This window comes from Acipenser ruthenus, chromosome 28 (genome assembly GCF_902713425.1).
Source record: "Acipenser ruthenus chromosome 28, fAciRut3.2 maternal haplotype, whole genome shotgun sequence".
NCBI lineage: Eukaryota > Metazoa > Chordata > Actinopteri > Acipenseriformes > Acipenseridae > Acipenser > Acipenser ruthenus.
In genome coordinates, this window is record NC_081216.1 from 5,610,315 (window position 1) to 5,682,403 (window position 72,089).

Consider the following 72,089-nt stretch of genomic DNA (forward strand, 5'->3'; position numbering starts at 1 on the left):
ACAGTCGTAAACAAAAATACATTTCAAGAAGGAGTTTTGAGGAATTTGGTGATAAAACGAGTGATCAGGAGATAATTTATCGGTATGCACTACTATAAAGAGGTATGTGAAAAATACAGCGAACAAGGGGTGGGACGGGGCTGGAGATGCAGTACTGAGTGTCCTGTTGACATGCAGTGCCTTTTAAACCTGTTTTACTGTGAAAAAAATACTTTTAAACAGCGCGTCTAAAATAAACTGCACGTGTGAAAATAAATTGGACTTGACGCGCCTGAGACGCGTTGAATAAATGGACCGCTAAGGGTTAAGCGTTAGTAGCCTGCCCGGAGGAAGGGCAATCGAATCAGCCATGGATTCCCAAAGGTTTATTTTCCAAAAATGTGTTTTGTTTTCCTCACCTGCACACTGTTGATCATTTGTTAAAAGTTGGCTAAACCTTCAAGTGGGCTATATTCAATACTAATCTTGTTCTTTTTCGGGGTCTCCGCTTCATCCAGTTGGCCAGGGAGCGAACCCTCAAACCAAGTTAGGTTTGATGCCAAATGAATGTGTATATACAACATACTTCTCTGTAAAATCGCATACTCCGCATTCTCTACAATAAATATTTGTACTAAAACATTTTGTGATTGGTGTTTGTCCCGAACTACTGAATTATTATTTTGCACTTTTTGCCAAAGTTAATGATTATGATGTTATAATTGCATGTTGCCAAAATGTCAGGATCTCAATTTGTAAATCCCAGGATAGTACTTGGCTAAATATATATATATATATATATATATATATATTGTAAGAAAGAAGTAACGTCGCCTTTAAGGAATGGCGGCGTTACTACAGAAAATGAAGCAAACAGCACCCAGGAACCGGAGCACTAATTGGTAGGGCGGGGTTCCTGGGGTATATAAGGAAGTAGGGTAGGACAGGACGGGGGTGATCGTGGGGAGCACCGCCGGATTGTCCTGCAGGAAATACCCAGAGAGCAGAGAGTGTTGTTAAAACTTCGCAAGGTAAAGCGAACGGGTTTTGTTTTGTGAACAAGAGTTTTGTTTGTGTAAATTGTGAGCGGTTTTCCCTCTTGGTGAGGTAGCCTTTTGTTTTGCTAGTATAATTTGTTTTATTTAAACGTTTGTGTGGACGCCGCTCGTCAGTATCAAGTAAAACAGTTCCGCAGCATCCGTGTCGGTTGAGAACCGTCACGGCGGCCGACTGTGTGTCTGTGTGAGGTATCCGGGACTTGAAAAGAGACTGTATGAGTACGCGCTGCAGGAGCAGCGGGTAGAAATAAAAGGGAAAAGAAAGCGGACGAAAACAACAGTTTGGTTTGCAGGACACGTTTTATTGTAACAGGAAAATAAGCACGTTGTACACAGGGGTGCTCTGGAACCACCCAGGACACTGGCTGCCGGGGTTCGTCCCCACAGTCTGGATACAGTCATCAACGCCGTTGGGCACGTCTAGCTCGGGAGGCGGGGCACAGGAGTGTTCATCCAGGAGCTCTTATTCAGGGCCCCATTACATACTCCAACCAAGAGTCTTCCCGGTACTTGTGACCTGTGTGGCAGCGTGACTCCAGCAGAGGGAGTCGGCGCTGTACTTACCTGTTACCTGTGTTACAGCGAGATTCCAGCAGTGGGAGTCGGCGCTGTACTTACCTGTTACCTGTGTTACAGCGAGATTCCAGCAGAGGGAGTCGGCGCTGTCCTTACCTGTTCCTGTGTTGCAGCGAGATTCCAGCAGAGGGAGTCGGCGCTGTCCTTACCTGTTCCTGTGTTGCAGCGAGGCTCCAGCAGAGGGAGTCGGCGCTGTCCTTGCCTGTGCTGCAGCGAGACTCCAGCAGAGGGAGTCGGTGCGGTTCTTACCTCTGGGCCAGAGAGCCTGCAGCGAGCGAGGAGTCCGTGGATACTTACCCGTGTTGCAGGATTACCCCAGCAGAGGTAGCGGGTGGACTACGTGGATTACCAAGCTCATACCACAGGGAGAGTCCACACGGACCCTTCCTCGGGGGCGGACTTCTACAGGCTCCGACCTGTAGGGACTTGGTATTCTATACTAGATAGAGAGGGGCGAAGAAGTGAGACAGTTAGTGTCCCGTACAGGGCATTCAGTGATTTAAAGAGTCTCTTGTGTTTGAATATTGTAAATAAAAGTTACTTGCCTGCAATCTCTACGTGTCTGTGCTCGTCGGTGGAAGCCGTGGAGAGGAGTATCCCGCAGGGTACCCCTCCAGTTTGTTACATATGGTGGCAGCGGTGGGATACTAACGACTGGAAACACACTTCAGTCGGACCCACAAGAACGTAACGATGGAGAACACCGACGCACTAATTCGTGCGCTGTTGCATGCAACAGCCGTCCAACAAGACAGTATTCAAGTACAGCAGGAAACCAACCGGCTGCACGCCCAACAGTTGGAGGTAACCCGGCAAGAGGTAGCCGTGTTAAAAGGGCGTATGGAGCAGTCGGCAACACTACCACCGGTGTCTTCAATCCGACCCTCCCACGTCTTGCAGAAGATGACGCGGGAGGATGATGTGGAAGCATTTTTACTGGCGTTTGAACGCACCGCCACCCGGGAGGGATGGCCATCAGGAAAATGGGCGGGAATCTTGGCACCATTTTTAGTAGGAGAGGCCCAAAAGGCATACCATGATCTGGCCCCTCAGGAAGCTGAGAGTTACCCACATCTGAAAGCGGAGATCCTTGCTCGGGAAGGGGTGACCTCAGCTGTGCGGGCCCAGAAATATCATGCCTGGGGCTATGTGCCGGGAATTCCACCCAGGTCACAGATGTATGACCTGATTCACTTAGCCACTAGGTGGCTCAAGCCAGAGATCAATAATGCGGAAAAGGTCGTGGAGATCCTCGTTATGGACCGGTATCTACGGTCATTACCGGCCCCATTAAGGAAGTTGGTCGGCCAAGGAGACCCTCGGTCCATTAATGAGTTTGTGGACCTCGTGGAGCGGCAGTTAGCCGCAGAAGAACTCTCTCGTCAGCCCCAGAACCCGGCGGTGAGGACCTCGAGACCACCCCCGTGGAAGACTCGATCGGACTTGGGTTCGGGTAAGCGACCGGCGATGCCGGAAAGGGGTGAAGAGCGGTCAGAGGCCGTGAAGGGACTGGGGACAGACAAGGGGGTAAGGGCTGAGGCCCCGGGTTATGGAAACTATAGGTGTTTTAAATGCAATCAGTTGGGCCATATTGCCAAATACTGCAGGAATGAGGAAAGGATGGAGTGTAATGTGATTAAACCCAGTATTGCAGAGAGCTCATTCTGTGGAAACATTATTGTTCCACGTCACCCTGTCGGGGCATACCCTTATTTGGTTTTGGTGTCGGTCAATGGGAAAAGGGCGGAGGCTCTCGCTGATTCGGGAAGTGCAATTACGTTAATTACGCCCGATTTATTATTAGATCGCGCATTAGATCAGGAATTCAAAACAGGGATTACTTGTATTCATGGGGATGTTAAGCACTATCCAACAGCCGTAGTTACTATTGAAGTTGGGTCTCAGATCGTAGACTTACGGGTTGGAGTAGTCCCCCATCTTCCCCACCAAGTAATTCTTGGTAGAAATATTCCGGGGTTTGACACCTTGGTGAAATGTAATAGGCAATTGGCCAAGCCTAGAATAACTATGGAGGAGGAAAGTAAGCCTTCAGAGAGCCCCCAGGCTATTTTCCCATTTACAGACCCGGACCTATTTATTGAAAGTCATTGTGTAAAAGAAAGGAAGTCCCGCCGACAGCGGAGACAGGAACGTGACACTAAGATACAGAGTTTAGTTGGGGTCTTGACAAAACGCAACAGCAAGGGGGTATCGACTCAATGCACTGAGGCAGAAATACTTGCAGAATCGGGGGAAGTAGTTATAGACAACCCAAGGGAAGGTTCTTGGGAGGAGTGTCTTCAACTTCCCAGTGAGAGTTTTGCGAGGGAACAGGAACAAGACCCCACGCTAGTAAATGTTAGAAAAAAGGTGGTGTCGATAAATGGCAGCAGGGTTGAAAATACGGTGGTTAACCCGCTTGAGCATTTTATAATAAAAAACGATCTACTGTATCGCTGTACTCAGCTTAATCAAGAACCAGTAGAACAGTTGTTGGTTCCGCAGGCTTTCCAATCTCAGGTGTTATATTTGGCCCATTCACATCTGTTTGGGGGACATTTAGGATCTGAAAAAACCCTGCAACGAATATTGAGAAGGTTCTATTGGTTAGGCATTAGAAAGGCAGTGGATCGATACTGTAGGTCATGCCCAGAATGTCAGTTAGCGAGTCCAAATCCAGGTTTCCGAGCACCGTTACAACCCCTCCCGATTATTGAAGTCCCGTTTGAAAGAATAGCGATGGATTTGGTGGGGCCCTTGAATAAGTCGGCTAGGGGTCATGAATATATCCTAGTCATATTAGACTATGCTACCAGATATCCAGAAGCCATCCCTTTACGAAACACAGCATCTAAAACTATTTTTTAAGGAATTAATACACTTGTTCTCTCGAGTAGGTATCCCGAAGGAGGTGTTGACGGACCAGGGTACTCCTTTTATGAGCCAGTTGATGAGAGATTTCTGTACTACCCTTAAGGTTAACCCTATTAGAACGTCAGTGTACCATCCTCAAACGGACGGACTTGTGGAGAGGTTTAATAAGACCCTGAAGTCGATGCTAAGGAAAGTGGCCTCCAAAGACGGGAGGGACTGGGACCTCCTATTGCCCTATTTAATGTTTGCTGTTCGGGAGGTACCACAGTCCTCAACCGGGTTCTCTCCGTTTGAATTATTATATGGGAGACAGCCCAGGGGCATTCTGGATATAGCTAAGGAAACGTGGGAAGCTCAAACTTCGTCAGGACGTAATGTGGTAGATTATATCCTACAGGTTCGAGACCGAATTGCAAAAATAACACCCATAGTAAAGGCCCATATGGAGGAAGCACAGGCCCGACAAGCAGGTCAGTATAATAGGTCGGCAGTACGCCGGAAATTTTCACCCGGAGACCGGGTTATGGTATTAGTACCAACCCCAGAGAGTAAACTGTTCACTAAGTGGCAAGGCCCGTATGAAATAATAGCTCCAGTGGGAGAAGTTAATTATAAAGTAAGGCAGACGGATAAACGAAAGAAAGAACAAGTGTACCACATTAACCTTCTTAAACCGTGGGTAGACCGGGAGGAATTGGTCGCATTGGTAGCCTTGGGAAAAGACGGGAAGGGACTGGAAGGGAGATCGGTTAATATAGGTCCCTCCCTTACGCCCCAACAAGTCCAGGAGGTACAGCGATGTGTGAAAGCTAACCACGATGTGTTTTCTTCCATGCCAGGAAGAACAACGGTTATCCAACATGAGGTCCACACACCCCCGGGGGTGTGTGTCCGGGTTAGGTCCTATAGGATCCCGGAGGCCCAACGGAACGAAGTCGTTCGCGAGGTCGAAGCGATGAAAAGGCTGGACGTCATCGAGGAGTCCTCGAGTCCGTGGAACAGTCCAATTGTGATGGTGGCCAAACCCAACGGAACTTGGCGGTTTTGTAATGACTTTCGTCAGCTCAACCAGGTATCGAAATTTGATTCATATCCTATGCCTAGAGTCGATGAGTTGATTGAAAGATTAGGTTCGGCGAAGTACTTAACTACTTTAGACCTCACAAAGGGGTATTGGCAAATTCCCCTCAGCCCTAAGTCTAGGGAAAAAACTGCATTTGCCACACCCCTAGGACTGTTCCAATATAAGGTAATGCCATTTGGATTACATGGCGCACCCGCCACCTTCCAACGGCTTATGGACATCATATTAAGACCTCATGCACAGTATGCTTCGGCTTACATCGATGACATTGTGATATTTACCGATTCGTGGGAGACGCATCTTGAAAAAGTGAACGCCGTATTACAGTCTTTACGGGAAGCAGCATTAACTGCAAACCCGGAGAAATGTTTTGTGGGCTTACAGGAAGCGCAATACTTGGGGTTTGTCGTAGGGGGCGGTAAAGTCAAACCACAAACGAGCAAGGTAGAGGCAATTACAAATTGGCCGATACCAAGAGATAAGAAACAAGTACGAGCCTTCTTAGGGTTAGCAGGATATTATAGACGGTTTGTGCCGGAGTTTTCCTCCATTGCCACACCCCTTACAGATTTAATAAAAAAATCGGCCCCGGTCCGTGTTAAGTGGAGCCCCGAGGCTGATAAAGCGTTTAAAGCTATTAAACAGATACTGTGTGACAGCCCGGTGTTGAAGGTACCCGATTTTTCCCAGCCTTTCATATTACAGACAGATGCATCGGAAGTAGGTTTAGGGGCAGTGTTGTCGCAGATAGTTGAGGGGGAGGAACACCCCATAGGGTACTTAAGCCGAAAACTTCTACCACGAGAAAGAAGATATGCCGTGGTTGAAAAAGAATGCTTGGCAGTGAAGTGGGCAATTGAGGCGTTGAAATATTATCTGTTAGGCAGAGAATTTACCCTAGTGACAGATCATGCACCCCTAAAATTCATGAAAGAGAATAAGGAGAAAAATGCTAGGGTAACCCGCTGGTTTTTAGCTTTGCAGCCATATAAGTTCAGGATTGAACATAGACGGGGGATTCAAAATGCAAACGCGGATGGGCTGTCGAGAAAACACGGGGTTAGTTGGGCCGCTCTAACCGATAGGTTGGAGCTGGGGAAGAGGATATGTAAGAAAGAAGTAACGTCGCCTTTAAGGAATGGCGGCGTTACTACAGAAAATGAAGCAAACAGCACCCAGGAACCGGAGCACTAATTGGTAGGGCGGGGTTCCTGGGGTATATAAGGAAGTAGGGTAGGACAGGACGGGGGTGATCGTGGGGAGCACCGCCGGATTGTCCTGCAGGAAATACCCAGAGAGCAGAGAGTGTTGTTAAAACTTCGCAAGGTAAAGCGAACGGGTTTTGTTTTGTGAACAAGAGTTTTGTTTGTGTAAATTGTGAGCGGTTTTCCCTCTTGGTGAGGTAGCCTTTTGTTTTGCTAGTATAATTTGTTTTATTTAAACGTTTGTGTGGACGCCGCTCGTCAGTATCAAGTAAAACAGTTCCGCAGCATCCGTGTCGGTTGAGAACCGTCACGGCGGCCGACTGTGTGTCTGTGTGAGGTATCCGGGACTTGAAAAGAGACTGTATGAGTACGCGCTGCAGGAGCAGCGGGTAGAAATAAAAGGGAAAAGAAAGCGGACGAAAACAACAGTTTGGTTTGCAGGACACGTTTTATTGTAACAGGAAAATAAGCACGTTGTACACAGGGGTGCTCTGGAACCACCCAGGACACTGGCTGCCGGGGTTCGTCCCCACAGTCTGGATACAGTCATCAACGCCGTTGGGCACGTCTAGCTCGGGAGGCGGGGCACAGGAGTGTTCATCCAGGAGCTCTTATTCAGGGCCCCATTACATACTCCAACCAAGAGTCTTCCCGGTACTTGTGACCTGTGTGGCAGCGTGACTCCAGCAGAGGGAGTCGGCGCTGTACTTACCTGTTACCTGTGTTACAGCGAGATTCCAGCAGTGGGAGTCGGCGCTGTACTTACCTGTTACCTGTGTTACAGCGAGATTCCAGCAGAGGGAGTCGGCGCTGTCCTTACCTGTTCCTGTGTTGCAGCGAGATTCCAGCAGAGGGAGTCGGCGCTGTCCTTACCTGTTCCTGTGTTGCAGCGAGGCTCCAGCAGAGGGAGTCGGCGCTGTCCTTGCCTGTGCTGCAGCGAGACTCCAGCAGAGGGAGTCGGTGCGGTTCTTACCTCTGGGCCAGAGAGCCTGCAGCGAGCGAGGAGTCCGTGGATACTTACCCGTGTTGCAGGATTACCCCAGCAGAGGTAGCGGGTGGACTACGTGGATTACCAAGCTCATACCACAGGGAGAGTCCACACGGACCCTTCCTCGGGGGCGGACTTCTACAGGCTCCGACCTGTAGGGACTTGGTATTCTATACTAGATAGAGAGGGGCGAAGAAGTGAGACAGTTAGTGTCCCGTACAGGGCATTCAGTGATTTAAAGAGTCTCTTGTGTTTGAATATTGTAAATAAAAGTTACTTGCCTGCAATCTCTACGTGTCTGTGCTCGTCGGTGGAAGCCGTGGAGAGGAGTATCCCGCAGGGTACCCCTCCAGTTTGTTACAATATATATATATATATATATATATATATATATATATATATATATATATATATATATATATATACAGTGCCTTGCAAAAGTATTCAGACCCCTGACCAATTCTCTCATATTACTGAATTTTTTTAAATTTCATTCTGTTTGATATTTTATTTTAAAACACTGGAACTCAAAATCAATTACTGTAAGGTGACATTGGTTTTATGTTGGGAAATATTTTTAAGAAAAATAAAAAACTGAAATATCTTGCTTGCATAAGTATTCAACCCCCACACATTAATATTTGGTAGAGCCACCTTTTGCTGCAATAACAGCTTTAAGTCTTTTGGGGTAATTATGTACCAGCTTTGCACACAGTGTCGGAGTGCTTTTGGCCCATTCTTCTTGGCAGATTTGCTCCAGGTTGTTCAGGTTGGTTGGACGACGCTTGTGGACCGCAATTTTCAAATAGTGCCACAGATTCTCAATGGGATTGAGATCAGGACTTTGACTGGGCCACTGTAGGACATTCACCTTTTTGTTCTTGAGCCACTCCAATGTTGCTTTGGCTTTGTGCTTATGATCATTGTCCTGCTGAAAGGTGAATTTCCTCCCAAACTTCAGTTTTTTAGCGGACTGAAGCAGGTTCTCTTGCAGTATTTCCCTGTATTTTGCTCCATCCATTCTTCCTTCAATTTTAACAAGATGCCCAGTCCCTGCTGATGAGAAGCATCCCCACAGCATGATGCTGCCACCACCATACTTCACTGTAGGGATGGCAGTGTTAAGTTTGCGCCACACATAGGGCTTTGAGTTTTGGCCAAAAAGCTCTATCTTGGTCTCATCTGACCACAAAACCTTTTCCCACATCGCAGCTGGGTCACTCTCATGCTTTCTGGCAAACTTCAGACGTGCTTTCAGATGGTACTTTTTGAGTAACGGCTTCTTTCTTGCCACCCTCCCATACAGGCCAGTGTTATGCAAAGCTCTTGATATGGTTGACTGGTGCACCATTACTCCACTCCCAGCCACTGAACTCTGTAGCTCCTTCAAAGTGATTGTTGGCCTCTCTGTGGCTTCTCTCACAAGTCTCCTTCTTGTTTGAGCTCTGAGTTTTGAGGGACGGCCTTTTCTTGGCAGTGCCTGGGTGGTGTGATGCAGCTTCCAATTCCTGATTATTGATCCAACTGTGCTCATTGGGATATCCAAACACTTGGATATTATTTTGCACCCTTTCCCTAATCTATGCATTTGTATGACTTTATCTCTAACTTCTGTAGAATGCTCTTTGGTCTTCATTTTCCTTCAGATTCACAGCCTGACCAATGATCCTTCAACAGTGGGGTTTTTCATCCAGAAAATGTGACAGCAACTTTAATGGTTCACAGGTGGAGGCCAATGGTAAGGTAATTGTGTCATCGTTAGGGCAATTTCTTTCATCGATGTAAACTGGGAGCTTCCACATATTTCAGTTTTTTTATTTTTCTTAAAAATATTTCCCAACATAAAACCAATGTCACCTTACAATAATTGATTTTGAGTTTCAGTGTTTTAAAATAAAATATCAAACAGAACGAAATTTCAATGTACCATTTGTAATTCAGTAATATGAGAGAATTGGTCAGGGGTCTGAATACTTTTGCAAGGCACTGTATATATATATATATATATATATATATATATATATATATATATATATATATATTGCCAAGTACTATCCTGGGATTACAGCAGCAAATTATTTGTAATGAGTTATCTAAACGTGATTGTTTTGCGCATACAATTACAGAGACCCAGAGTGGAGACTGCCCTCTGTGAAACGTAGAAGAGTATCCATCTACACCTACAGCCCCAGGCAGTGCGCAAATACCTGTTGGACCAGTTTTACAGAGGGCGTGGCAGACTGATTGGCTCCAGGCTCACAGCAGGGAACAGAGATAAACAGATGGCGAGATAAAGAAGACAATGGCCACTCTCACTCAGGCAAGGTTCACACCCTGTCGCATGCCAGGTCCAAGCTGGATGTAATGAGGAACCACAGCCATTCAGATTTACTCTACACAAAAAGATCTGTGAGCAATTTGGGAAACAGCCAGATACCCAAAAGATGTTCCGGAGAGCTTTGGTTTTTGAACTGTCAGGTGAACTGCATGCCATGTAGAGAACATCACGGGTATCTACATATGACATGCATCACTTGCCTGTCTTGAAATGAGGCATAACTGCAGTGTACAACAATTTAAAAAGAAAAAAGAAAAAGAAAAATGTGCATGTACACAAAAGGTTTAAATGATTCAAAAAGTTTTTGTCAGGACATATCAGACAAAAGCCCTTCTCCAGCTGTGTAGAAACAAAAGTCATATATGCCCATGCTGTATAATGAATACCGACCTGGAATCCTAGGAGTGGGTCAGTCAATTCCATCATGTTACTATATTATGAATTCCCTAATTATGAAACCGCCTGTTTGTGATCCAACAGTGCACTGTCCCCTTCAAACACACTGGAACTAATTCATACAGCCATTAATCTGAACAAAACTCCTAGGTGGAATGCAAGGGCAGGTGGCTTTGTTGATTGATGGCATTTTATTGTTGTGGCTTCATTCTGGACAGACAACTATGTCAATAATGAGTGGAGGTTAAGGGGTTAACTGCTCAATATGGCCACCATTTGCCTTAAGGGTTCACTACTACCATGGTGGTAGCCCTACAATCTTGTTGCTTGTCTTCTGGTCTCCTCCTGCAGCTTTCATTGCTGGGAGTATGTTTGTTTCATCACAGCCCAAAGTGGTCAAGTGGCAACACTATGCTGGTGTAGATGATATACTGTATATACAGCGGTACCTAAAGTTACTATACGTTTAAATATCCATTTCCCAAGGGGAGTTACAGTATTACAGTTAATGTATGTACATTTCCAGTAAACCACGGTTACTTATATTTCTATAAACAAAAACAAAAAATCAATATTGATTTTGACGGGCCAGCAGATGCAGAAAAAGGTCTATTTTGCAGCTTAAATAACACCAGATACACCACTAGCCTACTCTGGTCTCGGTGTGCTTAGGGATACTGTTAAGCTACAGCCAGGTTGGATCAAGCAAGGCCAGCAATGGGGGAAGCATAGAGTTCAGTCTCTGCTACCGCAGCTACACAATTCAACTACACATTAAACCGAACAATAAATTATTGGATACAACAAGGGCATTAAAACATGCAAACTGTCAAAAAATGTAAACTGTATAAGGAGAAAAATAAAAAGGAATACACCATTTGTTTTACCCTGCTATATAATATACAGTATATAAGAATAAGTAGTTGTCTCTGGTGTTCATTCTCTTTTTGTAGGTTAAACACTAGTTGTATTTCTTTTTTTTCTGGGATGTTTTATCTTTGATTTTTGGTTAAAACCTAAAATCGTAAATTACTAAAACTACTTTGTGAAAAGATATATCTGAGATGCCGTATAATTTTTTAATTTCTTGTTTAAAAATATACACTATATCCTCCAATGCCAAAATAACGATGGGACATGTTCTTCTTTAATTCACTTAAACAAAATTGTAACTGTCTAGATGCTGGTAAGCAAGTGGTGTGACAAAACAAGCCAATGCACCACACCAGTCATGAGCATCTGTTCCAATGATGGTTAATATTTGATCTGAGCAGGCTTTTTTATTTCCATTTGAGATGTTAAATGTTGGAATGATCCGCTTGTAGGTGCGGCCCTCCATCCAAGGGGGCTCCTTTAGTAAGGTAAAGGTTTGTTTTGTGCTTTTGTCACTGCATGTGGCTTTAAGAAAATACAAACATGTGTCACCTGGGCTTTAAAGCAAATACACTTTTGTCAGAAAGGATTCTTCCAGGAGCTGTTTATTTTTTGGTTTGTGGATGTGCAGATAGACAGATAGATAAAATGACTGATGCATGTGCAGACGTTGCATTGATACATTTACAGATAAAAATACCCTTATAAAAGTTGACCATGCTTTTCCCATTGTTATACTATGTATTACCATAGTTTTATAATATACTTTACCATACCTCTCTGGGTTTTACAGTGTTTACCTATGCTATGACATGCTTTTACTGTGTTTTATTACACTTTGTGCTATGCTTTACTAAGGGAAACACTCTAAGGCACATACAATAGACCTAAACTGTGGTGGATCGTAATATTGCTATGTTTAAATAATTAAATTAAGACCCTGGTGTTTTACATATTCTTGACAACTAAAACTGTCTGAAGACCTATCCAAGGATTGCATATTAAACAATCCATCATCTTCCTCACGATTGTTGTTTTATTAAAATGTAATCATAGGCTTAAAGAGTAAGTTGCAGGGTTCTGAAAAATATAATGTTACACGTCCCCACGTGTTGCTACAACTGTTTAAATAGCATACATTATAGTGTACATGGTCATTTAAATTAACTTCTTATTATAATAAATTATATTTGTTAATAGGTGAATTATTGTTTAGTTAGTCCAATAAAAGTTATTAATATTACTACTAAATTATCTACTGGACAAATTTATATTCTTGAGCTTATAACTTTACCAAGCACTTTTTACACAATGTTTGGGATGCAAAAAGGCACTCTGATGGTAGAATGACCCATCTGTAATTTGTCTTTTCATTGTTAACATCCTGACAAATGTTTGTCACTTATAACTTTAAAGTCTGTTTCAAGCTCTTTTCAAAATGTCCGCTCTAGTGCACTGATAGTGTAAGGATTATTTCCCACATTGTCAAACTGGTAACACAGCAATAATGATCAATGATGTGGTACAGAACAGAAAAGCCAGTGCACTTGTTAGGTTTTTTTTTTTTTTATGTTCTTCTTCCTGCTGTGATTTAGAGCAGTGGGGTGCGGAGAGTCAGTAAGAGAGGCATGACTGTGACTAGAGGCAGTTCTGTAAAAATTATTATTATTATTATTTTTAAAAGGATAGACATTTTTTTAAATAAATACATAAATGACAGCTAATTAGTCCCAGTTATTACCTTTCAAATTACCAATCTCTCTAGGGCTTTTGAGAACCGAAGAAATTATGTTTGAAGTGGCGAGTGTCAGTGAAACTGCAGTGCACAGAGCCAAAATGCGCGAAGTGTAAAAAAAAAATAATAAATACATGAAAGTGATGGAATTTCTGGCTACATGCACAGAGTAGAAGGTCACTATGGTAAAGTTTTTTCGGTAGTTCATTGCTAGCTTCCCAACATTTAGATATTTATTACAGGAGCGAGTGTTAAAAAAATTCAATATTGGTCATATGGTTTCTGATGCTATGGCAAATGTTGTTATTATGTATTGCGTAACAACATTATTGTAGATCTAATAGAAACGTAATAATTAGCAAATGTTTTAACTTCCATCAGCATTTGCTGATCTTTAAGTTTATATTACATTTACATTTTTTTGTGTTCAAAGTTATGTAAGAATTAACAACAGAAATGTATTTTTTTTTTTTTTTATTAAATACTGAAACTAGGTATATTTACTACAAAGCCTCCACTGCACACCAGCGCTCTGAAGTACGATATTAACGCATCTAGAGTGCAATGGATTGACTCGTGACTTTTTCGGATGACGGATGCTAAATGACAGATCCAGTGTCCAATATTTATTTAGTGAAAACACAGATTTATTTTTTAAGATTTAACTGCTGAACGATAATGTTTTTCAGCTGTATCTGTTAGGTAGTGTTGTTATGTGTATTTTTTCACAGATTTATTTGTTAGAAATGTTAGCTAAATGTTGACTCGCTAAGTTTAAAAAAGATTTATAGACTGATTTTAAATGCTGAATTTAGGATACGCGTTTTCAACATTTATAAATTTTATCTGAAACAATTTTCAAAACATGTAAGAATGTGTTTGTTAACATTTGTGTATTTAGCTAAATCTGTAGTTTATGTGGTTAAATCTACAAAAAATATGCGATTTACATTAAATCCAGAAAACAAACACCTGTTAAAATATAAAGTTAAGTTCTAGCGTAACAGAATGTATGCTGAGTAAGGGGGGCAGCATATGAAAAGTTTGCACACCACTGATTTAGAGGACAGATCTCAAACCCCAGTGCACTAGAGTGGACATTTTGAAAAGAGCTTTGAAAGAGACTTTAAAGTTATACGTGTAAAAAGTTGTCAGGATGTTAACAATGAAAACAAAAATTACAGGTACGTTATTTAAACAGTTGTAGCAACACGTGGGGACGTAACACTATATTACTTACTCTTTAATTTTACTGTTAAATGTTTGTTTTTCGTAGTCTTCATGGTAAATTTGCACAGTAATTTTGCAGTTCTCCATGTTTGCCATGTTTTCTTTTATTAATATGCTATACTATAATGCTCTATGCTTGCAATGCTTACCTATGATTTACCAAAAAGCTTGGTACGCAATAGACCTGTTTGAATGATGGAAACATTTAAAAATGTGCAATTACTTAGATAAATTGAATACACCCTGTTGTTTTCTTTATAAAATTAAAATAGGCATACAAATTTAATGTTATGTCATGTGAAAATATCTTACGAAAGTGTCTTCTAAATATGGATGTTAAAAACATGCTACTGTTTATTTATTCAAAGGAGCGACAGTTATTTGCTCTTTAGTTTTGAAACATTACCAGTTTCCTTTAACAAAAAAATGTGTCCCATTGGCACTAAGCTGTGATCCCGAACACTTTTGACTTCCCTGGCCCGGTTGTACTGTCACCTCATGTTTATCGACAGTGCTGTGTTTTCTTCCCAAATGCCCCCTGAGATTGAGTATGTCAGTGAAGGGTTTTAAATAAATCTGCGTGGCACAGTGCACAGCTACCTGCAGTTTTATTCCCAGGCAGGCGGGTAAGAATAACGCAGGGTATTTACTCAGCTGCTCCTGTCCCCCGGTCCTGGGGAAGGAGGATGTGTGCAGGCCTCATTAATCATGGCGGCCTCGGAAGAGGTAAACAGCCTCAGCTCTAGGGGGTTGTCAGCTCAGCAGGTCCTTGAGAATCCTGGGGTAGCAAGACTAATAGTGGGCCAGCCCATATGAACAAAACACTATAGTACAAAGCACTGTAGCCTTTTTGAATAAGAATCCTTCGTAAAGCAGTACCAAATGCTAGACGATTACCTAATCATAACAGTATGGCTACTCCGGAGCAACAAAATGCAAGTTTACAGGAAACAGCATGGGCTAGTCTCTCTGTACTCTCATCATTGGCATGTTTATTTATTTATTTTTTTTAGAAACGCAAAAACACACCCAATAAAGTTACCAAGACAGATATAAACAACTCAGACAGTTTATTTGGTAATATTTAGAGGTTGTCTGCGGTGTTCCACAGGGCTCTGTTTTAGGTCATTTGTTATTTTTGTTATATATGTTACCTTTAGGTGGCATTATCCACAGACACAGTGTGAACTTCCATTGTTAAGCTGATGATACTCAGGAAATACTTCTGCTGGGGTGTTATTAGCTGCTTGCCTTGCAGAAAGCAAGTGTTGGATGTCTCAGAGCTTTTTAATGTTGAATTCTGATACAAACAGTTTATGCTAGTGGGCTTTCATAAGCAACTAAAAAATGTCAGTTTACTTGAGTAGTCTCTCATCAGAACTAAAACTAGAAATGAGAAATTTGGGGGCTATCTTTGACCCTGATCTATTATTCGAAACTCATATTAGGAAAGTTACTTAAGTATCCTTTTATCATTTGAGAAATATATCTACACAATATATCTAGACTTATTATTTCTCTACCTGATGCTGAGAGACTAAGTCATGTCTTTGTTTCATCTAGAATTGATTATCGTAATGCAGTTTTCTCTAGTATCCAAAAATGTGTGGTGTCTTGCATACAGCTCATTCAGCAGAACACTGCCACTAGAATTTTTTCTAAAACCAGAAAAAGTGAACATATTACCCCTGTTTTGGCCTCTTTTGCATGGGTACCTGTGTAGTTTAGAATTGTTTTTAAAATGTTGCTTTTAACTTTTAAGGCCCTGAATGGATTAGCACCCAGTTACTTACAGGAATTGTTGACCCTGTATACTCCTAACCGCACTCTTGAGACCCTTTCACACTGACATGCTCTACCCAGGTCGGAACCTACCCAGGTCAGGACCCAGTGTAATATGGGTCGGCTATGCGATTTCACACTGCTTTTGATAAAGCAGGGTTGACCTGGGTGACAGACGCAAGTACAAAATGCGCTTATCAATGCCCCGGACCAGCTTCTCTGGATTGAACCACCGGCCCAAATGTTGATTAGAGCAAATGTTTCTTCATCCCTGCTGCAATCTGGCTTATGGTGTGTCTCAATCAAAAATATGACTACACAGAATAAACAGAAATGTTCATTGCGGAAGTTAAACCTTCACGCAGGCGTGGCTGTTTGTTATTTAGTCGTCTTACGAACGTCCGTCATGCATTTTGTCTCGCTCAACCCAGATTACATCCTGAGGTGGGTCGCTGCGAACTGGTCAACCCAGGTATGACCCAGGTACTGTACGTGGTTTTACACTACACTGGATTGTGACCTGGGCAGGAGTGCCAGTGTGAAAGAGGCTTTAGAGCACAGGATGGGGGACTGCTGGTCATTCCAGGGTGAATAAAAATAATACCTGAGAAAGGGCCTTTTCTTGTAAAGCTCCTAAATCATGGAATGCTCTGCCTTCTTCTGTCAGGGAAGCTGGGACTCTTACTGTTTTTAAGTTAACATTGGAAATGTATTTTTACAAAATAGCTTTTCTACCTTAAGTTTTCCTATTTTATAATAAAAACTCATTTGCTTTTTGTCCATTTTTTAAAATTCCAATTTTATAAATGGTTTGTTGTTGGCTCTTAATTGTTCTATTTTTACAACCACATTTTGTATCTCTTTTTTTAATTTCTGTTCTATTAAATTCTGTATTAGACTGTTTTTTAACTTAATGGTTTAATAGTTCATTTTTTGTGTGTTTGTGAAGCACCTTAGGATGCTTGTGGTTAAAGGCAATGTAAAATGTGAATTGTTGTTGTCAGTTAGTTTTTTGTTTTATTTTATTGTAATTGGTGGTTTTTTTTCCTTGCTAATGGCAAATTGAGGCAGATAGCTTTGAGAATCTGGACTTATGCCTTTATTTAGTGTTTTCCTGTAAAAAAATAATAATAAAAAAAATCCCCACTAAATATATTTGCAAATATAGGAGGCAGTCCAGCTCAGCAAGGCTCATCCGTAGATGGTCGATGCAAAAGTCTGTTCTTAAAGGATCCCAGTGATTTAACATAATGGCTAAGTTCCCATTTCATACCATCACTATTTTTCGTGTAAACCAAGTTTGCCTCCACTTCATTTCCAGCTGTGTCCTGTGATCCTGGTTTCTGTGCTGCGTTTCATTTTGGACCAGTATAAGTTTCTATATTGCTGCCAGTCTGGGCCCTTCCCCTATTTACTATATATTCATAAACATAGAAACTTATACTCAGGGATGTGTCAAACCTTGTGTTTTCAGAGTAATACCTTTAAGAAATTTGAAGTTGTTAGGTATTCATTAAATGGAATAAAACATGTTAATTACTCAACACAAAACAATGCGGTCCTTCGGTTTCCCTTGTTTACACAATTATCGAATTTAAATCAATAACAATCTGACAGTTTTTTTTTTAAATATAGAGCCTGCCGTAATCAAACTCACTAAAACTCATTTAGATTTTATGCATGGTTATTTGTTTACCTTTACTTTATCCTTTTTGTTATGAATTTTTTTTCACTTTCCTTAGTTTACTTAGCGAGTATAGAATTGTGAGTAGACTCTATAGGGTTACGCAAGAAAAGGAGACTCACTAAACTAGGAGGGCTATCCTTGCCTGTTCTTGAGAAATATGATTTGGCTGCAAGGCTATTTTCGGTGCAATACTGGATTTTCAAAAATGTTAATGCCGGATGTACCCACATCAAACCATTTGGAAAACAATCTGACTATTCACTTCTAAATGGACCCCCAAAAATGTTGTTTAAGCATTTAAAATAAATAAACAGCAATTTTACATACACTAAATGTAATCCAGAGAATTGTAATCCAGTGGGAAACAGGTTTTTAATGATTATAATCCTGGTCTGGTGACCAAACAATAACTCCAGGCAATACACAACAATGTGTACTGCACTGGAATAAATCAACGGGTTACAATCCCAAATATGTATCTCTCGCACAATGTACAAAACACGGGCACCAGTCCTGAGTGCGTGCTGTAGTGCTTGTGGTGGGTGATACAGTTTATTCTTTTCTCGCTGCTTAGGGCCCTCACAGGTCGGGAGGGAGATTTACAACCAAAACTCATTGTATGTCTGTCACAGGGTCACATTGATCCACGTGGCGGTTCGAAAATCTGGCGGTTCTAGTGTTAACCTGAATTGTACATGCCTCTTTAGATTCCTTCCCCTCCCCAGTTCCTAGTTTAAATAATAGCATGCATGCAATCGAATACATATTATTGCTGCATGCTATGCCGTAAAAAAAAAAAACATGAAACTGCAAATAAAAACGAAAAAATAAAAAAACGGACAATACAATACTCGACTTGTTGTTGACAGAGAGCACACGCAGATGCAATAAAAGGAAAAGTTGCATTGGGAACAGTAAACAAAGTATTGGGGAGTGTAAAAAATAGCATTTCACCAAAAATAGTGGGTGGACGGTATCCACCCTTCCAAAAAAGAGAGTGGATGCCATCCACCCACATCCACCCCCGAGTCTAACAATGGGTTTAACAAAAGGTCATGTTTATTTGTATTTGCTAGTTTTGCAACATATTTTTATTTGTACAGCAGTACGGCAATATAAATGTCAGTGGCCCAGATGAGAGGACAATTTGCTTCCAATCAGCTTTTAAAACACTCAGTGCATAAGTTAATTGTCATTGGTTTGTACAGTACTCAGTTGTAAAGGTGAGGGAAGGACAGCTTTTCTTGTTTTGTTTTGTTTTGTGTTTTAATTACTTGGAAAATACGAGTATCAGCACACCCTTCTTATATTGCTCTTTTCTGTGAAAAAAAAATTACTAAATAGAACCTGTACTGAAATATCTTTTTTATTAACTAATATATTCAATAGAGCTCTCAAAAATGTAATCTCTAAGTTCAGCTATTACATCAGAGTGTAAAAATTAACATGTCCCTCTGTAACACTCCAATATATATATGTACAAAAAAAGGGCAGCAATTAAAGCTGCATCACCTCAGTTTTTATTTTTCCAACCGCGTTACTTCAGAAACTCAACTTTTACAAGTTGACCCTGTGATTGGAAAAGGGTGTCTTATTCCTGGAATAGTTAGCAAGCTTAGTAAATATATGTACTAAAATAACTTACTGAAATATTAGAGTTATTACATAGGTATTACCGTTTAAGTATGGCAGATAATGATCTAGGCAGAAACAACAATAGATAATCATACCAAACACTTATTAGAACATTTACAAATGAGAGGAAGCCATTCAGGCCATCTACGCTCATCAGTTCCTAGTAGCTGCTTGATCTCAGAAATATAATATATTGCATTAGGATATTAAACTGCTAAGAAATATGATGAAAATGTTTATGATATAAAGTGTCCCTTTGTAACTATGAAAATTATTTTGAACTAAACCAGTTAATAACAGATCATTTAAATCATGAAACCACTCTACGCTAATCAAAACATGAGACTTCAGAACATTCCAATACATCTTATTTTGCCAAAAGCATGGTAGATAACCAACTGACAAAATTTCGAAAGACATGGGTAACTATGTTAACTGTGTGTTGTGTTATCATTTATATGTTAAATGTCACTTTTCTATTCCACTAATCAGCTATTTGGTACTACTGCTGTACATATTAACCATAGTACTGATAGTTCTATGCAGCAATCATTTAAAATGACTGTACTATATATTTAAACAGAGGTGGGTGTTGTAATGTGAGCTAAATGGTCAGGCTAGTCTTCTGAAAGATCCAGGGACTGATTTTGGATGTTAACATCTGCCAAACCCAGTAAACATTTGAAAAATATGGGATCTGTCATCTGTCTTGGAAGAAATACAGAATTTGTGTTATTCTATACCTTCAGAGCTCCTTGCCAAGCTCTCATTTCACTCTCCAAAGCCAGTATCCCCTATTAGTCTGCACTGTCCTGCCAGATTTCCCAATCGAAACGATTTCCTCACTACTATTAGAAGAGTCATCCTGCGTTCAGTACTGATCATAAAAACAAAACAGTAAAACAGGTAAGTGCTGCACATTAGGTGATCCAGGTCCTCAGAAAAGTTTGCTTCAGTTTACCGTTGTGAAAGCTTACGAAAAGGTAGTACAAATAAATATGTTCACTATACCCTTGTTATCTGCACACACATTAAAAAAAGGGAAGTATTAAAAACAGTAACCTACCCTTAAACCATCTTATCTGTCAATAAGACAAATTTGAAATAACTACAGAGCACTAGTTTAAGTTTCATTAATCAAGTGTGGTTAAATAAACTATAAAATATTATGCCTATATTTGCAAGTTTTATACCTACTTCTGATGACAATTTACACACGAAACCCTCCAAAATTATATATATATAGTAAATCTTATACCATTCCAATATTTGAAAGCATTGAAAAACAGTTAAATTGAATTTTTGTTTATGTTAATGTATCTACAGCTATGGCCAAATGTTTTGCATCACCTACACTTTTAGGATTGAGACAATTAATAAAAAATAAATTAACACTATTTATATAATTTAGATATTTTATTTAACATCATGTAATCAAAGAAACTACAAAATGATATTGCAAAAGTCTACTAATAGTAGTACAGTATTTCATGTTAGATTTCAAAATGTCACATTTTTCAATTTTTGTATTGGTAAAGTACTTGGAAAACTACAAAGCGGTATGTAATTCAATATGTTAATTTAACATTATTCAGCAGGTTTCATTCGACTTTATGTAGCAAAATTAGTTACTTCCATAGGGTGATGCAAAACTTTTAGCCATAGCTGTAAAAATAGGGACACTATTTTACTCACAAGTTACACAAAAGAAGCACTTTATTTTAAGGGGAACATTTTTTTATTCATTAATTAACAGTTAACAACTACTTATTTACAACTACATGTTAACAAATGTTTATTTTGTGTTATAGTTAGTTATTATATAAGCACCAATGTATTAACAATAAATGTATAATAGTGTATAAGTGCTAATTTAAACCCATTTCAATAATAGTAGGAATCTAAAGCTTACAGAACAATTATTGCTGACCTTTTTATTATTTAAATATTGTTTATTAACTACATATGCTGATTTGTTAATGTGTTAGTTAAAATTTAAATTGAGGGTACTAACTTTTGAGATTTGTAGCATCTGATGTTTCAATATTGCTGTTTTTTTATTTTTATTTTAAATGTATACCATGAAAATTGTAAAATAAAGACAAATGCCAACTTAACAAAATTTAAGGAAGGTAAAATTGACAACTGAATTCACATGTACCATAATTTAAAAATGAAATAAAGAAATCAATATTGTGTCATGTAACATATCTACAAATTATGAATATATATATATTGTTCCTAGAATGTTCTAATTTTGACTTCATTATTGGTTTATATCAATTACCTTATAAAAAGAATGGTATCATTTTTGTAATAGTTTGCAGCCAATCATTACCCACAATTTAAAAAAGTATATATGTAGTAAATAAGTAAAGAAAATAAAACATTAATAATACAAAATAAATCATTTGTATTGCATCAGTGTAGGTTTTAAAATTTGAGGCATGCAGTATTTTGGTCTCAATTATCCTGTGGCTCTGTTTTGTAAATCTAAGACTATAATAATAAAAGCCAGCCAAAAATCAAACAATGCTTAGAATTTATTAAACATTAATTTTACCCAGATTACTGAAAAAAAACATCACTCTGTCACGAGTGCTTTGTTGCACAGAAGCTGAGAGGAAACATTAAAAGAAAATTGTTGACAGAACACAACTGGAACAAGACATTTCCAACTATTAGTTTCCCCCGGAGTTCGCACAGGACATATTAAAAGTTTCATGAATACCATAACCCATAAATACAGTTAAGCTAATTGTAAAATGTTACAAGAAAAACTATTTAGAAAAAAAATAATCTTTCTAGTTGGCTTATTGTGCAAGTAATAGAAGATGTAATTTATAACCTCCTACTGCTGCATGTAATAGCAGCAGGAGCATGTCCATTTAGTCATAGAGTGACATACCTGTAGATCTATCATACCTGTATTCTGTATTAGGCCCACAAACAGCAATATAAAACGTGTTAAGCCAGTGTTAAATTGACTCTCTTATCAATCAAAAGCAGTAAATTAGAACCAGTTAATACATTGGCTAATCAGAAAACTTTTTAAATAATCTAAATCCTATGGTATAAATATATTACAGGAAATTAGACATCCCTTTAGCAGTAAGGCCATATTTTGTTGGTCCCTTCATTGACCTTAATAGCAAGGTTTCACTGTACTGTATATACTATAGTATATTAATCGAAAGCATTGTATTTCTGGACTTTTTTTTTTTTTTTAAAATGGGTAAAAAGGTAAGAGTGTTTCAAGGTGGATGAGGTAGCATGTGTCTTTAGAGAAATTAAGTAAAGTAGACTTCATTTATCAGTGTTAGCTTTACCTCAAAGATAATGTCCGCACAGATACCTACGGGAGGTTTAAACAGACTGGACTGGACTGTCAACATGTATGGTTCAGATCAAGTAGTGCACAGAAGGCTAAACGTTGGTAAACATAAATAATATTTTATAGCAAAACAGTGTAGCAATGGTTAATGTAAATAAACTATAGAGACGTTACAAGCAACAGACAAATGGGTCTGCCATTTTTACCGCTTTTGTTCCATTCACGCCTGTTAATTTAAAGAAAAATAGACCATTCAGAGGTTAATTATCTACAGCAACACTATTTATATGGCTTCTTTCATGGAAGCAATGTTCCACGACACTTTACAGTGGTATGAAAACAGTAGCATATCACACCAAATACACAGGATAAAGAGAGCATGTTCAATTCCTGTTAGTTAGTAAAAACCTAGGCAAACAAACAAACAAACAAAGAAATCTTAATCTTAAACTTTATTGCTCAAAAAAGCTTTATCTATCTGTATATATATATATATATATATATATATATATATATATATATATATATATATATATATATATATATATATATATATATATATATATATATATATATATATATATATATATATATATATATGCGCTTCATACACAGTGGAATCCCAGGACACTGCCCCTATGCTATTTGAATGCTAACAGCAATAACAGGTCAAGGCATGTAAGGTTTATTTAGAAATACTGGAAGTTATGGATGATGATACATTTATGTGTAGATAGTGGATTTGCAGACAACTTTCATCATAGTGGTAATCTGTTCATATTTCCATATGGAAATGGTATCACAAGGTAGAACATGGAAAATATACACTGAAAAATACTGTTATCTGGGTTACTTTTTAAGATCACATCTGGTCAGCATTTAATTAATGTAAAAAACAGTATTTCCCTGTGAGATCTTTTATAAGTTCCCCTGTTTCACAGCCTCTTTGGAACAAGAAACTGAGAAAATGTAATTTTAACCAGGGCTGCAGCTGACATTTCAATGCTAAAATATGACAATTCCAGCACAATGGCTCTTAAAACTTTGATAAATTATAGATAAGGACAGGTTTGCATGCTTTTACAGGAATGGGTTCATCATTTTTGCAGCCAATATAAACCAATATGCAGCCAGTACCATACTAGCACCAGTGTCTTATTTACTAAGTTTAGTAAATATTGTGAAAAATAGGTGTGTCTTTTCACATTTCCAAAATAGGCCCTAATGTGTTGAATTTCTTATTCAAAACCTGTCTTCACTTGTAATGTTAAAAAAGAGCCATCACTACCTCATTTAAGAAAAATAAAATGAATTCTGAGATTTGATTTAATAAATAAAATAATAAAAATGCTTTACAAAATCTCAATGAATATAGAAACAAACCAGAAAAAAAAACATCCATCAATTCAGTTAAGCAGCAACATTTATGTTAAAAAACAGCATTTAATCAATGCCAGTGAAATATTTTTATTTGAACCTTTTCCGCTATTCTAAAAAATAAGATCAAACCAAACAAATGCGCTTTACCTCTAGTCAGATTGATGGTTCAATTTGTCAGTTTCAAGGCTGTTTGTTTTTAAGGCCAGGCCTGCTTTCTTTTAGTTACACTGAGCAGGGCTGCACTGCACTGAAACAGGCCTGTCCACCAATGCGTTTTGCTCAAAATGAAAATGAAAAGATCTTTAATTGCACAATTCTACTGTACCTTACCTGACTTTTAAAGGGACATTTCACAGATCTATGTTCCCTAATTTCTAATTTATTTCCCTCTACAAATCTTTTTGGTTTTAATTGTGTGATATGAGTCTGTATACCTAATATTTTCTAGTTAAGGAATAAGGTAAAAAGGAAAAATAGTTTTCAAACTCAGCCCAATGGTCTATTTGTAGTTATATCATGTGATTAAGGTATTCTCAGCAGTAAAAAGGGGGCCTAGTAATAATATGAATAAGCTAAGGTAAAAAAAAAACTGTTACCTGACTGTTCAGTTTGCAAAAGTAGAACCAAACAACGGAGTAATATAATTCGAGGGCTCTTAAGCACTTTTCAGTTGTTTGTTTCTCATTTCATGCATTTGAATATTCTCCTTTCAGATAATAGGAGTTATTAAAAAAATTGAGTAAACAACTTTTTTTAAAAATTGGCCCAAAGTCAGGTAGTAGACATAGTAGTTGCTGCATTGCCTCTGTCAGGCAAAGTGTGTAAAAGATTAACTGTATTTGGGAATCTTGAATTAATGAGAATATTAAACCACAGTAAAGGAAATGTGTCATCGTAGACAATGCTGCCACCATGTGGTTCCATCTCAGAATGCACCCTATTTATTACAGAAATATGTAATTGTACTGTTTCAGTGCCTCACAGGAGGAAATAATCTTCATTTAAATGCTACATGAGTTTATAAGGACAAACCAACTGTTAGGTGTATTATAGTTATTATATATCCATGTAGATCGGGAATGTACAATTTATTTGTTTTATTTTTTGATTATTGATACCATTTTCGATTATATATTATTGGATTTTATAGTAAAACAGGGGCGTTACTTCAAAATGCTTTTTTTCACTGGGTATTGAACAGACTTCCTCATTTCATTTAAATCATGTGACAATGTAACTTTTCAATTTTGGTCTCAAACACTCCTAGCCTCTATAGATGTTTCGGATTGCAGTTGGCTGTAATCTGATAAACTCTGATCTTATACAAAAATATATGCAACCTTTCAGTTAATGTGCAATAATGAGGAGACTATGGGGACCTTCTTTTTGTGTGCGCACTGGTTTTCCCATTGAGAGTTTGTACATTAATAACCACCTGCTGCTGTAGTTCACATTGTGACCAGTAAGCGTATAGAGGAAGCCATGTATGCCTGCAGTTAAACCCTTTTTGGGATATTAACAAACTGGAAAACCAACAAAGTCTAGTAAACTACAGAAACATTTATTAAATCACATATGAAGAAACTGTGTGAGTTGTTTGTAACCATTATGGAATAATTGTGACAAAGCAGAACAATACCAGTAACTTCACAAGGGCTTTAAAGTGGGATCATGTGTCTCCCGATAGTTTCTGTATTAACTGTGGTCACAAGCTGGTCAGGACTGATTGAGCCCATATTGTGACAAGCCTGTCCCAAATCACAGAAACCTTCAACACCTGTTTCCACTTGAACAATGTGCCTGGAGTTACTCACAATTAAGACCATTCTTTCATCTTTTGGCTAGTCAGTAAAGCTATGAGTCCTGAAGTCATCTTATTGATATATTACAGTGAAATAAGTGTGACAAATGGACAGGCAGACAAGATCAGTGCATAAGGGTTCCCATGGTCTGATATAACTTTAAAAAGGGTATTATCTGTAAAAAACAAACAAAAGAAACGACTTTATGTCAATGGCCTTGCAATCTGATTTTCTTAAAACAGTCATTGATCTTGGTAACCATGAATTAAATAAAAGTAGGTTGGACTTAAAGGGTAAATAGCTTACTCTCTCTATAGAGAGAGAGAGAGAGAATGAGTAGGTGAGGCCAGCTTTCAAAGGTCACACTGGCTGGGATTCCATGGAAAAAGAAAAATAAGTCTCACCTTTTTCTCACACTACTTTGGTAGTACATTTCAAGTAGTGTGGTTTCCATGTAGTTTTCTTTTAGCCAGAGAAATTCACCTTCCAAATGCAAATAATGTAATTAATAGTAATACGTGAGGGTATATTTAAATGTTTCTGTCTGCGTTCCAATATGGCCTTGCGCGATTACTTATATTGTACAGCTTTCTTAAACTGGGTTTAAGTTTTTAGGTTGTGTTGAAGCACCGCTAGTGCAGTCTCTCATTTGGCCACCAAAAAAAATGTAATAAAAAAAAGCACAGGAAAACAAACAAAAAATAAAACAACAACATTCCATAAGAAAGAGCTGTGTACTAACCTTGTTATATTTACAAAACGTTTTTCACTACATACATATATATATATATATATATATATATATATATATATATATATATATATATATATATATATATATATATTAAACATATCATACACGTACATATAATATTTATCATAAAGGTTTTCCTACAGAACCATATCTGATCCTTATGGTAGTCTACAAACTGAGCTAAAATACCAGCATTTTAGGTTAATGATATAAAAATGATCATGTCAAAATGCTTAGTACAGTACATTTTTTAAATATTGGTAATAAATCAACAATAGGCTACCCTACGTGCCCACATTTCCCACTACATCATCTTCTAATAATAATAACAATAATAAATATCTGAATCCGAATACAGTGCAAGGTTCTTGCCAGTAGAATGTGGCTATATACTGTATATAATGATTTCCATTACACAAGAGTAGATGTTAAAACTTATATATATATATAATTTCAGTGAATTAGGTTTAAGATATTTTACTTCAACTCAGTAGTCGCTCAAGCCTGGTGTTGTCAGTATCCCACAGCAATAATACAGCTATGCTATAATTTAATACATGTTGGGGTAAAAACGTGACTTTTTTCCTTGGTAGGTACCAATGATAGATGCTACTTAAAGAGTGAGTAGCAGGGTTCCGAAAAATATAGCGTTATCAAGGCCGAAGGCAGCTATGAGGAACCCGAGGCACGAACCTTGGTTAAAATCATACTAATAATTATTTATTTAGGCCCTTTCAACCTTGCTTTGTCGCAAAATAAAATGCATTTCACCCCATGTTGTGTACATATAGTACTCAGAAATAAAACCTGAAAACCAGAAACCCTAAATATCCAATTCGATGTATTTATTTATTTATTTATTTTTATTTCTTAGCAGACGCCATTATCCAGGGCGACTTACAATTGTTACAAGATATCTTAAGATATTATTTTTTACACATTATTTTTACATATAATTACCCATTTATACAGTTGGGTTTTTACTGGAGCAATCTAGGTAAAGTACCTTGCTCAAGGGTACAGCAGCTGTGTCCCCCACCTGGGATTGAACCCACGACCCTCCAGTCAAGAGTCCAGAGCCCTAACCACTACTTTTATATTTGAAGTAAGTGTGATACTTCAAGGTTTATTTCAGACTGCGTGATTGACATTGGCAGTTGAGTTGAGGGTTGTGTCGAGTTCATTGGGCTGTAGTTTGCAAGGTGCCTCTCAGCTGGCCAATCACATTAATAGAAGTCATATTCATATTCATGAGTATAAGTCAGAACACAGTCAAACAGCCTATCAAATCGGCTGGTCAGCTGAAAAGCTTGAGCTGCAGCCCTCATTGGTTAAGATATATGCTTACAACTCACACAGCTAAACTCTTCCTTTTGTCAACCCGCTTAAGCTTATTTTGTTGCTGAATGTGATTTTGGAATTATTATCACACACAACTTTATGTATGCAAGCACTTGTCTTCTCGGTATTTGGATAATGCCATCACTGTTAAAATTCACGATTGATAGATAAGGATTTAAAACTAAGTATAGTGTCTACAACAAATATTCTGGCATTGCTATTATTTTCTTTTATATTGAATTTGAATGTTGCAAAGAAGAAGGTACTTATTTGCACTGTACAAAACCACACAGCTGCAATCCATTGTTTTGGAACAGTGCAATACACATTGCTGTGTATTGCCTGGGATTATTCTTTGTGGTCGCCAGACCAGGATTACAAATAAACATATTGTTTGGACTGTGAACTTTGTTGTTTGTCTTCTGTTACGTAATCACATCACTACTACACCTGCGCACTGCCAACCACTTTGCCACACTGTGTTACAATGCGCGCAATAATCCTTACACTATCAGTGCACTAGATCTCAGATAATAAAGGACAGTTTCATACGGCATTTAGTTATAGTACAAAGTTGTGCAAGGTTACGTCGCAAATGGGATTTTCACTGCTGAAGTCTCGTGAGGATAAGGTACAGCTTCCGGACATGTTTCCATCCTGTGTTTTTGGTCAATTTACCCTCACTTTAAAGTGGTACAATGTTTTAGATGTGTACTTCCTACAGCATGAGGAATGTGCATGGTATGCGAGTGCTATGTCACATAAGTCATGACAGTGGAGAGAGAATTTGGACTTTCTAAGCTGCGTGGAAACCTGGCCACTGTCACATGATTTTAACGGAATGAGGAAGTCTGTTCAATGCCTGGCAGTTAAGATTCTCCTAGCAAACTTAGTCTGTTAAAGACCAATATTGTGAAAAATGATAATAACTCAAGTAGAGCATCAGAGAATAGCACCATGATTAAAGAAATTGGTTTGAGAAATGTAAATAAAATAAAATAGCATTTGAAGCTCTTTGAAGATATCTGAAGCTACTCTGACCATTTTTCCTAGACTATGAAAAAATAATTTAAGTGACCAAACCCCCTTCCCCCCTAGTAGAATAATAAATAACTGAACTGCATTATTGTTGTAATTGTATATAGTGTGAGTCTACATGGGAATCTTAGGAACAGCAGACCTAGCAATTGCACATTTGTCCACTTGGTGACGACATCCACTTCTAAATCTGAATGGGTATAGGATCAGACGTATGCATTTCTTTATTTTAGTTTTGTCACAGTGCTTTGCCTTGGTAATACTACTTTATCAAATGTCTGAAAATAGAAAAGTCTTTAAGAAAAACTATATATATATAGGGGCAGCAGTGTGGAGTAGTGGTTAGGGCTCTGGACTCTTGACCGGAGGGTTGTGGGTTCAATCCCCAGTGGGGGACACTGCTGTTGTACCCTTGAGCAAGGTACTTTACCTAGATTGCTCCAGTAAAAAACCCAACTGTATAAATGGGTAATTGTATGTAAAAATAATGTGATATCTGTATAATGTGAAATAATGTATAATGTGATATCTTGTAACAATTGTAAGTCGCCCTGGATAAGGGCGTCTGCTAAGAAATAAATAATAATAATATATATATATATATATATATATATATATATATGTTTATTAATAATCATAATTTATTCATAAGCGACAATGCAGTTCAGTACATTGCTCTATAAAGAGCAAATTAGCATCTGTTTAATGACGTGCCCGGCTGTCATGTGTTTTATAAGGCAAACATGCATGCTACTACACCAAATATTTGCTAGATGTAATAGCTACTTTGATTTATCTCTTGTGGTAATGTTGCTGGGTGACAAGGTAGTAAAAGATAGCTAATTCAAACAGACATAGTATCTTGTCATGTTCTGTCCATCTGTCTTCAAAAGCACATTAAAAAAACACTTTAACCCATGGTAAACTATGATAAATGCATAGTATGACCATGAAAAAAGCATGGAAAAACTGCTAAATTACTGTGCAAATTGACCTTTGATGATTCAATACTGTAATATATATATATATATATATATATATATATATATATATATATATATATATATATATATATATATATATATATATAGATAGATAGATAGATAGATAGATAGATAGATAGATAGATATCCCCATATTGGTACTTGGCATACAGAAAGGATAGGGTTATGTCCCACCTCTTGTACTGCGTGATTAAATGTTATTTTAAGACCAGTAAATGAAGAGTTAAAGAAAAATGTTACTTTTTCTGGCTGTATGCTAAACGATTACAACACCAGCTACTGTTCAAAAACAAGCACACAGTGAAACAAGAGAGGCTTTTTGACTTTTAAACTATGAAGCAATTAAGGAGAAGATCCGGCTTGAAGGCTACACAAAGCACGGAATGCAAATATCCAATATTATAATGAAATGCTAGCTTCTCAGGCTGAGAGCAATGACAGTAATGAGCAAATGGTTCATAGAACAACAAATGAAGAATGTACATTCTGTTTTGTCAATAGCGCCTTCTACTCCTCTTACCCTGGCACATTGCCATGTAAAATATCAATTCTTCAGTCCATCTGCTTACAAAATACATTGAATTATAAGATGACAGCCCTTTAAAAACATGATACTGCATGTTTTAAAGTTCTGTCATCTTAAAGGGCTAATAATAATGTTTCCTTTAAGTCCCATTCTCTTCCTGTTATAATCCCCTGCTGGATATTGTACATATGTCACAGTTTAGCATTGTATCTAGAGAAGATCTTATTCAAAGCTTGCTAACTTTCTGATCATAAATATGTTGATCATAAAAAAATGTAGTTCTAAGAGCAACTTTGTATGAGCATGTAATATCATAGTTATTTTAACTAATGTATTCTTCGTCTTTAGAATCACTTTGTTTATAATTTTCTGTTTCAGTCATTACATTCTTGTGGCTTTTAAAAAATATATAGTTTAAAGAATCCTTGTGGCCTCAAAAGGGCTATTTAACATTTATTCTCTTTAAGTTCAGCTGGTACATTAGAGTGTAACCATTAACCTGTCCCCCTACAACGCTCTATCCCTAGTGGATGTAAGGAACATATCAGAAAGAAATACTGCATACAACAAATGTAGTATTTCTCACACCCACAGGAGCAGAGTCTTATAGGGGGACAGGTTAATGGTTACAATCTGGCATGCAGCTGTACTAGAGAGTAGACATATTTGGGAGCCATTTTGAGGCCACATACCTAACTTACAAAGTGAATCTAAACATGAAAAACAAACTGGTTCCTTAAGATTATGCATAACCCCAAAAAAGTGTGGAATCTTTCAAAGAAAACACTGCATCTTCTGTGTGCACAGCAAGTCACATCACTATTGCCAAGAGATTTCTATTTACTGCAGCAACCATAGTTTGATGGTGAATTGTCTCAAAAGGATGCAATGACAATGGCTATTACAGTAACTGATCTGCCTCAGTTAGCTATAGCTAATATGTGTTATCACAGCTGGTAAAATTATTAGGTTTGAGTAATCCATACTGATGGAGATTCCCAGGTGTTCCACAGGGGTTTGTACTGAGATCTCATCCATATTTACGAATAACGCAACTCAGAAGAACATCAAATGCCTAACCTTGGAATATAATGCCACCCAAGCTGTTCTGAACACTACAAATTAGTGTGGGAAAGTGGTTAACTGTGTGCAGGTAAAGGTAACGCAACAGTGATTAATAAACAGACAGACAACAATGTCCAGGTGCAATGTTGTTTAATGGTTTTTAAATCCAATGGCCTGATGGCAAAACAACAGTAAATAATAACAATGGTAAGGAAGCAATACAGCGGCATGTATTGCTTATTTGTAATCCGCAGGTTGGCCCCGAAATAATAACAGTCTCGTTTCAGTTCACCCACACGTAACACATACACAAACACAAACACCAGTCCACAGTACGTGCTCTAGTGCTCGCAGTGAATACAGTTCTTTAGTGCAAACAAAGTGCAGTGATGTTAATCCAGGTTTAGTGCTGGCCTTTGGCAACAGCTCCGGATCGTGTTAGCCATCTAAATAACAACAAACAGTATTTAATAACGACAAAACAAAACAAACACTCACAATTATCACAGCACAGTTCTCCTTTTAATTACCAGTTTAAACCATTCACAAAGGATCAGATCACATCACTACAACCCCTTAAATACTGTCAACCATGACTCCTTGGTTCACGAGCGCATCCACTCCTCCAATCCACGGATTACATGCCATTTCCTGTCCGGGTCATTGCTTTAGTGTACCATAGCTCTGTCCCCTTTCTAGATGGCCGACTTCCGCCTGACCCTGGGAATGAACTGTCAGGCCATCCAGTCCAGGGTACTGTATTCCCTTTACACAGTGCCCTCACAAGTCGGAAGGGAGATCTAACACCAAGAATCATTCGATCTCTGTCTCATATCCCACCGCTCAGAGTGGAGCCGAAGGAACACGCGGCTAAATCTACATTTCCCATTACTCCCCACTCCCGGGAAAAATAATCTGCATTTTGATGGTCTTTCCCAGCACAGTGTACCATGTGGCACATGAAGGGCTGCAATGCCAGATACCACCGAGTTTTCTGGGCATTGCTGTCCTTCATTGTGCTTAACCACTTGAGTGGGGCGTGGTCAGTGATGAGATCAAATGAATGTCCCAGCAGGTAGTATCTTAAAGAGTGAGTAACCCATTTAATGGCCAAACACTCCTTTTTGACGACAGAGTAGTTGCGCTCCCGAGGGAGCATTTTTTACTGAAGTACAGGGTGGGGTGTTCTACTCCGTCTCCCGTTTGTGACAAGACTGCACCCAAACTGACATCCGATGCATCGGTGTGGAAGATAAATCTCTTAGTGAAGTCTGGAGTGATGAGAGCGGGGGCCTGGCAGAGTCTCTGCTTAACAGTATCAAACACCCCCCGACATTCTACTGACCACTTAATTAAATTTGGTGCACTCTTTTTGATGCGGTCAACTAAGGAATTGACCACTGTGGCATAGTCGGGGATGAATCTTCGGTAATAACCGGCTAACCCCAGTAGAGACCTCACCTGAGCCTTGGTTTTGGGGATTGCCAAGTCCACCAAAGCCTAGACCTTGGTGACAACGGGTTTCACCCTTCCAATCCCCATTATAAATCCCAAATATTGTGTTTCTGTTTTGGCAAATGCATATTTTCTCAAGTTAGCTGTCAGCCGGGCTACCCTTAGAGACTGAAGGACGGCCGTGATCCCAGCCAAATGCTCTCACCAGGTGGAGCTGTAAATAACCACATCGTCAATATACTCTGCTGCATATTCACAATGTGGGTGTAAAACCTTGTCCATCAGTCTATGAAAGGCAGTGGGCACACCATGAAGCCCAAACGGCATGGTTGTGAAATGGAACAGCCCTTCTGGTGTTGAAAATGCATTTTTTTCTCTAGAACTGCGGATTAATAGGATCTGCCAGTATCCCTTCATCAGGTCCAGAGTGGAGATAAACCTAGCCGTTTCCAGTCTATCGAAAAGCTTGTCGACCCGAGGCATGGGTTACGCATCAAACTTGGCAATGGTGTTTACCTTACGTAAATCAACGCAGAAGCGGTTGGTGCCATCTTTTTGGCCACAATCACAATTGGACTGCACCACTCGCTCCTGGAAGGCTCAATCACCCCAAGTTCGGTCATCACCCACACCTCTTTGCTAACGCCACTTTTACGATTTCCGGGATTTGGTAAGGTCTCTCTCGTATTGTGACACCTGGGGGAGAGATAATGGTATATTCAACAAGATTAGTTCTACCGGGCGAGTCAGAAAAAAAACATAATTGAACTTCTCAATTAACTTACACAGCTCACTGTTCCCCCATCGAAATGTCTCTGGTGCTACAGGTCTTTAGACTGGGGCCGAAATCATCCTCTACTTCGCCTCCCTTGCCTGCCAGGGCTTTAATAAATTTACATGATACATTTCTCTTTCATTACGGCAATCGGGAAGTCTAATTTCAAAATTAATCTTTCCTATAGCCAGAATCACTTCATGTGGCCCCTGCCATTTAGCACACAGTTTCGATTCTGATGAGGGAAGCAGCAACATTACCACCTCCTCTCTCTGCTCCTCCCACAACACCGGGACCAACGTGACTTCAAGAAGAGGGGTTCACTCGCAGTGTAAAACAATGCAGAATAAAGCTGTGTGTTTTGGCACTCCAGGAAAGGTCTCAGTAAATGACAAAGACACATATACGACTCCTTAGAAATGCGTCCATTTTTAATCCATTCATTTGGAGACCAATTAAGTTGTTCCCACCAGCCATCTGGTGGGACGCTTGTCCAAATGTTTCGATCTACCGTCATGGTACTGCAGATCATCACCACTCTATTTAGCAGTGCAGAAAAAGCAAAACGTCATCTCTGCTGGCTTTGGAGAAAAGAGCATAGCTGCGCTTGATGAGCTGTCGATCGATTACGTACTGTACTTTCTTCCAAAAACATAAACAAAAACACCGCCTCCATGCTGCCACCACCACACAAACCTGGGGTTAATGGTTGTGGCAAAGTGCCCCGCCCCTGTGTGCATTTGTGTGTTCTGTGTATGTATGTATGTTGCGTATGTTAATGTTGGTGTATAGATTGGTACACGGGATATAAACGGGTCTGTGTTTCACGTGTGTTTAAAGTGTAGATTTGTATTTAGGCACGAGGAGAGCACAAATCACTTCACGTGCTGGTTAAATGTAATATGTGAGCACGGGGTTGCACAGAATTAATTCACGTGCTGGGATTCAAGTGAATAATTAATTAGTAATTGAATCCCAGCACAATAGTATATATAGACGCACATTTCTTGCACTCAGGGTTAGGTGTTCAGAGAGTGGAGAACGGGTGAGAGAGAAGGAGAGTTAAAATAAGCGAAAAGATCGTAAATATAATAAGTGTTTTGTTTGTACTCACCGTGTTTGTTCGTCTCCGTTTCACCTGTGTGTTAGTGTTTAGTCGTTTTGTATGTCTGTTTATTTTGGCGCAAGTGCCGTGTCCAGTGTTTTTGTCTGTTCCAACCTTTTATTTTCTGTTCTGTTTATTAAATGCTGAACGCGATCACGCGTTCAGCCTCACCAAAACCCCATCTCTCTGTTTATTTATTTCCTGCATCTGGTCTGACGCCACCCACTCCGGCCGTCTTTGTGACACGTGGTGTCCTGCGTGGGATCGACAGCGCCTCCAGGACTCAGGCCAGAGCAGGAACCGCATTTTGTGAAAAAAAAAAAAAAAAAAAAGTGTTGGATTACAAAAAAATATATATATAAATAAATAAAATGGGATGGAAGGAGGATAAAGAGGTGAAGGACAGGGAGGAGGAGTGCCGCCTAAGGGCCAGACATCCACGGCGATCTAACAAGCCAACGCCGGGGTGCCTCCTCTGCGACCAGGATCATCTGTTCGCCAACTGTCCCTTCCGCAGTTATGAGGAGGAGCCTGAGCGTCCACAGCCCAAGTGGGAGGAGCCTGAGCGTCCACAGCCCAAGTGGGAGGAGCCTGAGCGTCCACAGCCCAAGTGGGAGGAGCCTGAGCGTCCACAGCCCAAGTGGGAGGAGCCTGAGCGTCCACAGCCCAAGTGGGAGGAGCCTGAGCGTCCACAGCCCAAGTGGGAGGAGCCTGAGCATCCACAGCCCAAGTGGGAGGAGCCCGAGCGTCCTACGCCTGAGTGGGAGGAGCCCGAGCGTCCTACGCCTGAGTGGGAGGAGCCCGAGCGTCCTACGCCTGAGTGGGAGGAGCCCGAACGTCCTACGCCTGAGTGGGAGGAGACCGAACGTCCTACGCCTGAGTGGGGGGAGCCCGAACGTCCACAGCCCAAGAGGGGGGAGTCGGTGCGTCCACAGCCCAAAAGGGAGGTGTCGGTGCGTCCACAGCCCAAAGAGAGGAAAGTCGGGGCTTCCATAACCCTAGGAACCAAGCTGCCAGCAGAGGGAGAATGCCTGCTGGTCCCACCTCCACCAGCAGAGGAAGAATGCCTGCTGGTTTCCCCTTCCGAGGCAGAGCCGCACCAGTCCCCTGCAAGAGAGGCAGAGCAGCACCAGTCCCCTGAAAAAGGGGGAGACGACATGCTGCTCCCACCTCCGTCGCCAGGAGACTACACGCTGCTCCCACCTTCACCGGCAGGAGCAGAGCAGCCGGAGCTGTCTCTGCCTCCGCCACCTCCACCGGCAGGAGCAGAGCAGCAGGAGCTGCCTCTGCCTCCGCCACCTCCACCGGCAGGAGCAGAGCAGCAGGAGCTGCCTCTGCCTCCGCCATGTCCACCAGCAGAGGATGAATGCCTGCTGGTATCACTTCCCCCACCAGCAGAGGATGAATGCCTGCTGGTATCACTTTCCCCACCATCACGAGGAGAGGAGCGGGAGCTGCCTCTGCCTCCATCACCATCAGGGGGAGAGAAGCAGGAGCTGCCTCTCCCTTCACCAGAAAGACCAGGGCGTGAAGCTGGCGGCCCTCCGCAGCCCTTGCATAGGCTGCTGAGGGAAGCATGGGTAAGAATCGCCTGGTCGCAGAGGCCGAGAAGAGGGCCAACACCCGCATCCCGGCTGGTCCTGACTCCCTGCCACGCTTCACCCTCGCCTGGGGCTGCCAGCCGTGCCGCATCGCCTGGGGCTGCTAGTTGCTCCGCATCGCAGCAGGAAGTACTGTGGCCGGAACCCCACCAAGGGGAGCTGTCGGCCACGAAGAAAGTGGGGGAGGTCAGGAGACCTGCTCCCACTGCAGCAGTTTCGCTGCCGGAGATCGTGGGGGAGGTCCGGAGACCTGCTCCCACTGCAGCAGTTTCGCTGCCGGAGATCGTGGGGGAGGTCCGGAGACCTGCTCCCACTGCAGCAGTTTCGCTGCCGGAGATCGTGGGGGAGGTCCGGAGACCTGCTCCCACTGCAGCTTCTTCGTTGCCGGCAGTACTGTGGTCGGAGCCCCACCAAAGGGAGCTACCGGCTACAAAGAAGGGGGACGAGGTCTGGAGACCACTTTCCCCAGCAGCAGTTTCGCTGCAGGAGTTCTTGTGGCCGGAGCCCCACAAGAGGGAGCTGCCGGCTACGAAGAAGGGGGAGGTCGGGGGACCACCCGCCCCCGCAGCTTTTTCGCTGCAGGACGGGACCAGCATGCTGTCAGCCGTGCCACTACCGGCAGGGGAGCTGACAGCATTGCCAGCCATGGGCCTACTGAAGCCTCCCTTCCCAGCCCGAGACTTTGTCCTGGACTGCTGGATTTTTAAGGGGGGAGGTGGCCGTTGAGGCCATGTGTGCTGCGCACAAGGGGGGGTATATGTGGCAAAGTGCCCCGCCCCTGTGTGCATTTGTGTGTTCTGTGTATGTATGTATGTTGCGTATGTTAATGTTGGTGTATAGATTGGTACACGGGATATAAACGGGTCTGTGTTTCACGTGTGTTTAAAGTGTAGATTTGTGTTTAGGCACGAGGAGAGCACAAATCACTTCACGTGCTGGTTAAATGTAATATGTGAGCACGGGGTTGCACAGAATTAATCCACGTGCTGGGATTCAAGTGAATAATTAATTAGTAATTGAATCCCAGCACAATAGTATATATAGACGCACATTTCTTGCACTCAGGGTTAGGTGTTCAGAGAGTGGAGAACGGGTGAGAGAGAAGGAGAGTTAAAATAAGCGAAAAGATCGTAAATATAATAAGTGTTTTGTTTGTACTCACCGTGTTTGTTCGTCTCCGTTTCACCTGTGTGTTAGTGTTTAGTCGTTTTGTATGTCTGTTTATTTTGGCGCAAGTGCCGTGTCCAGTGTTTTTGTCTGTTCCAACCTTTTATTTTCTGTTCTGTTTATTAAATGCTGAACGCGATCACGCGTTCAGCCTCACCAAAACCCCATCTCTCTGTCGTTTGTGTTCCTGTTTCTGGTCTGACGCCACCCACTCCGGCCGTCTTTGTGACAATGGTGGTCAGAGTTCAGTTTTTAGTTTAAGCAGGGAGTGCACTCACTTCAGTAATGAAAGGCGTTTGTGTACAACAAACAACTGCAGCAAGTACAGTTTGTTAATACGTTCGCGCTAACCACAGTATGTGTGTACGAAGCCTTAGTCAAGCAAAATTGAATGAAAAGGAAAGGGCTGGACGTGAACTGCAAACCGTACGCTTCACAGACGAATGTCTTACCATTCAACTAAACTGCAAGCACTGTAGTCAAGAGGTACTGTAAGTATGTGTCTTATACTGATATTAGTAGTATTAACTCATCAGCCACTAGGAGGAGAGCCATTACAATAGCTCACACTCAGCTCATTGCCAACCGCGGTAATGTATGTGACACAAAAAGAATGAATCTTGGTTATAAATCTCCCTCGCGACCTGTGAGGGTGCTGTGTAAAGGGAACGGTGTGCCCCGGACTGGATGGTCTGGCAATTAATTCCAGGGAATGGTGGAAGTCGGCCATCAAGAAAGGGGGCGGAGCCACAGTACACCAAGTCATCGCCTCAGAAGGGAGGCAATCGCAGATTGGAGGAAAAGCGATTGCACTCCCTAACCAAGGGCGCGTGGCTGAAGGTACAAAAGTGTCCGAGCGAACTGCTCCTTTGTTATGGTTGCAAGAGAACCACTGGACCGTAAAAGTTACCGTGACTGTTTCATGTTTGTTTGCCCACCCATCTAATTCGGGAGCTGTCTCTAAAGGCCAGCACTAACCTGGACAGCACTGCATTATTGTACACAAATATACTGTATTTTACCACTTGCACCAAAGCACTCACTCTGGACTTGAGATCGTGTTTGTGTCCTGTGTGTGTTTATGCCGTGTTTATTGACTGTACCCCGTGGTTTAAACTGTGCAATGCACATTGCAGTGTATTGCCAGGGATTATTATGAACGGTCGCCAAAACGACCTGGATTTAAAAAAATAAAGAATTGTTTGGACCATGAACTTTGTTGTTTGTCATCTTTTTTTTAATGTATAAAGTATACATGTGGTATATAAAGAACACTCTACTTAATTTTCCTATTAAGCATATAAGACCTATTAAGCAAATAAGACCCTCACATGAGACTATTTCTCAAGCTTTTCACGCTTTTGGATTCACGCCACACACCATGCCATTAAAAACCAGTTAACAGAGAAGAAAGAGTTGAAGCCAAGGGATTGTGCTGCAGGTGCTGAGGGCACACTTGTGGCAGCCTAATGTCTTTTAAACACTGACTACTACATATCCCTGCCAAATATCATACAGACTATGTACAGTCAGGCCTCCTGGCAGCCACAAAGTTTCCATTAAAAATGAATAACACTGGACAGACTTTTAAAGAGCTCTCAAACTGGCCTTTATTCCATGTCCTCAGGATTGTTGTTGTCAGGGAGCCTGGGCTCCCGGCTACGGTGGTGGGGGCAGATACAACAGGCGTCAGGGTGACTGATTTACAAGGGTGTGACATAGAGCTTGCAACTGTGCCTGCACAGGCCATGCCAAGACAAGACAGGATGCCAAAAGCTACAAATCACATAAATCTTAATCATTAAAGGAATAGTGCCCCATTATGTTTTTAACAATAATTGTTATATGTATAAGAAGGTTATCACCATATAAATTCATATTGAAAATATGAGTTCTGAAAGTATTTCCTGTAAAATGAAAAGTGCATTTGGAAAAAATGACAGACCTCTTTTAAGTTTCCCAAGACATTTAAAAACTGTGACTGCTGCATTCATTGCAGAGTCATTCGAATTTTGCACAGAGTGACTTTGTGGCAGGCAGGTTTCAAGCTGAAATTAGCTTTAGGGTATCTAAACAGACTGGTCTTTCAACAAGGTGCACAAAAGGCTCAAATATGAAGGAATCTAGTAGACACCCAAAACTTATATTTTATTGTAAGACTGAGGGGGTTGTCTCTTAGTCCAATTTCCGCTTGACTTAGAGTTTACTGCCTAAAACTTTACAAGGTTACCGGTGGGTTTTTGGTTCATAAAGTTGTGAGAACGTCAAGCTTAGTCAATGTACTGTAGAATTCTGAGAATTTGGAAGTTAACGGTGATCTCACTGATATTTAATTTATTTTTAAATTGCATTGCCATTGAAAACCTTTTTTTAATTTAAATCCTATTTCGACCCTGAGGCAGGACTGAGGCCTGCCCCTGCAAATAATGTACATTTGGTGGTGGTTTATATTATAAATATGGTTTGGTGGTGTAAGAATGTGCATTTTTTGTAAAATACTGTGTGCTAGAGATTAAACTTCCCTCCCTGCCTAATTGAAAAGGAATGTGCAGCAGGTGGCCACGTGTCAATTGCATAATTGGTGATCAATTAACACTGGTCACCTGCCTTTGAAAAGGGCCTGGAAAGCCAAGCCCTTTGTTCTTCTTTGTGGTGTTGTGCTGTCTTCTGCAAGCCTGGATGAAGGAGAAGAATTGGCATGACTGTGTGTAACCAGGGTGAGCTATGGGGTTATCACAGAGTTTCGAACTGGATAACTACCTTTTAAAATGTAGGGATTAGGGTAGGGGAATTGTAATCCCACAAAAGTTTATTTAGGTTATGCAGGGTGGAGGTTCCTGAAGCGGGATCTCCCTTTTAGTGGGAGAAGTGCTTGTCCCAAGTTTGGCTACCTTATATTTTCTTGTACAGTGTTTGTTTTGCATTTTTGTAATTATGTACACTGTGTTTGTGTGTGTTCTCCAGCACTAGGGATACCATTGCTGGCACCTTAGTGGCGATCTCCATCTACTGCAACTGCCTGCAACCCATGCATTTGTAATTAAAACCTGGAAGCCTGAGCAGTGTCAACTGCAAACCCTCTGTCTCTTGAATATTGCAGCGGATGCCTACACCATGACAGAACCCCACTGCTACAGACCCCTAAACAATATACTGTATAATACAAAATGCATTTAATGGCAATTTTTTTTTTTTTTTTTTTTTTTAAGGGGACATAGCTCTAATGGGTCAACTTTCACTAGCTGAAAACATGTCCATACAGTATATGCTTGCGTGGTGTGGTGATGTCTGACCGGGAAGACCAGACAAAGTACTGGTGTTGAATTTGCTGGTGTGTGAGTTTTGTTAATTAAATAAAATGTTTAAACAGAAAACATGTATACCAAATGGCACAGTGGCCAAAACAGAGACAAAAACAACCAAGTGACGAGTAGCAATTGTTAGAATTCTTACTTTTTTATTTTTTTTCTCTCTTTCTCTTTCTCTCTCTCTCTCTCTCTCTCTCTCTCTCTCTCTCTCTCTCTCTCTCTCTCTCGTTCTCCCCTCTTAACACCCAACACCATTTAGCCAAAGCAGCAAGGTTTTTATACAGATGACCGTCTCCAGATTAGCAATTAATGAATCAATCTAGAGATGGTCACATTCTGCACAAGTTTAGCAAGGACAGGGAGTTTTAACCCCATCCATGCTGCAAAACAATAACAAAATGTTGTGTTTAACACCTCAAACCATACATTTAAAAAGTAACTCAAATACAAAATAATACATACATACAGGGCCGGGGTGTACCCTGTCAAGTATTTATTTAAGCAAGACCTATATTTCTTCCTAAAGATAAAAAATATTTGTTTCAGTATAGACCCATTCAGTAAAAGAAATGGAAAGCTGAACACATAGTCCTAAATGGCTTGGCCTGACCAAATCATTTTTGTTATTTCAGATGTGAATTATTAGAAGGTAGAGAAATTGCAACTCTTGATCTCTCTCTTTGTGGGATGCAAAGCATTTAGGCAAACTGGCTGTTTAATGAAAAGAGGATATGGGATAACAAACTACCCAAATAACAAGCTTACTTTTAGTACAAATATTTATTCACAAGCTATTGTACTACCCTGGGTTTGTTTTTCTTAGAAAATGTGTTCCAGTGGAAATAGCCTATTGCAGCTTGTCTATTTTATCTTTCTCAACCACATTTGAGCAGCTGTGTGTGTAAGATGTTTATTCCCTTATAAAAGTTTACCAGTGTTTTTGCAGTTTCCCAATGCTTTCCCTATGGTTATACTATGCATTTACCATAGTTTTCCCTGGTTTGCCATGTTTATTAATATGCTTTATCATATGGTGTCTCACTATTCTTTACAATGCTTAACTATGTTTTACCATGCTTTCACTGTGCTTTATTACATTTTGCTTTGCTTTTAATATGGTAAACTTTTACAAGGATTACATTCAGTGGTGTAGTGCTATATTTAGAAGTGAGGGGTCCCTATTATTTTTCTCAGAGTATAATACAAATCTCACAAAATATTGTTCTTTCGATTGTACTGTTCACCTAAATTACATTTGGCTAAACAAAATCGATTTTTTTCAAGTGGTTTTTATAATATAACCGTTTGTTTTTCAGACAAGCGTCAGAGTCAATTTTGGGACTTCGCCCCTGCGCCATGTCTGCAGCACTGGCATTTTCAGTTTTGGTCTCCCTATTTTGACCTGGCCACAAGCTCCACTTCATATTACACATAAAAAATGCTTTTCAGTCAACGTAATAATGGCATGCGCTGGCTGCAGACCTGATCGGCAGTAACTCCTGCAAGCAAAACATAAAAAAACACATTAAATATTTCGGAGGTATTTTGAAGGCGTAACCACCTACCAATAGACAAAAAAACATCATTGGTTAGTGCAATGGAAGACATACCTCTTTGAGTTATTATCTTACCAGGTGTGGTTTTATAAGATAAATGGGTTGGATTAAGTGATCCACATCAGGTTTTTACAGCGCCTAGTTGAAATTCCGTCCTACTGAGACAATGGCACCAGCGGCTGCTGTGAGTGTTAGAAGGCGCCAAACAATGGTACAAGGAAACAGCACTGTGCAGAATTAAGGGGCGTTCACACCGGACGCGGCGCGTATGCTGCCTGCTTGCGCGCCTCGATCAGTACTGTTCACACCAAACGCGGCAGGTTAAAGTCAGTGGGCGGTCTGTTATGTCACGGCTGCAGGTACCGTGGCTTTTGGTTACCGAGCAACAAACAGTAAATGCCAGCGGGAAAATAAAACTCTTTTGACAGAACTGAAGACACTGACAAAAGACAAAACTGAGGAGCGAAACATTATAAATATATTTTTATAAAACCTAATTGTAACCCCCACAACCCCCCCCTCCTTTTGTATTAATTTTGTTAAAAACTGTTAAAATATATGTACACCAAATAAAACGTTTTGCTTTGTCTTTTAAAAGTCTGTCTGCAGTTAATTTATCCCAAAAAAATGCTTACGTTATGTAGCACCACAATCACCCCGAACGACCCCCCCCCCCCCCCCCCCCCCAGTTGCTTTTAATATATATATATATACACACACACACACACACACAATACTTCGAAGAATGCACAGCAAACAAACTAAAAAGTAGGCGATGTGCTCTGCCGGAGAAAGAAAAAAACTGTATGTAAGATCGTTGTGGTTACATGACGTCGTGAAGAAAAGAAAACAGTACAGCGAATACCATCGGCTGCTCCAGGCGAAGTGGCAAAACAGCAATGTTTAAATAAATAAATAAATAAATAAATAAATAAATACAGCGGGTCTTTTTAAGTTTACTAAACCATTTTTTTACATTTTTACTTATGGGTCATTCCGTGTCAATACATCATTGTCACCCATAGGTCTCAGATTTGGATAAAACGTTTTGCTTTATCTTTTAAAAGTTTGTCTGCAGTTAATTTATAAAATGTTACGTTATAGTAGCAGGTGCATAATTATTTTCAATGTGGAGTTTAGCACTAAAAAATAAATTACCTCATTTACGTAATTATGTATATTTAATATTCACTCTGTAATACCATTTGTACACCCACAGACCACCATTCTACATCTTGTTTTTATTAATATCTCGGTAACTATTAATTGTTGTATTATACAACGCCGGGAAATCTGAAATTAAAGCGAGCAGCTTTTCCTCCATTTTATTTTTTTATTTCTTCCTCGCAAAGGAACCTCCTACTTTCCCCTGATTGCCTGTTGGTAGGTTACGTCACGACCCGGCGCGGCAAAAGTTTAAAATATTTTATCTCTTGCGCGCTGCTCTGCGGTGCCGCGTCCCTCTGGGGCTGCGCGTAACCGCCTTCATTGAAAACCATTGCTTTTGCCGCGCAGGAACTGCCGCGCCGCGTCCGGTGTGAACGCCGCTTTAGACATGTCATTATTAACAAATGGGATGATGCCCGAGATCTATGCATTTGGCAGAAGTAGTAACGAGACGGAACGATATGTAACTCTTGCATGTTATAACATCTTAAATCGTAATTTCAGTCTCGATATTAGAAATGTGCAGCATGAACAGTATTTCATATGTGCTATACACACGTATATAAATAACATAATTAGTGTGTGTAGAAACTCCACTAAGAATACGCGTGATATATTTAAGGCACGTTTTTACTTTGTCCCTTGCAAGCAGACAAGTGATTGACAGCAGTGACGATGGTATGACTGGTCAAACATCACAGGGCAGCTTTTCTTGAGTGTGGACATCTAATGTGAAGGCAGCTCAGATAGTGTACACACTCACAAGGCTAGTAGCGTCGATACAATTCATGGTGGATCTGATTCTGCAAATATGCTAGACCATTTAAACATTGATTTGTAATATAGAAAGGAAGTTAAAAACATGTGGAAGACATGACTTTGCAATGCACAGATTTAGTTTAAATTGGATTACATTTATAACATTCACAGAAATTCATCATATTAATTACTTATATAGTTCACATTGCCTGCTTTTTCAGTAGCAAATGCATTAATCCAATGTTGTAGAATAACATTCTTTACAAATTATTGTGTAAAATGTTATGACTTTGACCCCTAAGAAATATTACTAAACATATTGCATAGTGGGTATAATTAACACAAATAAATGCTTTAAAACGTGCTATAATAAGTAATATTTTTATATATTATAAACAAAACCCATGCAAATAAAAAATGACAGCGGCTGTCTCGGTGCCACTCCTGACAGTCTTGGCAGAGTGACAGATGTATTTTTAGGAGTAGGCTCTAGCACAGGGGTGGGCAATTCTGGTCCTGGAGGGCCGGTGTCCCTCCTGGTCTGTGTTAACTGTACCCTAAATTACTTCATTGGACCAGTTAAGTGCTTATTAGAAGCTTTATTGCTCAGTTGGAACAAACACCAGGAGGGACACCGGCCCTCCAGGACTGGAATTGCCCACCCCTGCTCTAGCATAATAAATAAAATATATATCTTTCAATTTTAAATCACAACCTAGCTTGGAATGAATTATTCCAATGAAAAGTTTTAATATTTTAGTGACAAATCTTATTTTTTTTTATTCTAAAAGCTAAAGTCAGTAGAGTGCAAAACTTAAATCCATGATGGCCACCGGATGGGAACTGTAGTCAAATTTGATGCATAAAAACGCATTTTTAAATGTTTTAACACTTTTTTAAAAATTTTAATTTCAGATATGTTTAAGTGAAAACTATTAATAATAACCTATTTGGGGTTTTGTTTGTTGAAATCTAAAAAAACGTTTGCCCAACCTACACATTATTCACGCCTGTTGTTCCAGACCAGAGGCACACTATATATTTCTCTTTCAAGGGTTTCTTAGGGTTATTGTATTCTTTGCTTATTTGTATGGGTTACAGACATGTATATCTATCTCCATATATTAATGATAGGAGCAAAACAGTAAAATATTCAACATGTGAAGTACAGAAGCGGTGCTCTCCCTGTCCAAGAGAAGTGAGGGGTCGGTGCTCCCTGACAACCCCGCAGCACTACACCTGGTTACATTATATTAAATATATTTTCTGCAACGGTGACTAAACATTTTTGGGGGGGTCAAAAAAAAGATATATACTGTATATATCTGCATTGGTAGTAACTACATGACATTTAGTGCTCTCTTGAATTTTATATACTTCCTAAATGGCTGATGTTTCGGTATCTGTGGACGTTTAATATAAATGAGTTAGACATTTTTTTGCAGTTAAATAAAACTAAATAAAGAGAACCTATAATCCCTATTGCAAGCCTGCATGCACACCTACTTCTTTCCTCACAACAGTCACGTCACTTCAGAATTCTACAGTAAAGGTTCTAAGTTTGAATTGTCCTTTTTGAACCAACATAACCACCTTTTCAGCCATCTTTGCAGTCTCTTGAACCAGCATGACCCGTTGAAAGCCAGCAATACCAGCTCTGATCATGATAAACAGTCCTGGTCATTGCTAGAATTTCCAATAGGGAAGTTTAGTTAATTATAGTGTAATTTCATATTTATTGTGTTAATTTGAACCGAGCTGACCACTATCTGGCATATAAATTATTTTCCTTTTCATACTATATAAACATTTACACAGACACCTTATCCATACGCCATTTAGAATTGGATTTCGTAGGAATTGTTTTTGTTCCACAGAAATTGCTTCCTTCCTCCTTGAAAGCACATGTTTTAATTGTACCTTTGTCAAACATGTGTTCTGGAATACTCTGTACATAAGTGTCACAGATGGCTGTGTGCTTTTTGGCTGGGATAGCTAAAGATGAACGGTTATTAAAATGGGTTGAAATCTATTAGAAACCACAGTCTTATCACAAATTGTACATTCTTAGTTTGTGGGATTTCCAAAAAATAATAAAGTTTGCATTGGGACCAGTGCTTTTTATCAAAGAGGAATCACCCACTCATGTCTGTCATGCATATGATTGCAACTGAAGTCTCTTTTCTTTCTTGTGGAGGAATGTTACTGATTTGGTTGGTAAAATGTCTTTGAACTGTGAAGTTTGCAGTTTGCGTCCAGCCTTGTCTTTCCTTTCAATTCAATGTGCTGAATAAGAGACAATCTAAGAATACTTAGCAGTCCCCAGATATCTGTTTTATTTATTTCCGGTTAGGTCAATTTTTGAACCTTTTTTAAAAAGGACAGTCTGATTTGATAATCAAGTCCTTGGTAAATAATTTTATTTTGGGGGGGGGGGGGGGGGGGGTAGAATGTATTTGAATAGGCAATAAGAGGAGGATGTCAAGCAGAGCCTCGCCTTAAGAATTATGTCAAGCCTCCAGTTTTGGGAAATGTGATTTTTCTAGAAACTCTCACTCAGACACTAAGGGGTAGGTTTACTAAAGTGTTGCGGTAGTCGCAAACCAGTTGCAAACAAGCCGGAAGTCTTGGATGAAATGTACTAAACAGGCTCAATGCTATTTGCAACTTTTTAGGGAATGCTTTGCGGCAGCAGTTTTTCTTTGCGGTTCAACCTCAGATGAATATGGGTGGAGATGTGCAAATCAGGGTTCTCAAATATTATAATGAGATGTATGAACACTGCAGAAAATTTACACTTACAATTGCACCTTTTCTCGTGCGTTACCAGTTGTGCTCAATGCATTTTTTAGGTGAACAGCAAAATACCTATTTTTCCCTAAAACCAGGAAGCAATAGACTACACACATGTGCCACTAACCCCTCCAGCTCATTCTGAACATCTGTATAGGAATAGGAAACACCTATTCTATTAATGTGCAGGTGGTTTGTAATTTGTGCACAATTTAGCACTGCACCCCTGACTAACTTAAATAAAAACAGACAGTATACATCTGGCTTATAGGCTACTCATGATTATACAAATTATTGGTATAATGCAAAATTTGTTGCTAGTCCCTTTAAATTCGTATTAACAAGAATTGACTATCCTCCTGTAAGTATCATAAGACCTCACGTAGAATATTGTGTTCAGTTCTGGTCACCTCGTTACAAAAAGGATATTGCTGCTCTAGAAAGAATGCAAAGAAGATCAACCAGAATTATCCCTGGTTTAAAAGGCATGTCGTATGCAGACAGGCTAAAAGAATTGAATCTATTCAGTTTTGAACAAAGAAGACTATGCGGTGATCTGATCCAGGCATTCAAAATCCTAAAAGGTATAGACAATGTTGACCCAGGGGACTTTTTAGACCTGAAAAAAGAAACAAGGACCAGGGGTCACAAATGGAGATTAGATAAAGGGGCATTCAGAACAGAAAATAGGAGGCACTTTTTTTACACAGAGAATTGTGAGGGTCTGGAACCAACTCCCCAGTAATGTTGTTGAAGCTGACACCCTGGGATCCTTCAAGAAGCTGCTTGATGAGATTCTGGGATCAATAAGCTACTAACAACCAAACGAGCAAGATGGGCTGAATGGCCTCCTCTCGTTTGTAAACTTTCTTATGTTCTTCTTATGTTCTTATAACTTGTCAAGTCACCATGATCTATTTTGTGTTAATTGTCTAGGCAGAAAGCCTGTATTGTTTATTTATTTTTAGAACGGGGTCTCCCCCTCCGCCCCTGTGTCTCATTTGTGTTATTTTGTATTTGTTTTATGATTTATGTATTTATATAGTACAAGCAAGGTGCCATCCTTCAGGGTTTTGTATTTGTTTTGTGGTAATAATTATTATTGTTATGGTTTATTGTTTTGTAAATTTGACGGCGTAGCCGAATGTATTGTTTTATGTTGTATTGTTTAATAGCGTGGATGGGAAGCCCCATCCACAGTAAGTTAAAACCTTGTGCAGAAGGTGACCATCTCCCAAGTTAATTGTTTAAATTGTTGCTAATCGGGAGATGGTCACCTGCATATAAGCCTGCAGTTTTCCCAGCTCGTGGCGGGTGTATAGAGGAGAGTACGCGAGGGCGAGGGAGAGCGAGAGGAGAGATTAAAACAAACCTAGAAATACAGGATCAGTGAAAGCAAATGCCCAGCCTGAACTGTATTGTTTGTATTTTGTGTCCGTCATTATTTTATTTAAATCTTTTATTTACAGTGTTTTGTGTTTGAATATTTATTTTATTTTTGTTTGAAAAATAAACGGCGCGCAGCGTCTTTTTGTCACTGCAGTACTTGTGTGTTTTTGGTTCATGCTGGCCTGACATCACCACTCACCATTCCTGTCACACCTACCCAAAACACATTAGTGTTATTTCAGTGTAATGATTTATATATTTAAAAGTACACTGAGCACTATAAAAAAGGTATGTGTGTGCGATTTAAAAAATAAATAAATAAATAAATAAATAAATAAATAATTAAACCTGACACCTCCTAATGTCAGACAAACATATCTGATTTAGCGAGGGGCTACTCCTGCATGATTATGAAAAGCTTTTTGACAGAAACACATTTATTTGGCAGTGAAGATGGAGGCCCCACTATAGATTCAGATGGGATTAAACTGCCTTTCATTTATATATACTGTATATATATATATATATACAGTATATATAAACTGTATATATATATATATATATATATATATATATATATATATATATATATGAAAATGGATCAGAATGCATTGTACAGATGATGTTTACATTGAATAAAAACAATGTTATTTTGATTCTTGCATCCTTGCATTATTAATTATTATTAATTAGTCATTTAGCAGACGCTTTTATGCAAAGCGACTTAGAGACCTGGGAGGGTGAACTATGCATCAACAACAACTGCTGCTGCACAGTCACTTACAATAGGACATCGGTTTTACGTCTCATCCTATGGGGTGAGCCACTATTTTAGAAATCCCTTGTTCTCATTTTTGGGTGGATTCCATGTAATAAATAACTTTAAAAATAATTAACTGATAGATTTACAGCTGTCTGCCTGAAGGAATTCTGTTGCTGCTGGCCATGAATTTAATTAACAACCAACCTCCGACTGTCTTAAAACATGTTTTATGACTTTCAAAAACTTGATTTAATCTGTCGACCGAAAACTGTACGATGTGATTTCTAAAGACACGTGTGATGCAGACTTGTTTCAGAAGTTCACATCCTGTTTTAACCCAGTATCTTTTTCTAATTCATTTTAATTGTTTTATATATATTTAAAAAATAATAATAATAATTATATATATATATATATATATATAAACTAAAATATATAAAAACAACAAATGTCTAAAATTGTTTCAATACATATCAGCATGTAGACAATATATCTTCTAAAAACCAACCAAAGCAGTTTAACTCCCCTCTATCCTGTTGAAATAGGCATTCTTTTGTGAGTAACATGAGATACCTCCATTCTTAAATGGGACATGTGGTTTACTTCAGACTGCACTTCTGTAAACTAGGAATATTTTGACATTTTTCAACAAATCAAAAGGAAAGAAGTCATTAAGAGAGACAGCTGTGGCTGCAAACAGTTACTGACAGACAGAGGGAAAATACCTTTTTGACGATGTGATCAGGGCAAATGGTGGCCAAACCCAATATTATTACCTAATAAAGTGACAAGGCAGTGTACACTCAGAACAGAATCAACTGGAGCTCCTTTGTCAATATTGTTAACCCATAGTGTATGTCAGGTAACGTAATAACGAGGAAACACTTTACTCTTAAGGAAACAGCCTGACCTGGTGACAAATTGATTACATTGTCAAGCCTGTTTGCCAATACAGTACTAAAGACTTCAACTGGGAAAGAGGTGGGGGCTCCTCGTTGCAATCCCTTAGGGACCCATTAGGACCTCTAATACCTCGTTTCCATGGACAAGCCAACTCGAGTGCACTCAAATTGGCCTGAATTCTCCCAGAGCTCACTGATGGACAACTCACGTTGTGAAAAATGTGGCGTTTCCGAGTTATCACATGGATTGGGCAGAAAATACTATCGATTTTCCACAGAAATACTTGCGAGTTAAATGTAAGGACGTGAATTCGCTGCAGACGGTATAATAATAATACTTGCACAAATCAGAGGGTTGCATACAGTGTTTGTAGCGTAAAGTCCATAAAGAAAACAAAACATTAAAATAAATGAATTCTGCACCGTATAAAACCGAGTTGATTTTACCAGTGCTTGCTAGTCTATTTACCAGTTTGAAATTATTTTAAGCAAATTAAAGCATTTTTGTTTCAGCTCTATATTTTTATAGTTTTACACGTGCCAATACTGTACTACAATTTTAAAGTCGATTTTACACCCAGCTTAAAAGGGGGGTGAAACCCCACGAATATGCATGAACATGTTTGTGTGGTCAGATTGGCAGGCTGATCAGATTTTTTATACACCTGAATCTCAAAGTATAGCAAATTAAGGAACCACACTCAGCATACACATAGTACCGGGAATCTAGATGTGCAATGGGGTATTCATATGTCTGACATCATTGCTAGGCAGAGTGACTTGCGACAGTTCCATTGCACTGAATAGGGAGACATGGAATATATAGTACACACGGGTCACATCTGTGTTTCTGTCTGGATTAAAATTGGTAATCTGGGATAATGTTTTTTGTGTTTGTGCCTTCAACACTGGGGAAACTAATATTTTTAATTTAGGAAATATGATTTTCATTTTCCCCTCACTTTTGTTGTTATGGTACGGTCGGAAGTTCAATGATACCGTTCCATTCCACAAACAAATCTATGTTGCTGTTGGTATTAAAATTGTTAACTTATCTGTGCTTTTTAAATAATAAAACCTGAAACGGACCCTGTGTATAGTGTTACTTATTATACAATTAAGATTAAATTATGGCAGCAGTGTGGAGTAGTGGTTAGTGCTCTGGACACTTGACTGGAGGGTCTTGGGTTCAATCCCAGGGGGGGACACTGCTGCTGTACCCTTGAGCAAGGTACTTTACCTAGATTGCTCCAGTAAAAACCCAACTGTATAAAATGGGTAATTGTATGTAAAAATAATGTGTATTGTATGTAAAAAAAAAAAAAAAAAAAAAGATATCTTGTAACAATTGTAAGTCGCCCTGGATAAGGGCATCTGCTAAGAAATAAATAATAATAATAATAATAAATTAAATTGGTGGGGACACAACCTCTAGCATGTAGCTAGTACAGCAATTGCAAGCAACGACACTGTTACAGTACAGATTTCTTTGAGGTACGTACTGATGTCCACATTTAGCGAAGTTTAACAATAACAATGTTGGTTGACAAGACAAATGATAATGCTCCTGTTTACAGTTTTTAAAAGAATATTCCGAAATAAATGATTTTGTAAAGACAGTAATGCATTTTGTATGTTTATTGGGAATGCTAATGCAGTTACTGAACATATTACCAATCACAAGGACTATGATTTCCCAGTGTTATGTCCATATGGCCAGTCTTTGGGGAGAATTTGTCATGTGCTTAGTGATGTCATTGATGTCAAGTGTGACAGGAAACACAAGGGTGCAGAGTTAAGGTTGTGTGGCTACCTTGACTTTTGCAACCAAACCTTACTTTTAATGAAGTTTTTGCCATTGAATATATATATATATATATATATATATATATATATATATATATATATATATATATATATAATCTCACACATTACACCCTCGCTGTAACGAACCTGTTGGGGTCCAAGCCCTTTGTTCGTTATATTGAGGGGTTCGTTATAGCGAAAGGACAATCAAAATAAATGATAGTGTTGGGTAAGTTCATGAGATGAGATTGTGAATAAAAGTATAATTACATGTACCTGTTCATTTCATGTATGCATTATTCTGCCTTTGCGTTATCCTATTTGTTAAAGAATTAAAACACAGTAACTTACTGTGGAAGGGTGGTGGGTAATTCACTGACACATGGGAGACACTGGTGATCTTGACAACACCGCACAGGTGCCCAGTTTTATTATTAGTGGGGCAGTTCCACGTTTTGGCCCGCAGAGGGCGCTGTTGTCTGTGGTCTGCCTATCAGCGATGATAAAACAGAGCCACAGAGATACCAGAGGCGGTACCGTTACACAGTACAGGCGCACTCGCAGGTGCTCAAACCAAAAATAAGCAAAAGGAGAAAAGAACAAGGAAAATAAAATACAGTAATCAAAAAACTACAAATAAAAGGTGCTGCACTCGGCAGCTTCACCCCGACCGTCGCTACCCGCACAGTCCGGGTCTCCATCCTACCCTCGCCGCTCCCTCAGACTGCTAAAACAAATACTGATGGGGTCTGCCCACGGTTTTCCCCGCTAACCCTGTTTTCTTTCTGTTCTCTTTTATTTCTTTTGGGGTTTTCCTCCCCGGCCATGTTCTGGATCGGGACCAGTGCGTCCGTACGTCTGTTCTCTCTCAAAGGGGCAGACCTGAGGGAACAGCAGAATTTAATTTTATAGAGCCAGCAATTCCCCCCCAAGACCCGCCTCTCAGCCATTCAGAGAGAAGGAAAGCCTGTACACCCACTCTCCCACCTCTCCGTGTCACTGCCATGACTGACAGGGCTGCCCTCTTCCTGCAGCACTTCGAACACATCAGAAGAGTCAGTACAGGTCTCTCCCTGTTACATACCCTCCCCCTTAGAATGGCACCACCGGTCCATTCGAAAATCCTACATCCCCATGCCTTCCCGAGAGAAAAAATCTGTGTTTTGATGCAGCTTTCCTGCTCGGTGGACAACCCTGAAGGCATAGGGCTGCAGGGCCAAGTACCACTGCGTGATTCTGCTATCCTTCATCCGGTGAAGCCATGCCAAGGGGGCATGATCTGTAACCAGGGTGAAGTGTCGCCCCAGGAGGTAGTACCGGAGTGACTCGACAGCCCATTTTACTGCGAGACACTCCTTCTCGATGGTACGATAGTTCTTTTCACGGGGAAGGAGCTTCCTGATGATGTACAGGACCGGGTGCTCGTTTCCCTGCACCTCCTGAGACAACACTGCCCCGAGACCTGTCTCTGACGCATCCGTCTGCAGGGTGAACCTCTTACCGAAATCCGGACTGCACAGCACTGGCTTACTACACAGTCTCCGCTTCAGAACGAGAAAGGCCCTCTGGCACGGCTCCGTCCACTGAACCGTATTTGGGGCAGCCTTCCTGGTGAGGTCTGTCAAGGGAGCAGCAAGCGTGGCGAAGCTCGGGATGAACTTCCTGTAATAGCCCGCTAGTCCCAAGAAAGAGCGCACCTGGGTTTTGGTTGTAGGAACCGGCCAGTCAGCCAAGGCTTTCACCTTAGCAATCAGCGGTCTGATCTGGCCTCTCCCTACTCGCTACCCCAAATACTCCGACTCACTCTTCCCAATGGCACATTTCTGGGCAGTGAGCCCAGCCTCCCGCAAGGATTGCAATACCGCCGCTACCTTACACAGGTGACTCGGCCAATCCTCACTGTGGATAACCACATCATCTATGTAAGCAGCAGAGTACTGCTGATGGGGCCGCAAAACGCGATCCATCATCCGCTGGAAAGTGGCTGGTGCTCCGTGCAACCCAAAGGGCATGGTCCTAAATTGGTACAACCCGAAGGGAGTCGAAAACGCCGTCCTCTCTCTGGATTCTGGGGTCAGGGGTATCTGCCAGTACCCCTTTGTTAAATCCAGTGTCGTCATAAAATGAGCCGTGCCCAGACACTCCAGCAATTCATCTACCCGGGGCATGGGATAAGCATCAAACTTCGATTTCTCATTAACTCGCCTGAAGTCAATGCAAAATCGAGTTGACCCGTCTGGCTTATCTACTAAAACAACAGGACTGTTCCAGTCACTCTGGGACTCTTCTATTACCCCCAGTCTAAGCATTTCATCAATTTCCGTCTTTATTACCTGTCTTTTACGTTCAGGTATACAGTATGGCCTCTGACGAACTGGCGCCCCCGGCTCAATGTCAATGTGATGATGGGCTACTCGAGTCTGCCCCGGGACGGGAGAAAACACATCAGGAAATTCCATCACCAGAGCTCGAGCCTGACCCTTCTGTGCTGGTGTCAGATTCTACGCAATCTGTACCGACCCTTCTCTCCCCAGCACAGAAAGATCAGGTCCCAGATCTGGGACGTCATCTGCTTGCGCCACTACCAATGCCTCCGGTTGTAGCCAGGGCTTCAAGAGGTTTATATGATAAATGTGTTTCTCTCTCCGTCACTCCGGCTGGCAGATCTCATAGTCCACCTTCCCAACCCGGCGTGTAACCTCAAAGGGTCCTTGCCACTTAGCCAGAAGTTTCGACTCCGAACTGGGTAATAATAGAAGTACTTTATCCCCTGGCTGAAATGTGCGTAACCGGGCTCCTCTGTTGTATTGTGTCTCCTGTCTGTGCTGAGCCTGCTGCAAATTGTCATGCGCCCATTTTCCTACAGACTCAAGACGTTTGCGCAGGTCCAACACATACCGGACTGTATTGGTCGAATTATCCTGCTGTTCCTCCCACATCTCTCTGACCAGATCGAGCACACCCCGTGGTCTTCGCCCATACAGCAGCTCGAATGGCGAAAAGCCCGTGGAAGCCTGGGGTACCTCTCTGATCGCAAAGAGAAGGGGAGGAATCAGCTGGTCCCAGTAACGCACATCACTACGAATAAATCTGCGCAACATGTTCTTAAGGCTTTTGTTAAAACGCTCCACAAGACCATCGGTCTGAGGATGAAACACCAAGGTCCTAATGGTCTTAATCCCCAAAAGCTTACATGTTCCGCGGATTAGCCGGGACATAAAGTTGGTGCCTTGGTCGGTCAGTATCTCCCTGGGGATCCCCACCCGGGAGAAAACCTTCACGAGCTCGTTGGCAACAGACTTAGCGGACATAGATCGGAAGGGTATGGCCTCTGGATAACGCGTCGCGTAATCCAAAATAACCAATATGTGTGTGTATCCCGCCGCACTCCTTTCCAATGGCCCAACTATGTCAATCCCAATACGCTCAAACGTAGCTTTCACTAGGGGCAACGGCACCAGTGGTGCTCGTGGGACGGCTCTAGGGCTAGCTTTCTGACACTCCCCACACCATTCACAAAAACGTCTGACGTCACCATCCAACCCCAGCCAATAGAACCGTGTCACAAGCCTCGCTTTGGTTTTGTCCCTTCCTAAATGACCGGACAGGGGAATAGCATGAGCAAGCTGCAGCAAATCCTCCTTAAAGGGCTGAGGGATGAGCAACTGATGACACACCTCCCCCGTCTGGGGTAATTTTTCAACACGGTACAGAAGGTCTCGATTAATTTCAAAGTGAGGGTACGTGGCGGCGCGTCTGGGCTCGACCACACGACCATTAACCACAGCTGCTTGGTCAAAGAGCCTGCCCAGCACGTCGTCACGCCCTTGCTCGAGTCGGAAGTCACGGGAATGAGATAAAAAATCAGCTCCCATGGCTTCCAGCTCGGGGTCGGGTCGGTCCGGAGCGGAGGCCTCCCCCCCCGACTCTTCACCAACCGCCCCCACCTGAAACCTCTCGGACTCCTTCCATTGCCAGCCCTCATTCTTAGCGGCCCGGCATTCCCGTTTAGTTTTTCGAGGTCTAAATCTATGGCAAAACCAAGTCGGGTCACAGAAGGGGAAGATCTCTCCAATTACTTCCTCCTTCTTAGCCAATAGGGAAGACGGGGCTGTCAGGGCAGCTAACCAATTCTTAAACTGCCCACAGTCCCGACCCAGAACTACTGGTACTGGCAATCGAGGACACAATCCTACATGCACCTGCGTCACCTGCTGGCCAATAGTTATATTCACACTGATCTTAGGATAGGAGCGTACATCCCCATGAATACATTTAATATGCACCTGTCCCAATAACCGTTTATGCCCCGCTGAGATTAGGCTATCCTGTATTAGGGACTGACCACACCCTGAATCCAGGAGCGCCTGGGTTTTTGTAACACCCACTGTCACAGGAATAACAAAACCTGTTTGCTGAAGTGACTGAGGTAATTGAACACGCTTACCTGGTCGGCTGAGGTCACACTCCATCACGGGGCAATCCCGCGCGAGGTGGCCCACCTCCCTGCACGTCCAACACCGCAGTGGGCTAGTTTCTCTCCCTGGAGCCTCAGCAAGAGGTGGAAACACTGGAGCCATCAAAGGGGCTCGATGGTAAGGAGGTCGTGCGAGATCCCGGTCCGACACCGCAGCAGCCTGCGGGGAACCCCACCCTGCCCCGGTTCCCGGGCCGGGAGCTCTCACCGTCCCCCCCGTCCAAAACCTTGCACACCCCTTCGCCCCAGTCCCTTCGCCCTATCCGGGGCCGGTGGTGCGGATGATCCCGCAGTGCTTCGCCCAGGCAGCCTGGCTGGCATCGGTTCGGCTGCCTGGTACTGCTCTGCCAATGCGACCGCTCGATCCAGGATGGTGGGTGCTTGCCGCTGTACCCACAGCCGTGGTTGCGGAGCTAAACACTCCAGAAACCGCTCCACCACAATGACTTCCACCAGCCTGGCTTTCGTGGTCGTATCTGGGTTTAACCACCCCATGGCGTACTTGTTCAGGCGATGGTTCTGGGGTGCTCCTCAGGCGAGAAGTGCTCCTCCCGAAACTTTCTCCGATATCCATCCGGTGTGGCCCCCACGCGATTCAGGATGGTGGCTTTTAGCATGGGGTAGTCCATCATCCAGTCGGGAGACAGCGTCCTCACTGCTGCTTGCGCCTCCCCCGTTAACTGGGGCAAGAGGTAACTGGCCCATTGGGCCTGATCCCACCTGGCAGAGGTCGACAGGGCCTCGAACAACTCAAGGTAGGCTTCGGGTCGATCCTCTGCCGTCATTTTGGTTGGTCTCATCAACCGGGGGTCAGGTCCTGCCGGTCTAGCAGCCCCTTGCACTGCAGCAGTCAGGGTCTGGCGCAGGAGATCCATCATCTCAGCGAATTGGGTCGCATCCATGTTGGTGTGCACTGCTTACAGTGGGCAGTGCCAGTGAATCCCACTTCTGACACCATGTGTGGAAGGGTGGTGGGTAATTCACTGACACACGGGAGACACTGGTGATCTTGACAACACCGCACAGGTGCCCAGTTTTATTATTAGTGGGGCAGTTCCACGTTTTGGCCCGCAGAGGGCGCTGTTGTCTGTGGTCTGGATGATAAAACAGAGCCACAGAGATACCAGAGGCGGTACCGTTACACAGTACAGGCGCACCCGCAGGTGCTCAAACCAAAAATAAGCAAAAGGAGAAAAGAACAAGGAAAATAAAATACAGTAATCAAAAAACTACAAATAAAAGATGCTGCACTCGGCAGCTTCACCCCGACCGTCGCTACCCGCACGGTCCGGGTCTCCATCCTACCCTCGCCGCTCCCTCAGACTGCTAAAACAAATACTGATGGGGTCTGCCCACGGTTTTCCCCGCTAACCCTGTTTTCTTTCTGTTCTCTTTTATTTCTTTTGGGGTTTTCCTCCCCGGCCGTGTTCTGGATCGGGACCAGTGCGTCCGTATGTCTGTTCTCTCTCAAAGGGGCAGACCTGAGGGAACAGCAGAATGTTAATTTTATAGAGCCAGCAATTCCCCCCAAGACCCGCCTCTCAGCCATTCAGAGAGAAGGAAAGCCCGTACACCCACTCTCCCACCTCTCCGTGTCACTGCCATGACTGACAGGGCTGCCCTCTTCCTGCAGCACTTCGAACACATCAGAAGAGTCAGTACAGGTCTCCCCCTGTTACACTTACATAAAGCAAAGATCCTGAATTGAAGCTGAACTTTTATTCAAAATCAATCTGACATGAATCGTTTCAAAGTGCACCAACATGCAAGAATCCCAAACTGAGCTTTTATTCCAAATTAACACGACATGAAAGGTTTGTTGTTTTTTTCTTTAATCAATTTTGCTTTGACACATGGTTGCTGAACAAGCCAAAAAACAGAGTGCTTTTTTACAAATAATCAATATAGTTTCCAGCTTTGTTGCAACATAAAATTATTTTTGTTTAGGAGGCATAGTTACACAGCGCGCGCTTTTTATTGAGACAAATAAGAGTTGCCTCACTGCAGAGGCGGCATCCCGTGCGTATAGACCGGGATGTTGACAGTGTGTGTTTTAATTTTTTAAATTTTTTTTTTATTTGAGGTCCGTGGGCCAAGTTTGTTATAATGAAGGGTGTTATAGCGAGGGTGTACTGTATATATATTGTGACATCCACGTACTTGTTTGATCACGGTTGCTCGTCACTTTGGGAACTCTCTCCTTGCCAGCCCGGATAGTTATGACACAAAACCAAGGTTATGGATTTGGAAACAGGACAGTGCTTGCACTTTTATTGAGATTATTGGTAGTTAAGGTATTACTGTGGTTTATTTCTTCAATACAAATAATACCTCCCACGCACACAAAACAACACCTATCTCTCTTCGGATAAACAAAAATAGTTTATATCCTGGCTGTCATATTTATTTACATCATCGAGTCAGAAAACAGTGATGTGTTAATCACCATTTTAGTATTTGGAGCACCGTTCTTTTGTAGTATGTTTTGTAATTAATTTTCTGTTAAGTCACAATTGGTGTTCAGCCATGTTCTCTTGTTGTGAGGAGTGAAGATGAAAAGTGTTCCTTTGAAAAGAGGTGGGACTGACTGATGTGACCTAATAACATGACAGATGGAGACTATTGCCTGATGGTGTAAGGATGTTAGGGAAATAGTTAAATCTATTTTTCCTCCTATATGTTTTTTTTTTTTTAAATATATAAATTTGGAATCACCAATTTTTTTTTTTTTTTTTTTTTTTTTTTTAAACTCCCCTCTAGAAGCGTTGTACATATTTGGTTTTAAAAGGTCTACTGAATACCTTCACTGTCCTGATGGTGGTTTATATGTGCTGTGCTCACAGATCGAGGGACCGCCTACATCCCCATAGGTTGAAACAATTTTAGGTGTGTATGACTCATTAGCAGGGGCCAGAGGGGCAGTTTTTTATATGAAATAGTTAGTTTAAACATCCTTTTTATATATATATATATATATATATATATATATATATATATATATATATATATATATATATATATATATATTACACACATATAGCTATGCAGATGTTTGATGGACATATTTTTCAGACGCCTGCATAATGAATCGTCTGTCCTGATCAAACAAACCCAGAACAGAGTACCTAGATAGGACTGCTGAAAACTCTTTGATCAATGGGTTTATTACCTACATTCAAAGAGTTTGATTAAATAATACACAGAATAATACACAGAACACAGAAGACTCTTTGATCAATTAATTTCCTGTATCCATAGCATCTGTACCCATCAAATCGAACCCCGTTTTTTTTTTTTTAAATGTATGCACAACGACAGCTCCACGACAGCTCCACAATTAGGTATCCCTCAGATCTGTTAAATTAACTTGATGGTTTAACAGGTATTCTTTTGTACAAACAGCATAATACCCCATACAATATAAACATAAAAAAAGAAAATTCACTGCACCCCACCTTAAGGCCAGCCAATTAGCTGGACTTGCTCATTATTACCGTTGGAAGGTGCTCCCAGGTCCTTGTGTGCCTATGGACTGAACTAGATTCAGGCCTTCGTCCTAGTATGTGTCAAAATATTAAGTTACAAGAAAGATAATACTTTACCATAGGATATAAACAACTGCATGCATAAATAAGACGCAGGAATTATGTCTGGTAAAGTACCCAATTCTATTCAACCAGGTACAGAACTGAGAATAAGCCTAAACAGTAGCAATGCAAGTACAAAACACTAAAATGCTGAATATAACCAAAATAATTATGGTTAGCACTTCTTTAACCTTATGTATAAGAAAACAATATTTTTCCTTGACTTTGTTTACTGAACACATGTAAATATTACCCTTTTAAATGTCATTTAAATGTCAACAGACCAATGCATTTTTTTCTTACTGGTAAAAAATAACAGGCTTATACAGTACTAAGTTAGATAACTAACCTGTATAACAATAAAGAAACCTTATTTTGCCATCTATATTAACATAAAATGTATGTACATTCTCAGCTGGATCCTATTACCTGCATTGGCATTTAAACCCGGGATTTGAAAACATAAGGGGCCCTATAAGTGCACTGGTAGTAAATTAAAGATAATGTTACTGTTGCAGGCCTGGATTGTGGCTGGGGTGCGGTGTGGCTGGAAAGTGCTCCTTCAGCTTATCCCTCTGAAGCCTAATATGACATGCGGTAAACTCCCTATCTTAGTTAAATATTAATATCCAATGAAAAAAAACACAGTACTCACACAGCTGCTGCATTTCAGTTTATCCTTCTGCAGACTGGTGTTTCACTCAGTGGGCTGGCTCCTCCTTCCCTTAAATGGCATCTTCTCTGTGTATTGTTGGAACAACCAGGCTCATGGCAGAAATAAATCTCTTTTGTTGTATCCCCCTCCAATGGTTTTCATACATATGTTTATTTACTAGATGAATTTGGGACTTTCCCTGTAGCTGTTCGCTGTCGCTGCTGCTCTACTCTGGCTGATACTGGGCTAGTAACAGTACAAAACGCCGTCATTTTATATGATTCTCAAATATCATCCGTGCCGTTTTAACCTAGATGTACAGATATGAATTTAACTAGGAACATCCACCCATCTCAACTAGCTAACCCCTTTCTTTCAAGGTTACTAATTGTTAAGTAATATATTCTCTTATATTATTATTATTATTATTTGTTTATTTAGCAGACGCCTTTATCCAAGGCGACTTACAGAGACTAGGGTGAACTATGCTTCAGCTGCAGAGTCACTTACAATTACGTCTCACCCGAAAGACGGAGCACAAGGAGGTTAAGTGACTTGCTCAGGGTCACACAATAAGTCAGTGGATGAGGTGGGATTTGAACCGGGGACTTCCTGGTTACAAGCCCTTTTCTTTAACCACTGGACCACACAGCCTCCTTATAGTTCAATTCAGGCTGAATTCCTAAGTTTTTTTATTACTCCCTTTGTCTTGTTTCAGTCCCTCCTTCCTTTTCTCTCTCGATTCCACTTTCCTGTCCCACCCCTGTTCGTGATTGACATCCTACTCCTCCATTGCTAATGAGCCTGTATATACACCCTAAGATGTACAGGGATTTACATTGGGTTGCATGTTCTATGTGTAACTCTTTCCAGATGACACAAGAGACATCATCATCGTCGATCGGTGCTGTAGCAATGGATATCCATGTACACTTCAACACATACACACCCACTTCAGGCTGCAGAACCATATCAAAAATAGAACTATATTTGCAGCTCACGCCTAGTATGAAGAGATGGCTGGCATGTGTACTTTGAGGATCATCCACCGTAGGCCTGACTGGGAGAGACCAGAGGTAATCCAGTATGCTCACCACTGGGCAGGACAGCGGGTCTAGCTCTGTACCCTGACACCAAATGAAAAATCTCTTCAATTTGAAGGCATAGCACTTGCTTTTTGTTTTTATTTTTATTATAAACTACACCACTTCTGTGGAGGTGTTCCATACATGACTGCTGCATTTTACCACATTTTATTAGACATGTTAATGCAAAGAGTGCAAAATCAGTAATTCTAGCAAAATAGTAAAATAACGTTGATCGTTTGTTTGAACGTTACATTGTTTTTGAAATATATGATGCATAATTGTAAGATAAGAAATGAAGTTTCTTTTAAGGTGGAATCACATTAGACAACATAAGTAACGTAACATAATGTAGTAGCCCTTTATGTCAGTTTAAACAGGTTTTAATGAGCAAGACATAAGGTTAATTTCACAAGGTCTCAAAATGCCTCATGTTTTGTCCATAAAAACGATAGGTTGCGGATGCAACCCCGGTTCCCTGAAAGAGAAAATAACCATCAAGGTATGGGACATTGCCGTCAGGCAGTAGGGATTGGCTGAGCTTTATGTCAAAGCTGCCGATAGGCCTCCGCGCAAGCTGCCGTGTAAGCCCGCCCCCTTGGGAGCTTACTATACGCAGCGCGCGGAGAGTCACTTCCTCTTTTGCCCTTCAGGCCATGAAGGCCTCCAGAGCGACCTCGCGGCTTGATGTTTATTTTCTCTTTCAGGGAACCGGGGTTGCATCCGCAACCTATCGTTCCCTTTCAAGTCGAAAATAACCATCAAGGTATGGGAACAGTGTACCAAGCCGTCGCGAGGGAGGATTCTCGGCAGTAGGACAGCCTTACGTCATAAAGCAACTGCGTAGGCAGTACATCTACACATATGCGGAGCTGCGGCTCAGCGTCTATGCTCGCAATGACACCTGTCCCAAGGTGGAATAGTCACACCATATTGTCAACCACTCTAGACGTCCGCAACCTGAGGCGTCATAGAGTGCAACACAGATGCTCCAAATGACGGAGCAGAGGATTCCAGTACATTTAACCGGTAGAACCTCGTAAATGTATGCGGTGTAACCCAACTGGCTGCAGCGCAAATGTCAGACATCGGCACCCCTCTAAAGAGGGCCCAGGATGTTGCCATACCCCTAGTGGAATGTGCCTTCAACTGCCCTGGTGGCGGAAGGCCCATAGAATCATATGCTAACTGAATAGCATCCACTATCCAATGAGAAAGGCGTTGCTTAGACAACGGCTGACCCAAAGTTTTAGAACCATGGCATATGAACAGCTGTTCTGTTTGCCTCACAGTCTTTGTGCGATCAATATAACACCTCAATGCCCGCACAGGGCAGAGCATGTGTAACCGCTCTTCCTCTGGGGAAGAAAAAGGAGGAGGATGGAACGCCATCAACTCGACTGGTTGGTTCATGTGAAACGGGGATATGACCTTGGGTAAAAAGGCCGGATTTGGACGCATGGAGACCTTAGAACCGTCTCCTGCGAAACGAGTACATGATGAATGCACCGAAAGTGCATGTAACTCGCCCACACGTTTTGCTGATACCACTGACAGCAAAAAAGCAGTCTTAATAGACACGAACTTCATATCCACACTGTGGAGAGGCTCGAACGGTGCCTTGGTAAGGGCTTCTAGCACCACATCAAGGCTCCATGACGGTAAACTGGTCGACCTTGGAGGCCGCAAGCGTCTTGCGCCCTTTAGGAACTGAGATGCCAGGAAATGGCAACCAGGTGATAACCCGTCAATGCGTACATGGCAAGCCGAAATAGCGGCCAAATACACTTTAAGTGTAGAGGGAGACTTTCCCTCATCTAACAGCTTCTGCAGAAACTGTAATATCACTGCCATAGGGCAGGAGACCGGGTCATGGCCCTCAGCCAGACACCAACTCTGAAACAATTGCCACTTATACGCATATTGCGACCGAGTAGAGGGCGCTCTCGCACTCTGAATGGTGGATATAACTGCCGTCGAAAGCCCTAAGGCTGACAGGCGCTCCCGTTCAGGGGCCAAGCCCATAACTGCATGAGTTTGGGGTTTGGGTGCCATAGCCCTCCTTGGGCTTGGGACAACAGGTCCGCTCGCAGAGGGAGCTCCCTCGGGCGACCGTGCAACAACTGCACTAGACTCGGGAACCATATCCTCCGAGGCCACCGAGGAGCGATCAGGATCACTGTCGCTTGCTCTACCCTGACCTTCTCCAAGAAGGCGGGGAGCATCGGAATCGGTGGAAATGCGTACAGGAGCCCTGGCAGCCATTCGTGAGCCAGTGCATCGACTCCTAGGGGGCTGTCGAGGTCCTTCACCGAGAACCATAGGGGACAGTGCGTGGTCTCTCGTGAAGCGAAGAGATCGACTTGCGCTGTGCCAAACCAGTCCCAAATGCGCTCCACCACCCGAGGGTGAAGACGCCATTTGCCTGCAAGAGGACCTCCTCTGGACAGGAGATCCGCTGCGTAATTGACTCTGCCCGGTAGGTGAACCGCACGCAGAGAGGCTAAACGCGGTTGAGCCCAAAGCAACAGCCGTGTTACCATCCGGTGAAGACCGGGGGACCGCAAGCCGCCCTGGCGGTTGATATACGCCACTACCGTGGTGTTGTCTGACCGCACTAACACGTGCTTGCCTAGAAGCACTGGCAAGAAGTGCCGAAGGGCGAGGTCCACCGCTCTGAGTTCCAGAGCATTGATGTGGGCCGACCTCCAGGGTCCTGACCACACTCCGCGAGTCCCCGACCCGTTCCAGACTGCTCCCCAACCCTGGTTGGAAGTGTCGGTCGTAATAACCTCCCTTCGGAAGATGGGACCCAAGCGTACGCCCTGGCGGATGTTCGACGGAACTTTCCACCAGCGCAGTGCTTCCCAGCAGGTTCGGGATACCCTCAACCTGCGGTGTTTGTCTCTCCGCGGATGCAACGCGAAGGCATTGAACCAGGCCTGCAGAGGTCTCTGGTGTAGTAAGCCCAAAGGAAGGGCTTGCGAGGCGGCAGCCATCAACCCCAGCACGCGCTGACACAGCTCCATGCTGACTGTTTCTCTCAACCTGAATAGGGAGAGACACCGCTCCAGTGAGGCAACTCTTTGTGTCGACAGGGTCGCTTCCATGGACACAGAGTCCAGATGCAGACCCAAGAATTCGGTCTGTTGGCTCGGCACGAGGCGGCTCTTTTCTGAATTGACCTTCAGACCTAGCCGCTGAAGATGGTCTGTAACCATCACTGTGTGCTGTGCCAACTGCTCCTTTGACTGCGCGCAGACGAGCCAGTCGTCCAGATAGTTCAGCAGTCGGACGCCTTGAGCCCGCAAGGGGGCTAAAATGGCGTCCATACACTTCGAAAAGGTTCGAGGAGCTAGAGACAGGCCGAATGGCAGGACACAAAACTCGTAGACCCTGCTCTGAAATGCGAAACGTAGGTACTTCCTGTGACCCGGACAGATGGGAACGTGAAAGTATGCATCTGTGAGGTCTACGGTGGTAAACCAGTCGCCCTGCCGGACAGACTGGACAATGTGCCTGTGCGTAAGCATCTTGAACAACAACACCCGTAGGTATTTGTTCAGTAGTCGCAGATCTAAAATAGGGCGGAGCCCGTCGTCCTTTTTTGGCACTAGGAAGTACTTGGAGTAGAACCCCTGGTCGGTCAGAGCAGGGTCTACTAGTTGAATGGCACGCTTCTTGAGCAATGCCTGTATTTCTGCATTTAGAGCTGAGGACTGAACCGAGTCCTTCACTGCAGTTACCACCACTCCCCTGAAGGGGGGGGGGTTTTAACCGGAATTGAAGGGTGTACCCGGTGAGTATAGTTTTGCGCACCCAAATGTCGTTGGTGCATTGTTGCCAGAACAGGAGCTGTGGAACAGTGTAGGGGTGGGTTAACGGCTGCCGGGGTTTCTCAGGGCTGCTTAGGCTGCGCTCGCTCACGAGGGGCCTGGCCAGAGCCATGAGGACGCGGTCTGCTACCTCCTCTAGGGCGCCACCCTCCGCGCTGTGGTCTTGCAAACGCGGGTTGGCTGCGTGCTGAAACCCTCAAAGGGGCGGTTTTACTGCCCTGTGGGTGCGCTTGCTGCTGCGGCGGTGCCCTGCGCCATTGGCGCTCCTGTGGCCGCCTTGGCTGGAAGGGCTTGCTTGGCCACATCTTAGCCAACTGCTGCGACGCCTCACACGCCTTGACGGAGCGTTGCAGCATCTCCTCCACCGCTGGGCCAAACGTGTGCCCCGGGGATATAGGAGCATCTAGCAATGGGGCCTTATCAGGCTCCTGTACCCTGGCCTGTGAGAGCCAGAGCTGCCTCCTTGCCACCACAAGGGAAGCAATGCTCCTGCCCTGTGCTCGCGCATTCAGCTGAGCCAGCTTAACCAAAAGCTGCGCAACTGCACCCAGCTCGGTCCTAAGTCCGACGGATGGGGACTCAGGCAGATCGCGAATCAGCGCCGCCTGGTAGACCGTCAGGAGGCTGGCCACGTTAGACAGCCTAACTGCCTCTGTAGCCGCGGCATAACCCTTTTTCAGGTGGGCCTCCGTAGTCCTACACTGCCTTTTAGGGCAGGAAGGGTCCTTAGCCAGCCCCGATAATGTCGGTGCCTTTACTAGCGCGGCGAACGCGGCGCCCACTGGCGGAAAAGACGCTAACCCAGCTTCGCTCGCCCCGTGCATGGTGAAAGCCGAAGCCTTGCGAGAAGTTGCAGGGGCGGAGGCTGGGGCTCCCCAGGTGGACTGCACCTCCTTAATAAAATCCGGGAATGCCGGGAGCATCCTGGACTGAAGGGGCGGAGCCGATGGCAACTCAAATAGAGAGCGTCGTGTTGGCTCTAACGCAGGCCAGTCCACGCCTAAGTGGCGGGCTGCCCTCTCCACCACTGACCAGATAGGGTCATTAGTATCCAGCACTTCAGGGTTGTCCTGCCCAGAGTGCTGGGATGCCACCTCAGGCTCTGTGTCCTCAAAGAGCGGGTCTGCGTCAGATGCGTCCCTTGAGACAGCATCGGCGTCCCACTCTACTTCCTGGGGCACTGGTGGAGGAACCGTCGGCTGACTAGCGCTGGGTCCGGTTACTAGCTCTGGGGCCCGAGGCGCCACATTTGCTAGGGTCATGAGGAGGGATTGCTGTCCCATCATGAGCTCCATAAACTGTGACATCTTGGAGGTGAGCTCAGCCACCCCAGATGTGTCCTGGTAACGCCTACCCTTTCGAGGGGAGCGAGAGTGCCTTCTCCGGCGAGGCGATCGAGATCTGGATCGAGACTCCCGACGGGGGCGAGCCCCGCGAGAGGAGGGACTGCGGGAACGTTCCCGAGCACGCCTGACTGGAGACCTCTGACCAGCTGTAAGCTGGGAAGATGGGCTCAGAGGGAGCTGAGACGTCGCCGGCAGCGACACGACAGATGACGGTGGGGCCGAGACGGTGTGGGACGAGCCCGAGGATGGGGAACGACCTCCAACCGCCTTCCTAGCTCTCTGGCGAAGGGTGCGTGTCTGAAACCCCGCACATAGCTGGCAGTATGCCCTATCTGCCAGGGCAGATGCGGCATGGTCCGGCCCCAAGCATGCGACGCAGTCCTCATGAGGGTTGCTGGCAGGCAACTTGGCCTGGCAGGTCACGCAATGGTGGAACCCAGACATGGTAGAACGCCGAAGCGTCTAGCACTGACGTCAAGCACTAAAGTGCGTGCGTCGAGCACTGTCGCGTCGAACGCCGAGATGCGTGCGTCGAACGCCGAAGCGTCGGACACCAAGCGTCGAGCACCAAGCGTCGAGCACCTGAAGTGCGTGCGTCGAGCGCCGCCGCATCAAGCACCGAGGTGCGTGCGTCGAGCGTCGAGGGTGCGTGCGTCGAGCACCGAGCGCCGAAGCGTCGAGCACCGAGGTGCGTGCGTCGAGCACCGAGGTGCGTGCGTCGAGCGTCGAGGGTGCGCGCGTCAAGGCGCCGAAGCGCCGAAGCGTCGAGCACCGAGCGCCGAGCGTCGAGCACCGAGGTGCATGCGTTGAGGGTGTGTGCGTCGAGGCGCCAAGCGCCGAGCACCGAGCGTCGAGAGCCGAAGCATCGAGCGTCGAGCACCGAAGCGCGGAGCACCGAGGTGCGTGCGTCGAGCGTCGAGGGTGCGTGCGTCGAGGAGCCAAGCGCCGAGCACCGAGCGTCGAGCACCGAGCGTCGAGCACCGAGCACCAAGCGCTGATGGAACGTGCACCGAGCGTCGAGCACCGAGCGCCGAAGCGTCGAGCGTCGAGCACTGAGCCCCAAGTGCAGAAGCACTAAGCACCAAGCGCAGAAGCGCTGCACAAAGCGCCGAAGCGCTGCACCAAGCGCACAAGCGCTGACACCAAAAGCGCCGGAGCGCGAGCGCCGAGCGTGGAACGCTAGCACAGACGCCTAAGCGTCAGCTGACCCGCCAAGCGGAGACGCTAAGTGCTGGTACGGTGTCTGATGCTGTGCAATACCTACCTGATGGTGCTGGGGATTTTGCACGTTGGTGGTTGTCTTCCTCTGTATATTTTTTTGTTTTTTTTTGTTTTTTTTTAGGACGCTGCAGAAAGTAAGAGGGTGTAGTACAATACCACGTGGCGGGAACGCGCCGCGGTGGGGAGGAACACTGCAGAGCAGACTACACGCACACACATGGTCTAGCCTAAGCTAGACCGAGGATGCAAAATGCACGTGGGCCAAGGCCAACGCAACACGCGTCCGAACAAAATATATACACAATATATATAACAATATATATATATATACACAATAAAATACAAAAAACCCAAACACAATAATAATAGTAAGAACAGAGGGAAGACGGAGAGACCACGAAGAAACGCGATGCAAAGCAAAGCGAGAAAAATATATATAGAAAAACAATATATATCTAACAAATAATAATAAACAATAATAATAATAATAATAATAATAATAATAATAATAATAGTCACTGAAATAAACTCAGAGAAGGGGATAAAACAGCTTCTCAAGCCTAAGCTTATGGAGTACAATCAGTGTACAGCTCTAAGTCCTACCGCTACTGAGGCTGAAGGCAACAGAGGAAGTGACTCTCCGCGCGCTGCGTATAGTAAGCTCCCAAGGGGGCGGGCTTACACGGCAGCTTGCGCGGAGGCCTATCGGCAGCTTTGACATAAAGCTCAGCCAATCCCTACTGCCTGACGGCAATGTCCCATACCTTGATGGTTATTTTCGACTTGAAAGGGAACCTGTTTCATTATTATCTATTAATAAAGCATTTATAATGCAATCTTCATTAAAAATAAAAAAAAATTAACATGAATCAAATGTAAATAATAGTTTATACAATTGAGCAAGGATTTATAATAATAATTTATTACACTTTTATAAAGCCCTTTTCAAAGAATCACAAAAGTGCTGTACAATTATATAGTAAAAAGACAATAAAAACAAGCACTTAAGATCATAAAAGCAACGACAGATAAATAAACAACAAAACACAACAAAACAAACAGCAAAGAGAACACTGATAAACAATTTAAAAAGCCATAGTAAAAAGGTAATTTTTCAGAAGAGATTTAAAAACATCAACAGAAGAAGCCTCTCTCAGTGCAATAGGAAGAGTATTCCAGACATGTGGCTCATAGCAAGAAAACGCCCCTTCACCCATTGATCGCAGTCTAGTTTTTGGAACACATAATAGTTTTTCCTCCGCAGATCTCAAGGCACGTAGAGGGCATGAAAGGTTAATAAATCTCTTGGATAAACTTAGGCCAAATTATTTAAAGCTTTATACATAAGTAAGAGAATTTTAAAATCAATTCTATACCTCACCGGTAACCAGTGGAGAGCAGTCACGACTGGAGTGGTGTGAGCAGAGATTTGGGTTTTGGTTAAAGCCCTGACCGCTGCATTCCGGACCAACTGGAGTCTCTGGAGAACCTCATCAGATACTCCCGCTAACAGTCCATTGCAATAGTCAATGCGAGATTGTATTAGAAAGACAATGATTCTTGGTGGTAAATCTCCCTCCCGACCTGTGAGGGCGCTAAGTAACAGGAACAGAGTACCCTGGACTGCTTGGCCTGACACTTCGTTCCTAGGGTTAAAAGGAAGTCGGTCATTTAGAAAAGGAGCGGAGCTTCGGTACACTAACTCATCGACCCGGAAGGGAAATTATGTGGCAGCCACAGATTGGAGGAGCGGCTGCAATCGTTTACCAAGGGGTCATGAGTGACGGTATAAGTAGGGGTTGAAGCGACGTAATCTGTTTGTTTTGGTTAATGAAAAGAACCAGGAAGGACCTGTGTTTTGTGTATCCGTATTGTGAGTGTTTGTTTGATTTGTCTAATTGTTACTTGTTATTATTAGACAACCAACACATTCCGGAGCTGTTGCCAGAGGCCAGCACAAACCCGGAACAGCACTGCACTTATATCACAAATAACTGTATTTTCACCACGAGCACTAATTCATGCACTAACAGATTTGTGTATTTGTTTTGTGTTTCGTGTTGGTGTACAATAAATGGGACTTATTTCGGAACAAACCCGGGGATTACAAAGTAATACACGTCGCTGTATTACTTACCATCATTATTGTTTACTGTTTGTTTTGCCGTCAGGCACTGGACATACAAACCCATTAAACAACTTTGCACCTGGATTATAATTGTCTGTTCATTGATCACTTGCACCTGCACACTATTAACCACTTTGCCACAAACCAATTTCTCAGCGCCCACAGCATTAAAGGAAGATCTTAGTCGTGCGATGTTACGAAGATGGTAAAAATATATCTTGGTGATGTTTTTAACATGAGCACAAAAGATAATACTGAGTCAAAAATCACACCAAGATTTCGGGCTTCTGAGATACAGCTTACTTCAACCCAGCCAATTTTTAAGATGACACTATCAACTACTATTGCGTAGCTGTAACTACTATTGCGTAGCTGTAGAGGAAATCCAATTAACATCACTTCAGTTTTATCAGTTAAGTTGTAGAAAATTATTTTGCATCCAAGATTTAATGTCAGACAAGCAATCGTGAAAAATAGAAATATCAAGGCTTGTTTCGGGTTTGGCCTACAAATAAATTTGTGTGTCGTCAGCATAACAATGGCTTCTATGGCTGCAAATTATTTGGCCAAGAGTTAAAAGATAAATGCTGAAAAGGAGAGGTCCCAGCACAGATCCCTGTGGAACACCAGCACTGTGTAGGATCTGGCACCTTCCATTGCCACAAACTGCCTTCTATCAGACAGATAGGATGGAAACCACTGGAGTGCAATACCGGGGATGCCAACATAATTGAAAAGATGGCCCAGCAAAACCTTATGATCAGTTGTATCAAATGTTGCACTCGGATCAAGAAGGACAAGAATATTAATAAGGCCAGAATCAATAGCTATCAAAAGGTAATTTACCACCTTCACCAGAGCCATCTCTGTGCTAAGTTTGGCTCTAAAATCTGACTGAAATAATTCATAAAGATAATTCGACATCAGGTGATTTTGAAGTTGACCAGCCACAACTAGCTCTAAGAATTTTGACAGGAATGGTACATTAGAGATCGGCCTATAGTTGCAACTCCCTCCTGGCTGCCCTCCCTGCGTCCGCCACCCGTCCGCTCCAGCTCATCCAGAACTCCGCTGCCCGCCTGGTGTTCTCTCTGCCTCGCTTCTCCCATGCAACTCCACTACTCCGCTCACTCCACTGGCTCCCGATCACCGCTCACATCCAGTTCAAGACTCTTGTACTAGCCTACAGATGCCTTTGACCAGACTGCACCCAGCTACCTCCAGACCCTCATCTCTCCCTACACCCCCACTCGACCTCTCCGCTCCGCCTGCACTAGAAGACTGGCTCTACCTCATCTACGCTCCCCTGCCTCCAGAGCCCGCTCCTTCTCCACCCTCGCTCCGCAGTGGTGGAATGACCTTCCTACAGATGTCAGGACTGCCCAGTCCCTGACCACATTCCGGCGCCTCCTCAAGACTCACCTCTTCAGAAAGCACCTGTAGAACTCCTCTGTTTTTCCCCTGGGACACTTATCACCCTTCCTTAAATGCGCTTTACTTGCTCTTATCTGCCCCCTATTTTAT

At 42.3% G+C, this 72,089-nt stretch overlaps 1 long non-coding RNA gene across 1 annotated transcript; it reads left to right on the forward strand.

Moving 5' to 3' along the window:
* Nucleotides 1–40,441: 40,441 nt before the first annotated feature.
* On the forward strand, nt 40,442–42,629 carry LOC131702003 (uncharacterized). The gene is made up of 3 exons (XR_009309237.1): nt 40,442–40,504; nt 40,997–41,118; nt 42,412–42,629. It is a non-coding gene; the product is annotated as an uncharacterized LOC131702003 (long non-coding RNA).
* Nucleotides 42,630–72,089: the final 29,460 nt, after the last annotated feature.